The following is a 72,089-nucleotide window of genomic DNA, read 5'->3' on the forward strand; positions in this document are numbered from 1 at the left end:
AGAAAAGAGGACTTTAATGCAGAAGAGCTTGACTCATTTTGAAAAAATACATAAATAATTAAATTAAAAGATGGGTAAACTAAATTAGATAAAATGTGCACGGCAATTTAGACCTCACAAATTCAGATTTAGGACTATTTAATGCAGAGATGTCAAACTCATTTAGTCATATGGGCGACACAAGATAAATCCATAATTACCTTAAAATAACATCAGCTCCAATTTTTTTCCCCTTTCTTGTATAAAGAAGCTCAAGTGCATTCTGCAGATGTTCATCCTTTTATAAAACAGATGAACAGCCTGAGATGTGTGAATCACTCTACTCCTCTGTCAGTACATGTGCATTTATACATACATTTTTTTGTTTTTTAGCAATGGGGTTCTCCCAATATTATTTTAAGTTAGAAGTCTGGCACAGATTCTTTTGGACTGATGCTGCAGATTGACAATATTTTGCACAATGTTCAGTAACTGTATTCTGGTCAGTGTGCAAAGCCTCTGAAGCAGGCACTCAGTGTAGAACTTGTTCCTGAAACCTGCCACCTCTTTGTCTAGTCATGTAGTGGGCCGGATTGGACCCTTTGGCGGGCTGGTTCTGGCCCACGGGCCGTATGTTTGACACCCCTGGGAGGCCTAATATTTACATAATTGAATTTAATGCTTTAAGACATTGTAAGGACCTGCTGACACCCTGTAGGCGCAATTCACTGATGATTAAATGTAAAATAAAGAGAGGATTTCTATACTCTGATTTTGCAGCCTTAGTAGAAAATTAAGAATTAAAGAGTTGAGAAAAAGTCAGAATGAGAACAACAACAAACAAAAATTAAATCAATCTGACGGGTGTTCTGAGTCCGCTGATTCAGCCGTCATGCTGGTAAAATAAAATCGACACAAGTGACCAGTTAAATGAACACATAAAGTTTTCTGGTTTTCTAAGAGCGGCGTGCTCACTGATACGGCTTCGAAAATGTTTGACTTTTCTTTCATTGTTATTTTGCGTCATGCTTTCGTTCGGGCGACAGTCAGAGTTTGAGATGCACTTCTACATTGGTATCATGGTAGGAAGATTTATAAATAAAGTGGCCTGTTCAGTTGACAACCTCATCATGTGTCGGAGGCTTGAGGTTGAAAACCGACACCTTGTTTTTTCTTAGCAGTTGTCGGACTGGCAGTCTGAGATAACAAGACTGGGCATCACAGACGGAGGATGACCCAGTGAGGAGCGGTTTGTTTTAAACTTGAGCTGCTTTTCAAAAACAACCCTTTCAACACTTTTTTTTATTCCTCAGAATCTGTCTATTTGTATTCTCGCCTGCCTCCAAAGCTTTATGACAATGGTTGTAACCTCCTCAATCAAAACAAGGTTTACGTGTAGTGTATGAAGTGGCGTCTATTGAAAAAAGGGGAAATAATAACACCTAATAGTCAGTCTGTCAGATGTGCCCATCTGCTGTAAAGGAAACAAAAATAAATGTAACAAGATTTGAATATCTAACATTTGAGGCTGACGCAGAGAGGACGGATCAAAGGGAAGAGAGAGACACCAGAGGGGGGCAATCATAAACACATTGTCTCATTTTAATAAGTGAGGGGAATGGTTTCTAAACCAGCGCATATCATCAAGTTTCATGTGTTTTCTACTGCAAGAAGAGGAGAGGGGGGGTAAAGTGAAGTACATCAAAACATAGCTAATGAGGGTTGGGTTAAAAATGGCTGTGCATGAAATATTGATGGCAAGCTGAATTTTTATCTTGAATTGAAGATACCTGAGAGCAAGTTCTGCTCACAATAACTGCAGGATGAGGAGTAATTCAACCATAAGAGAGTTCAGTACTAAACATATACTCCTCTGCTACAACTCAACTGCATGCTTATACTGCTCATCAGTCCGATACTTGGAATCTATCACAAACAGATTGTAAAAACCAAAAACCAACAGTCATTACAGTAAAAGGAAAAAGGTAGGAGACAAGTGTCATGAATGTACTTAATATTTTAGTTAATGTTCTATTGATATAACGTGTAATCCTGCTTTCACATGGACTCAGGCAGTTGGTAGACGGCAGATGGAAAACTGTCCGACAGAATGGCAGGGCGGTAAAATGAAACACGCATGATGATATGTTGCAATGGTGATGCCGTGTTTCTTATTTTATGAAATTTGTTTTACACAAAATAGAATTAGTTTGAAGAAAGGTATTCGGACATCCAGCTGTCCCAGATGCAGGTGCGTTGGAATATATCACTCGAGTCTTTGAGCAGAAAATCCCACACACTGCTCTTACTCGGCTTCACAATTTATTGGTAACGCTAACGTTTCGAGTGTTGAACACGAAAGTCCAGGACGGCCGAAACGTTAGTGTTACACAAAAAAATTGAATAAATTATATTCAAATTATTTTGTGCTTGTTTATGATGAACATTTTCTAGTGATGTCCAGAATATATAGTTCAGATCAACCCTGTTTTCATCTTGTGTGAAGGAGGGACATCACATCTTTGTAAATTCCTTCTCTGAGGACGACGACAATATTCTCTGCCAGCCTCACCCAATTTTACCGTCCTCCTCTCGTCCTCTAAAACAAAATCCAATTTGCCGTCTACAGACTTCTTGATTCCATGTGAACACAGCACACTTACAATAATTAAATCAGCATGCTATAACATTTACATCTGTAATAAAGCAGAGGTCCGTCAGTCTTGTATCTTTGTGTCTTCGTATTTTTGTACTTTCTTTTGCATGCATAGTTTTTAAATTTTGAAATTTTGAAATTTTTAATCTGACTGTTTCTCCTTGACTGCTGTAACCCTGGAATTTCTCAGTTGTGGGATCAACAAAGGTGTATCTTATCTTTGCAAGACAACAACCCACGTTGGATTTATTGATTGTTTTTTTTCCGTCCTCTTCTTTTTTTTCTTGTTTTGTCAGTATGCGTTCTTGTTAGAGCTATGTGCAGGAGTGTGAGAGCTGCACCGTGGACAGCTGGTGAGAGTCCACCTGCGCGCGCACACACACACACACACACACACACACACGCACGCACGCACGCACCAAGTGACTAACTTAAGCATCACACTGAAAACTTTACGAGTTTAGCGACAGAGTCAAGGTGTCTGTGTGGGTCTGTTGGGACTGTTTAACGTGTTGGACGTTAGCCGCTGCAATGTTGGTTGCTGCTAACTGGGCAGACTTTCAGCCGACCGGGAGGACAGTGGCTCAGAGATGGTCCTTCAGCTCTGCATGTAACCTATGTAACAGCAGCAACAGAAAGTTTGCAGATTTTTCTTATGTTATCTTTGACTTTATGGACTAATAAGCTCATTAAAGTCCAGTTGTTCACCGTTGCCCATCCCTAGTATGTATGCTGTTTAGAACAAATTAAAATCAAATCACATCAGTCACATCTTCAAACTCCAAAATCTGTTACAAATCCTTGGTAATTTTATTGGATCTTTTGCTTCTCATGTCCACATCAGACATCAATATTTCACTCAAGTTCAAGGTTTTTTACTTTTATTTTTTATGTACAACTTTAGAGTCTTCTGTAATGTACAGGCGTCATTAATGTTTTCCTTTATTGATTTTGTTACAGTATTTATGAATAATGAAAAAAACAAAACAAAACAAAAAACCAAGCGTGTTTCACTTCTGGTGGCTCTAAAAGCAAGCCAAACAAAAGCTGAAATGTCAGTTGTACAAATGTAGTCACCCTGTTTCGATGGCCAGAGAGTATTCCAGCTCGTCTTATTCAAGTATATCATGTTCATAAAAAAACAAATATTAGTGAATAAATAAAAATAACCATAAACACAATACTCCGATGAGTCTAAGACCAAGACAGATATTGCACCATTTGATGGCACGTACCAAATGTAATATCTTGGCAAAAATTAATGATACATACATCAAATACTTAGAAATTCAGATTTAGCAACACCAACATTCACAAATAAAAATCCAAACCAGGACTCTGTATGTATATATATATATATATATATAGTGCTAATAGAAACAGAATGGTAACAGATTGAACAGATTAGAACAAATACTTTCGAGGTTCTCTCTAACTGTACCCATCAATGATGCAACATCTATTATATGACTCATGCCCTTTGCTCCTGAGTGGTTAAGTGCAATGTGCATTATGTTTGCTTTTTCATAAAAGAAGGTAAATAGATACAAAACTGGATTACTGGTGTTTCGTGACTGGGCGGTGGCTTTTATTTTTTTTTACTGGCTAAAATACATGTGATTGCGAGCAGCTGTGGTGTGTGTTCAGATCATGTTGTTCTTCTTTAGTACCTCCAAGTACTGCTGCGTTGCCCTGCTGACGGGGTCCAGCTCAACCCTCGAGGCAGAGCCCACCGGCGACATACGGGCTGAAGCAGCGTCCAGCTCTGCTGTGGCTGAGGACCAGACAGAGAGACCACAGTGAGTGTCACTGAGTAGCAGCTACAAGTCAGACACTGCTACCAAATAATTACTTTCATGTTTCCAGCGTCAGTGCACTCACCATTGTTTAATTCCCTTGATATGCCTTTATCCAACTCACTCTGCATCTGGAAAATAAAGGCAAAGTTGTCGTTAAGATTTGAGTTCTAATGTTCTAATATAGATTTTAATACATTTTAAAAACACACCATGAAATGGATGATATTTCACCACCAAACACAGCACTATGGTAATGACAGATACTTGGATAGTGGGAAAAAAACACTGCAACAAAATTAGGACCACTATGTGAAACACAGCAGGACATGCCAAGCATGCAAGCTCTGCTTTAGTGTAGAGTTTCTGCAGGCCGTATGATGTTGCCTTTTAGAATCTTACTACAAGTGGCAAAAGCCGAGTCAGTATGGTCATGTGATGTCAGATGCAAATAGTTGGTTCAAGATTTAAACTAATAACAAAATACTTTTTGGTGAATATCTGAATGAATTTTACATTGAAGAAAAATGTTCTTGGTAACTAACATGTAAAACCATTAAAGGTCTGTGTGACATATCAAGAAAAATGTTATTTCTCCGCTAACTGTAATTATTCTATTGTATGTACTGAGATGTGTCTGAGTACATTCACCAACAAATTATATATGCATGTGGTACATATGTAATCAGTCTCATTTTTTTCTTTCCTTGTTGCAGTCCTGAAGTGTTTTAATTGTGGTTCTACTTGGCTCTGGCTTCCCTATGCTCTCTCCTACTTAGTTATCCATCTAACCTCAATCCTTTGGCTCCCACTCGGAAACCCCCAGATGGTCTCAAGTATGTGCACCTAGTCCTAAACTGAACTAATACAGCATTTTGTAACTTAGTTTTAAAAAGTGCTGTTTAAATAAAGTCTAAGAACTATGAAGACTCTTTTTCTGTTGGGTCCCTTAAAGCCCAGTTCAGACGGAAGATTCGCGACGAGACGAAACTTTTAGAATGTTGCAGAGAAAAGTTGCAGTGGTGTGAACTGGCCGGTCTGAGCTCAACTCAAGCCAGCTGATGATGTCACCTGCAACTCAGCTGGTCAAATCACCGACCACTGGCTTTAGAATGTAAAGCACGTCACCTGTTTCAACACCCAGTCAGCTTGTAGTCCGCTGATCAAATCTAAATAACCGCAGATGGCAGGTGCTCTGTCCTGGTCAAGCCCTCATGGTGTGCTGGTATCACACGGTGGGTTGCTGCTGCTGCTCGCTGTATGTGCTTAGGCCCCCACACACACACATTCTCACTGACGGATTAATTGGCGCTGGTTATTTACATTATTGTGGCGTATTTATTATGAATTCAGTCCATCTGATGCTCGTTACCTGCGCCATGGAAGCCGAGCTGCTTGGCAGAGGTCTGCGCTCTCCGAGTGCTCTAGTTTTGTTTGTTTTTCACCATTTCATCACGACTACAAATGCAGCTGTGGTCTGTATCTCACTATCACTATCCTCAATTATATTTTAAAATGAGCTAGCAGCTCGGATTTCCTGCCATTTTATTATTTTATCCACTTCGCTTCAACTGATCACCACCAAAATATATCATCTGTTCCTTGTCCCATTATCAAACTTTCCTGAAAAATTAATCAAAATCTGTTCAGAACTTTTCGAGTTATTTTGCAGACAAACAGACCAACGCTGGCGAATACATAACCTCCGTAAGGGCTCGGCCAGGACAGAGCACCTGCCATCTGCGGTTATTTAGATTTGCTCTAGTTTTGTTTGTTTTTCACCATTTCATCACGACTACAAATGCAGCTGTGGCCAGTATCTAACTATCACTATCCTCCATTATATTTTAAAAGGAGCTACAAATTATATTCAGCCACAAAATAAATTTGTAAAGCTGGAAATCTAAGTACAGAGAGTTGCTGCATAGAGCTTGTACACCGTCTCATCTAGTTGCACTGGTGTGAACTGCCAAGTTTTTAGAGCATTGCAGAACAGCACATCACAAGTAGCTGCCTGTTTCAACTTGAATTGTTGCGAATCTTTGGTCTAAACTGGGCATAACGTGTGATTTCAATGAAGGGATGTATGATTATTTAAACTTGATTTGATTTTCAAATTAAATCACGTGTGTGGGCCGAACTAAAAATCAGCTTGAGATCAGACAAATGATCAAAGTACAAATTACTCTTCAAGAAAGCTGCATCATCTCGTCTCTACCAGTCAACGTCAGAGCATGAAGAAAGTCAACTCAAAGCAGAGAATCAAGGAGCAGGGTTTGAGATTTCAGCTGGTATAATCAGTTATGTGACTAACCACAAACCCAGGGTTCCTGCACATCTCACCAAGGAAAGTCTTGAATTTTTCATTTACATGTTTTACAGTCTCAATATTTTTTTTGTAGCTTTTGCCAATAAACCCTTCAAGTTATGATAATATTTGTTGTTATATCAGTTTTAAAATAAACTGTGTGAATCCCTTTAGTAGGCATTTTCCTAAAAGATGAAGCATAAAAAAAGCTCTGCAATGAAGTGGACCACTGTCAGAGAATTATAAAATATAGCTGTAATTTTCCACTTCAAGACAACTGATTAGATAAGAGGGCTACAGTTTTAATGCTTTCACTTTTATACTTTACCATTTGAAAAAATACTTACACTGCTCTGAAGCAGTACTGGGTTAGCTCACAACAAATGTTCTGTGTCTTTGCTGCCCCAAAAGTTAGCGGCAAACTATTTTTTCACTGTGCGAACCCTGAACATGATGGTTTGCATGTGAACAGAGCCCAACAGCAGGGTGAAAGGAAACAGCAGCCAATCAGACACTAAATAGACACATCTACACACCTGGTTATGGGTCTGGCTGAAGAGAGGAGAGATGAGAGACAGACTTTTGAGCTAGAAGCTAAAAGAGTGAGAAATGGACAGACAGGTTAGGAGTAAAGTCCCGCTACCATAAAGGCTAGAGAGTGAAGACAACATGCAGGAGGAAAAAGAGAAAAGAACAGGGGGAAGAAATAGCTTGCAGGTGTTACGAGACTTTAGAAAGCCATTAAATCAATATTTATAAATGTCTTTCTTTTAAGTATGTTTTTCCACAACCTTAAATAGCAGATGTGTAATGCCTGAAAACCTACAGATCAACATGTCTCTGCAGTTATATCGATGTAATAACACCTGTGTATAAAAAGCAACATCTTTAAACAAAACAGTTACACAATAACAACGCTGACAACCATGACGATATGGAAATGAAAATGGTCCAAAATAAATATGTATCCATAAAGAATATTCCACTTTAATGACCATGGGTGTGTAAATCAATACAGACCCTGGCTAGGTAGTCCTCCACCCTGCTGTTCTGCCCCTCAGTCACAGGGCTGAGGAGGGAGATCCCCAGGCCTAGGCTCCTGTTTAGGGGCCCCAGTGTGGCCCCATAGTGTGTTGGTGAAGCCAAAGAGCCCACGTCCAGCGAGGACCCTCCAAGGCCACCGTTTGCGATGCTGCTTGTGATCAGAGACCTGCTGCGCTCGTTGAGCAACTTGGAATTGGCTTCATCGAGCCGGCTGTTGGCTCTGAGGGGAAGACATAGTAAAAGTCAACCACTGATACAAGTTTGTTACCATCAGCACTGTCTGTGTCTGTTTACACAACATCCCCTCCAGAACACCTGGCACTAGACTGTGAGGTACAAGCTGATCTCACCTCTCTAGTTTTGCAGCCAGAGACTTGCGGAGGCGAAGCTCCTCTCTGTAGAGTTGGCGGTATCGCTCTAGCTCTGTGCGTGTGGAGTCTCTTTGGTTGAGGCTGTCATGACTGGTGGTGCGGGCCCGGGCCAGATCTCCCTCTAGCTCCCGGATCTTCTGCTCCAGCTGGGAGCGCAGGTTAGCCTCATTGGCCGATTTAATCTGATCCAGTGCTTCTTGCGATGCTGCCTGGGTCTGACAGACAAACAGATACAATCTATTAAATCAGGCTTGGTGATGTTTTGATAGACACGAAGCGACTCTGTGAATATAACACCCATGAATTTGTCCAGTAAATCATCTCTCGTAAGATGTAGTGCACTCTTTCAGTGGCTAGGAAGCTGCTTTGTAACGCAAGAATAACTCTGTTCATATTTACCACTAAAATTCACCAGACAGTTCTTTTACCTGCAGGAAGTTGTTGACCTGCTCCAGTTTCTGCTGTATCTCCTTACGGGCCCTCTCCTCTGCATCACGTCGGTACTGCTCCACCTGGCTCTGCTCCACCTGAGCCGTTTCCATCCGGCGTCTCAGGTCCAGCACCTCCTCCTCCAACTGCCTCTTACTCCTCTCTAGTTGGTCATTACTGCGGCTCAGGCCCTTCAGGGAGGCCAGCTGATCCTTCAGGTCCCCGTTCACCTTCTCCAGCTGGCTGCGACGGGACCCTTCCTTCTCCAGCTGCAACTGCAGATCATCCACCTGGTCACATAAGAGAACAGAGGAAACGTTTGAGGCAGATGTCGAACAGTTGAGGTTCATACTGAAACTGTAGTGCTGTTCAAGACAGACAAACCTTTTCTCTCATTCGTTCCAAGGCACCTTCAGCGTGGCTGTGTCTGCCTACGTCCATCCGTAGACTGCTCATAGGAGAGCCAAATTCAGCCCCACCTGTCTCCTGATCCCGCAGTTTCTTCTTTGCAGTCTTTAACAAAGTACGCAACCTTAAACACATATGCAAGTACTGTGAGTAAACAAATACCTGAATATGAAACACAAAATAAATATCTAATACAAACCTGAGAACTAAGTTATGACATAATACATGTGGCTTGCTCAGAGATATTGCTGTGTCTCACCTTGGATACTTCTGTACTTGTACTTGCTATTTTAAGTGTGACACACTGGGAAGTGTGGCAAAATGTAGTATGTGGCTGGTGCATTCATAGCGGTCAAATAGTTGCGTGTGGAATGTTGGAAACTTTCCACCCTCAGTGGTCTCCATGTTGCCTACAGAGCTGAAGCCACACTGTTACATGTGTAGTGGCCTGGACTATATGATCTATGGGCCTTTGTGACATTTGGTGGTAATTTTAAACATTTGCAAAATGTAGCAGCTATTATTGGCTCGGTAGATCAGCTGGTGATAGAGCCACTCAGTATCAGCCACAGACACCTCACTGTATAGGCAGTAACATTATATTTCAACAGTTTGATTAAATGTAACTCATTTGTACTGAAATCCGACAAGTTCAGACTCAAAACACATCAAAACAACCTCTAAAGGCACATTCAAAATACGCCAAAGAATAAGAAACACTACACCAGTCACAATTAAGTGAGCACACAAAAACAAAAACACTAGACAAACAGAGTGACTGCAGGGGCTGATTAGAATAATTAATAGTTAATAATTAATAATAATAAATTAATAAATTATAGACACTCTTACACCAGACACACACACTGGTGCACCACAGCCACATAAGCCAGGAAAGACTGCGCTCTACTGGATCTCAGTTGTGTCTAAACAGCAGGGAGAAGTACTGCCGTGGGTGAGGAGGGTGCCAGGAGGAGGAAGCTAGGAGTCACCTGTACATTTCTTTTTGGAGCTCTGTGTTTCTCTTCATCTCTTGATCCAGCCGTGTGTCAACAGCCTTCTTCTGCTCAGCTATTTTCTTGGCTTTCTTCTTCTCTATTTCCATCTGCAACACAGGCAACAGAGACAGAGACAAGTGTGTTATTACCATCAGGGGCTACTGAAGCCATCATATACAACAGTAGCCTGCACATAGATGTGTTGCTGTGGTCACCTGGGTGCTCAGGTCTGCTTTCTCCTTTTCAAGCTCTGCCAGGCGCAGACCTAACTTGGAGCGGCCCTTCAGCTCCTCCTCCCACATGGCCTGAGAGTTCTGGGCGGTGTGAGACAGCATGCTTTGCTTCTGGACCTCAGGAGGAGAAGACAGACCCAGGAAATGAAATTATCATACATATAATAAAAAGAAGTTCCTCGCTTGTTACAATGATCAGACTTCTGATGGTTCATCTCATTTGGAAGACACTCTGTCTCAAACATGCTGCAAAAATGTGGCCAATTTCTCATTTGTTTAACCTAATGTATTTTGTATTAGAAAGTATCAGTAAGAGAAAATCTGAAAGGACTAAAACGTGCACTTCGTTCTTATTTTTCAGAAAGGGATATTCTTCCTTTTTTTATATAGGGTCAGTCTTTGTCACAAACATTTCTCAGCTGGTTACTTGACTCATCTGGTTGGCAACTCAAAAATGTAGACACTCCCTGCTCAGACAGGTCTCAGGTGAATTACATACACAAAGACTAGAAACGAATTTAACGGAAAGGCTAAAAATGAAGGGTTAAATTAAGCACATTACAGTGACCTCGTGAAAAATGGGGAATGCCTCTCCCATGTCTAGGGGATTATTATAAAGCAGCACACCTGAGATATTAAGTGGAGTAACCCACATTAAAAGATGTGGATCAGAGCCGATTAGACACACCTCTTCAGTCACTATTGAGAGATTGAACTCTTCAAGTATTACATTTAGAGAAATAAAACTGCTGGACAACAATACCCTGAATATCTGCTTTCAAGAGTACTACAAGTTCAAACTGGAAAGAAATGCACAAGTGCTAAGATGGCTGTCATGACGGAGACTTCAAACCTGCACAGCTGGATGGTGTACAGCATACTGCTTAATTTCCTCCAATAGAGGAACAGATAGCTTCCTACAACTTACAGACACCTACGATCTAAAAGACAGGACCCAAGTTAGGCACTACTTTAACAGAGATATTAGTGTTACTCAGGAAAGCGAAATCTGATTAATGTATTCAATGATGCATGCAGGTCCAATCTCCACAGGAAATTGGTTATTAGAATTTATTCATTCTGTTTGTCAAGTCTGCTGAGAGCCACTCGACAATGTATTTCAAATCTTAATGGGAGAAAAAAGCTAATATACGCAACTACTTTAAGTTCAGGTCAATGGAGAGAATTTGTATGGATAAATATTAGCAGCTTTTCATCACCCTTAAGCTGAAACAATTACACAAGGGCAAACCAGGACGTGGTGACTATTGGAGGAAATATGAGAATTCCTTGGCCCACCACTTTTTATTCTCTTCCCTTTTTCTCTTCCGGGACTGCATAACTAATATCGCTAATGTTTAACTGCACCCCTTTGACCCATTATTTTACGCCCATGCCTGTCATTGTTCATTCACTGAAATCTAAGCTGAAGTCTTTCTCTGTGAGGAAATAAAATAAGCCACCAACCTCTTGACTGAGTTGGTCTTCCAAAGTCATCTTACTGCTTTGGAGGTTTGTAACCAAGTCCTCCAAATGACCTCTGACCTACAGAGATAAGAAAAGCCTTGTAAAAAATAAATGCAAGAAGGCGTTTTGTTTTCTAATTAAGAAAGAAGACTTTAAACTAGGGGGAGTGACATGCATCATGCAGCTTAAAGGACTGAAAGACCCCACATACCAAGATCAGGATTAAGGGAAAAGACACATTTTGACGTCACCAAGAAAAACCCAAACCAATACAAAGCTAAACTTCCTCTGTAAGTTTGGATTCCTGGTCTAGCAGCTTGTGCAAAAAAGCCAACAAAGCCCAAGTGCATTTCACTGTGTAAAGAGATTAAAAATGATTTTCTGATGACCGGCGATTTACATGTGTATAATTTAATAAAAAAACAGAGGTAAACCCACACAGAGAAACTAAGCCTACATCCACAATACAAACCCCTTCTCCAGGCGAGCAGTCAGATAGCTGAAAAAAGATGGGATACCTTAAAATATAACTTCATAATGTAATGTAAAATCAGCCAATTGATTTAACAAGAGATTTCTCTAAGTATCACAATACTGAGATGTTGTATCTTGCTGGTATAGTCACAAAAAAGTAGATATGGCCCCACCAAGCTCCTGTGTGAAATCTGTGTATGTGTGCGCGTGTGTGCAGTTTACTGAATCAGGTTTGCAGCAGCACTCACCATAGCAGATTTCTCAGCGCCTTTCTGAAGTGCATCAATTTTGTTGGACTGTTGCTTTGCAGCCGCTTCAAGTCTGGCGTTCTCTATCTCGAGCCTAATGTGACATTACATTGACGCTCTGTATCACAGACATTCATATACTGCATGTAGAAACATATCAAGACTCATGGCTGACGATGCTTTAACAGACGTTAGCCCACTTTTCAAGCTGGATTTTTTTGTGCATGTGGTACCCAATTTAATAAAATAGTTTGATCTTTTAGTCCCCAGTGTGTATGTGGACAGCATGTGTTTGTACATACCTTTGCACAGCTTCCTCCAACTGTTTGATGGTAGTATCTGAAGCTGCTGAGGTGGACAGCGCCTCCTGGTGTTTCTGAAGGGCAGTGTTGAGTTCTTTTTCCCTTTCATCCAGACTGCTCTTCAGACTGTTAATACGTCTCTCAGCCTGCACGTACTGGTGTTCGCTTTCCTCCAGCTGCATGACAGACACAAAGCATTCACCTCATCAGCAATGAGACTTCAATGTCACCAAGAAAACTGTTAATTTCTGTTCTAATTTCAGTACAGATTAAAGTGTTTACTTCATAATCATTAACTCAGCTGGTATTGAAAGCGTGAGGTGATGCTGCCACAAGGTGGCACTGTTTCCTGCTGTTACCTTTCCTTTGAGCCTGTCCAAGTCTTTAAAGAGCCGAGCCTTCTCCTCCTCCAGGTCATTGCGGTACCGTGTGTTGACCTCCAGAGAAGCTTCACTCATTGACAGCTTCTTGAGTGAGTCAGCTAGCTCCTGCTGAAGCTGCCTTAGACTAGTCTGCACCCAGACAGAACCCCAGGGAAGCAGAGTTTGAGTAGATATAAAGAGAGATCCTTAACTGGTATGTGGAATAAAGACGATAAGTGGGAGGAGGAAGAAGTTAGGTAATCCTCTTACACTGCAGAGTCCTATTCTTACCTCTCTTTCGCTCTTCTCTTCCTCTAACTTGTAGATCTGATCTCGGAGATCAGCGGCCTTACTGGCGAGATCCTTATTTCTCTCCTCCACTAGTTGTACTCTCTCTTCGCAGTCAGAGCGCAGCTTGGAGAGAATGTCACTAAAGCGCTCCTGAGCATCTGTCACAGCACGCTCCTTTGCTACACCTTTGTTTTGGGCCTCCTCTAGCTGTTGCCGTAGTAACATGCCCTCACTCTGGGTTTGGGCTAGTCGCTCCTGTGTGGCCTCTTGGCGTGCCCCGGCACGGCTGACCAGCTCCTTCTCTGCCTGCAGAGCCGATTCTAGCTCCTTGATACGTGCAGCCGCCTGGTCCTTCTCCCGCTGCAGGACCTCCAGCAGCAGACCTTTCTCTGTCAGCTGCAGTGTGGCCCGATGAACTTCATTCTCCATGCTGTTTGCCTGAGTCTCTGCCTTGGCCAGCTTCTGGGACAGGCTGCTGACTGCCTCACGGTGACTGGCTGCTTCACCTGTAGAAGCAAAAAAACTTAAAGTTAAAAAACAAGCTCCCAGTTCAGCAAAAGGGATTGCAAGACAAAAAGATACACATAACCCAAAGGCTGCTTATACAATTAAACATAAGCCTCCACAGTCGGCAGTGACCACAGCACCTCCGGCCCAGACAGAGCAACCCATCCAACAGCCACTCAGCGTCCCAGTCAACAAAAGCAAGTTGACATGGACATGAATATCCTGTTTACGATCTGGCTTTTGGATTATCCCGTTTATGTGTTTGAGCATGTAAACACAATATCCTGTTTTCAGATGTGCAGCTAAGCCCTTAATCGATTCATGAGTAACTCAAATATGCTCGCTGGAGTACTCTGAAAGAAACATGAATACTGTCACATGTATAGCCTGTTTCACTGGAGGTGCATTGCTAGGCAACAGCTTGGGCCCATGTTTACTTCCTGTCAGCTGATGTCATCCACATACACTGCAAATGATCCCAACAGGAAATGCAAAAGGACCCATTAAGAATGTTTATGTTGTCAAGTTTGAAATGGTCTATACACCTTAACCTGGTTACTGAGTGCACCCAACTACCTGCATATGCTTGGCGTCAGCTCAGTGACGATAACAGAAATACAAACAATGGTAGAAGCAAATCAGTCTTTCTTCTGGAGAGATGAAAAAATAGTTTCGTCTTCTGATAATGAAGAATAGATTACAAACTGCTCTTCCACACTGGTGTGCCTGTTTGATAAGTAGCTTTTATGTCTTTAAGTTTGAATGTGTCTGAAACAAAACACCAAACACATGGCCTGGTTGGGCACGCATGAGATCGGAGCTGTCCATCCATTCCTACCACAACTAACCTGTGAGTTTGTCTTTAAGACGCTGGTGCTCCTCTTTCTCCCGCAGCAGAGCTCTCTCTGTGTCTGTGTGACCTGCCAGGCAACGCTCCGTCTCTTTTACAGCTTCGGCCAGGCGGCTACGAATGGATCCGACCTCTGCATCCAGCACTTCACGAGTCTGCCGCTCATTTTCCAGTCGAGTTGTTATTATAGTTAACTCAGACTTCAGGGCAGTCACCTGGTTATTGCAGTTAAAGACAGTTTGGGTCAGGGCCTCGCTGTTGAGTTTAAGATCTCGCCGAGCATCCTCCAGCTGTTCCTTGAGGGCCTCGTTCTCCTCCATGAGGTGGCTCTCTTTGAGACTACTGTTGGCCTGTGAACGCTCAAGGTCTGTTCTCAGGATGGTCAGCTGCTCCTGGAAGGTGGCATTCTGCTGAAGCAACTCCCTCTCCCTGTCACTGGCCTCAGTGAGCTGAGACAAGGCCTGTGAAGAACAGGAGAAAGTTAATATTGTCTTGAGTCAACAGGTTTTCTTTAAGATTTGATTTCAAAACGGATATTTTATTCCCAAACTGTATCATTACAAATAATAATCTTCTGTAAAACATCATCTTTACCTTAAAGAAAACGAATGGTTTCTAAAATGTCGGATACCTCGTTGCTTTTGCTGATGTTTCTTTTGTTTTCGTCCTCTATCTCTTGCTGCTTACGGAGATGGCTGTTGAGCAAATTCTCCTGCAGTGTCCGAGCGCTGCGCTCCTGAGCCAGCAGTCTCTGGGTCTCACTGTGGTCCTCTTCAAGCTGGGTGATTGATATATTATCCACCAATGTAACTTAATGATATCTTAATATCAACAGTCATATCACATCATTAGTACAAAATTAGCAAACATCAATGTAATGACAAACAGCACATCAAAATCACGGCAGATTTTCGATAGAAAAGCAAAGTTTAAGAGTGTGTACTTGTTTCATGTTGTTGACCAGAGTTCTCATCTCCAGCTCCAGATTCCTGAGGGTGAGCTCCACCTTCTGTCTCTCCTGAACCTCCAACTGATGCTGCTCCTCCGTCCTCCTCAGCTTATCTTTGGTCGTATTGTACATCATGGTGGCGTTGCGGCGGTTTTCTTGCTCCTGTTTCAGCTGAAATCTTCATCAAGTTTGAGACAGAAATGTCAAGCCAGCAAATCAAAATTAAAAAAGATCCACAAAATATGCAATCTCATGAGATATGATGTACAGAAATGGCTACAGAGTACTCAAGGAAAAAAAAAAAAGGTTCTCACTTGAGGTTTGTGACTTCAGTCTGCAATTCCAGCTGGCTGCGCTCCAAGGCAGATTTAATATCTTTAACTTCCTCCAGAGAGCCTTTCAACTCCGACCTCTCCATTTCCAGCTGGCTCACCTTGTCTGCCAGGTACCCATGACGACTTCTTGCCTTTTGGATGGAGCGCTCGTATTCATGGAAAATGTTTTGCAGCTTCACCATGCTTCTCGAGTCTGTAAGATATAATATGGCAGAGCCTGTAAGGGGATCTTCAAAATCTCATTACTTAATGAGCATATAGCATCTTGATTTCAAAGTAGATTATGTTTGCATAATTTGCAAATTAAATGAACAAGCTGATAAAATTACAAAATCATAAAAAGCAGAAACAATTACTTATCATGACATAAATTAGCATTTGAATTAGCTGAATCAGTACCCAGAGTGGCTGAGTCCAGCTTCTGAATAAGGAGGGATGCGTGACGATATCCTGAAGTGGGAGAGTCGATGTCATCTGTGGCTGTGTCCGACGACTGAGTGAGCTCATCAAAGTCTTCTGCCATCTCCACTTCTTCAGGGTTCTAAGTTTGGAAATAAACCGGGGTCTTAATACTGTTCAGTTTCTCATTTTGTACTCTGTACGTAAACTTTAAACCATACCGTCAGAATTTGTTTTACCTCGTCTTTCTGTTTTCCACTGGTTGGAAACCTGAGCCAGCACAGAAGCAGAGGGAGCAAAGAAAAACAGAGGTTATTTGGAAAACTGACATGCAGGACAGCTGCACTGAAGAGTTGTTGGAAGTATAATGGTATAATGCAGTATACTAGTATTTTTTTTTTGGAAAATCAGTGGTTAGTCATGCAACTATGTAAAGCAGGGAGGAGAATAATTAAAATCAGGAAAAAAGTACATCCTACTGATCACCCACCACCATATTGTAAAGGTTTGTTTTGACTGAATGCAAAGCAAATTTCTACCTTAGTTTATTCATTAGAAGTCTGTGTTTAGTCTTCACAAACTACCAGTGCTTATAACTTACTAACAACTCCTGTAGTTTCTCCTATGTTCCTCCTGTTTCTTTTTTCTCTTCCCTTTGTATTTTCATGAAAGGCAGCTCTATTATTATAATTATTAAAGGTTTTTATATCGTTCTGTAGCTTTCCAGTAGTGTTCTTTATGTATTCAAATGTGAAAATACAAATTTTGGTGTAAGTTTCAGAGTCAAAATGCCCTTCTACAAACTGATGTAGGTTTCTGCATGATGACGTTTCTGCGTATTAATCCATAAAAACCAATGTACTACTGTAGACACCATGTTAGTTTCCTGAGTGAAGCTGAGTGAACTGCATGTTTCAGATTAGTGTGATTTTTCTCTTTAATCCATTTTTCAGACACCTTCATTCACTCTGCCTGCAGCAAATCTGTGACTGTTCACATCCACTCACTTCATTCCACTGACTTTTTACGCAGTCATGCTACCTTTATAATTAACTTTGCGTTCAGTCTGAACCCACCTTACAGGTTAGTGACAGAGAGGTTTAATTGATACAAAAAAAGCGGCATACTGCATATATACCTTCCTTCATCGTCCGACACTTCACTTAAAGTGCTATCATCAAACACAGAGAGAGGATCTCCATTGACATGAGTGTTGGTCTGAGGGGCTCTACTGCGCCAGGCCCCTCTGACCAGCTCCGGCTGTAGGGTCTCCTCTACAGCTTGCCCCTCCTGTTTGTTGCTACTGTAGGTCTGCTGGAGCGGGAGATGCAATTGCACTGGTGCCCCGTTGGTGCTATGGAGAGCAATAAACCTGATAGTCAATGAGCTGTGACATCTACACTTTGGGGCCCTTGAAGGCATCGCAGAAGAAAACCTCATTACATGGAATCAATAAAATAAGGTTTGGACTGGGCTCTTTCTGTTCAATGTGTCACTGAAAAACAAATGTTGCTAAAGAGTATTTATCACAGGGGCCCTATAAAATGGTTTAGAGGACACACACACACATACACACACACACACACAGATGAAATCTATTCTTGTGGATAATATCTGATCTGAATCTAGAGGAGGATTGTGGATGTGTTGTTCTGAAATTGTAACAGCAATAGTTAACATAATGATAGCTGCACAAATGCAAAACAATGCATACCTCTTGGTGGCTGCAGGCTGCTGTTCCTGCTGAACTGCTCCAGCTTTACTTGACAGGCATCCTAACCTGTTCTCAGGTTTCTTAGTACCCACGTCTTCCAGCGTCGTTCCACCAGTATCCCAGGAAGTGCTGGATTTTTGCAACTCCATTGCAGTCTTTGTCGTCTCTTTGCCAACCTGAAAAGACAAGGGGTAAATATTTGATAACTGGACTTGACAGTTGATTCCTGACTGACAGAGGTTGGGACCAGCCTTTTTAAAATGCATTTTGGAGCAGGGACTTGTACACTTTGTCATGCATAATTTAGTGTCACCCCTCCCTTTGGAGACCTAACACCTTAGTGTGGTTACCCTATTTGATGTGGTATTTTCAGTTAATCACAAGGATGCACATTTCAGTGCATTACAATGCTTGCTGCGGCATTCTCAAAAACTAAACTGAGAATTATCTCATCCAATTTTTGAGAGTCTGATATGAATGGTAAACATCCAAATACTAGAAGAGACAGTGGTCTTTTAAAAACTAAAACTACAACCTAAAAAAAGGAGAATGTCGATTTTCCTCACTACATAAGCTCAACACACAGTACTACTATCTCTTTAAGTATTATCTGCAGCAGTTTATACTGTAGGCTATTTACACTGTCATTTCACTTACTAGAAATTATTTGTTCTCTCTTTTCCTCTATGCTTAACAAAAGGTTGGCCATACAATAAATGTTTTCATCCCCTGTAGATCAATTTTCTTTAAAAAAAAAACCAAACCCTTAATGTATAAAGACTAACTTAAAGGTCCAGCGTGTAAGATTTAGTGGCTTCTAGCAGTGAGGTGAACTGTAACTTCTCCTTTGTGCCAAATTCGTAGGATAAGTAAAACTACAGTGGCAACGCAAAAACACTAAAAAGCCCTTTCTAGAGCCAGCGTTTGGTATGCCCATTCTAGGCTACTGTAGAAACAACATGGCGGACTCCATGGAAGAGGACCAACTCCATATGTAGATATACAGTTTAGTTTCAGGTGATTATACATTAACAAAAACATAGTTATGAATATTATATTCAATTTCTGCCAATAGATGCCTCTAAATCCTACACACTTGACCTTTTAGCTCAACATGCATTAAAAGACAAAAACAAAATCCAGCAAATGTCACAGCACAACAACGGCACTTCTTTTGTGGGCAAAGAAGGCTATTTTTTTTCACAATCTTCACACAATATCACCTCGAAAAAAGAGTTCATACTACTGAACCTATTCAATGTAAAGATACATGCAAGGTCCATGCATGATGAAGGATAAGTCACTACTAAAGGACACACAACTTTGTTTAGTTCTGGAGTACAATTAATAGTGCCAAAAAACAATATTTTGTATAGGTTACTTGAGTGCAGTGCAAATGACCAAACAAGTGGTAGTTCAATTTTACGTTAATTAAACGGACACAAAGAAATATAAGGAGAAACATGCACTTCTACTTGGAGTCAAACCAAAAAAAAGAAAGAAAATAAATAAATATCAAGAAAATAAATATCAAGACAATCATCAAGAAAATGAACAACACTAACAGAAAGAAATGAGATGATGTAATTATGTATGGCTAGTTTGGGCCCTTCGAAACAGCAGATTAAAAGAAATGAAATAAAGTACATGGATGAAATGAAGAGAAAGAGAGGCGATCAAGAAGGGATGATAAGAGGGACGGCCATCCTCTACCTCTTTCTGGAGCTGGGCCTTTTCTTTCTCCATATCCAGGAAGACAACCTTCAGCATCCCTACCTCATGTTTAAATCTTTCCATGTCCTCTTCCAGCTCCTCATCCGAAACACCTGGGACAGATGCTGAAGGTCTGCTAATTGAGGGGGGGCGAGACTTGGTGAATTCCTCAGGATCCTCCTCTGAACTTGCATTGTTCTTCTCAGCCTCATCTAGATTAGCAGTGTTGTTCTTCCAGATAAGGTCCAGACGTGATTTCTGGGATTGCTCAAGTTCGGCCTCATCTTTTAAGAATGTGCAACAGTCAATATCAGACACGGGTACAGTGTTATCATCAGCAAAAGCTGTGGGAACAGGATCTATGTTGCTGTCTCTCTGTGCCATAGTGGGTCGTATTGGAAGAGACCTGCGTTCCTCCAGAGCATCATCAGTCAACAGATCCGGGTCTTGACACATGTTGGTCTCACTAGCTGGCGGCTCACGGACCTGCATCCTGTCCTCACATAAGGAGTTGTCGGTCGACTCTGTCGCAGAGTCTTCCAGTCCAGACTCCCTCTGCTCAGGTATGGTAAGAAGGACAGTACTCCTCGCTCTGGCCATTGGGCGCACAATGATTTCCCCTTCTTCTTCATCACTTGACTCTTCTTCTGCAGAAGTAGACTCAGCCATGGCCTGCTCTTCTTCTGGGGCGTGTTCAGCAGAATGTCTTGATTTAAGCAGTTCTCCGAACTTCTCTTTTAATTCACCAGCAACATTCTTGAAGGTGGATTTTGCCTCCTTTTTCTCCACCTCTACCCAGAGCTTCTCATAACGATTCTCCCACGGGACATTTTCACCTGCTCCGTCTCTTTCTTCAGGACTTCGTTGATCTTTAAAACCAATATCCTGTATTCCACCGCCAGAGCCCACATGGCCAGATGGATGTGGGTTATTTAGATCTAACTCACATGTATCTAGAGCATCATCTATCTCCTTTGATGGCATGGGTGGACAAGGAAAAACACAAAACAGACAAGACAAAAATGCAAAAAAACAAGTTTGGACTCATGTCACACTTGGGGAGCAAGTTTGGACTTATGCATGTGGCACATAAAAAACAATACCCAAATCAATATGGAGGCATTTCAACATCACATTCTCATAACCCTTCTAATAATGTAAGCAAATTACATTCTAATTATATTTACCATTGCGTTATTAGGGATGAGTTAGAACTTCCTTGGCCTTTATGTGTTAAATTCTGACACAACCTGTGATTTCTGGCACAGCAAAGATTTTTGCCAAAGTCAGTCTGTCATGCTTATAAAATATGGAGCCATGTCCCACAAAGGCAAAAGCACATTTAACAATGCTTTACCCAGTTTTCCCCCAAATGTCTGGGATGACAGAAGGACCAATCTAGTGAGCCAAAAACTACAACAATGGGGAGTCACTGTTTTTGCCTAAATGGCTCCAAAGCACTGCTTTTTCACACGTTTCATCTGGAACTGGCCAGAGGGAAAACACAGGCTCTGAGGATTCCTAAAGCCTTGACAAGTAATGTCACAAACTAGATGACTTAGTAGATCCAATTTTATGTGATTAAAATTGGATTTTTCTAACATAACTCTACTTTGAAATGTGCACGTATTAACCAATACCTATGACTCAATGATGTCTTTCACTTTCCCTGTGACTAGGAGAGCATGAATGGCGATGTTGTGTCTGTGACAAAAATGCCAGGGCTAAAAATAAGGATTATGTTAGAGATGGTCTATTCAGAGTATTTCACACCTTTTGTTCCTGCTTGTCAGATGCTGCATTACTTCTACTGTCCCCTGCCATCGGTGAGAGCTCAGGGGAACCTAAGGAGACAGAGAGCCTTTATTTCAGAACACAGCGCATGTACACACAAATCTCTGTAGGCATACTCATAAGCCCACTGAGCCTTACCTGGTGTACCCACTGCCTGAAGCTCAGCTATGTTTTGCAGCTGATTGTCAGTTTTGGCTGTATTGGAAGGAGGTGTTGTGTTGTCTGGTTCCCAATCTGACTCTGAGAGCAATGCAAGAAAGAAAAAAATGCTGTAATAATATATGGATAAATATGTTTGCGAGACTGCAGAGGGACTTAATAGGCCTTACCCTCTTCACTCTCTGGTTTCTGAGGAACCATCGTTCTTGCTCGAGGTTGGGGCACAGGTTGAGGGGGTGTGCTGGGGGGCGGTGTCTTGTTGGAGCTAATGCTCCTCTGAGGTGTCAAGGGCGCTGCTGGAACAACGTCTTCATCCTGCTCTTTAACAGGTGGATAGGAGCATTCTGGGAACTCCTCAAATCCAGGGGAGGAGGCCAATCTGCGGCCAGGCAGGGTTCTCTTACTGGCAGTACTAGCTGAGTCCCAGTCTGATGCATCTGTGTCATGAACACAAGAAGCTGCAAGTCAGTGAACAAAATATGACACTAATGTTGCTAAGGATAGGAGGTCAGTTTACACTGGGACAACCACAACACCCAACAATGCCACCACAATGGAAAAGGTCTGGGATACACCGTAAAGCTACTGCACTCCACCAAACTGAAATCTCAAACGAGGAACTAAAGCTACCAGTGTATACAGTTCACTTTGTGTAATCAGCTAGCTCATGTTTACTGACCTGCTTTTTTAGCTTCAAAAAGTGTGATGACAGAAACATACAAAGGGTTGTGAAGTGAGTGTTGCATGTAAATAGACCACTTTAACCAAAATCTTAAAAAGACAGTGGCTCCTCAGTATTTGAAAGTGAAACTCCCATAACACAGACATTGCACCCTGTAAAGGATCCATGTGCATTAGGTTTAGGGGCAGACAGCGACATCAGGCTCCGATCAGACAGAGCCCATTTTGCAGGTTGCAAAATGTTCAGCGTACCGCACTGCCTGCCCCGATCAGAGAGAGCACTTTTTGGAGCTTGCTGCATCTTTTTTAAATTGTTTCTATGCAACCGACAAGTCACCCATCCCTTAATCTCTCAAGACAGATTCTGCAATTTACATTGTAGAATCTGTCGGCAGCCCTGTGTGAAAGACGACTGGGGGGGGGGGGTGGCTTTGAGTTTGAACGATGCTGTGCTTTAGCCAATCACAATGAAGGAGGCGTGGCCAAGACATGCAGGTGTCCCCAGGAAATGTGTACCTACAGAAACAGCAAGCTCCGCGTTCATAGCGACCGCTCCACCCAAAACGCTGTCTCGTCAAAGTGAAAAAAAATATTTTTTCCAGCGGATGTCTTAGTTACAACTAGGGATGCACCGAATATTCGGTAAAAAAACAAAACTGCTTTGCTAGCTCAATCATGATGTAAGATATCCGATGGAAAAAATATTTTATTCACGGACCGTTTATTGAGTTATTACCTTATTTTTATACAGTCTATGTTTACTACAGACACCTCTAATGCTAACGTTAACAGCTAACGGTTAGCCCAGCTAATCTACGATGTTATTATTGTTATTATTTACAAAACATGCACACAGAAATAGTAACGTTTGTTCAGTCATTGTGTTTATAGACTTAACAAACATCAGATTAGTCTACATGGTGATATAGTGACGTGAAAAATGTGATATATAGCTAAACTCTGCTGGTTTTCTACCCAAAGTATTTGTAAACAACACGGCGATTCCCTAGGGGCACCGCTGGAAGTGAAGGGCGTGAGGCCCCTGCACTTCCGTGAGTCAAAAAACTCCGGGCTGTGCCTCCAGAGGTAAAGGAAGAAAAAAAAAATGTTTTGTTTTTTTTTATTTTTTTTACTGATGGATTTCCAGATTGCCCCTCCCTAGCTTAACCACTCAAATCTGTACCTAAAAATCTGCATAAAACATAGATATGTGGAGGGCACTTGGGGAATGGACACAGGGAAATGGAGATCAGTGTGGGCACATGAGACCCTCAGGAAGAAGATAAATCACAGAGAGTACCACCAGCTTGTCCAGAAGCTTCGACTGGATGATGGTTGGGTCAAGGCTTATTTTAGGATGAGTTGGGGACAGTTTGACAATATGCAGTCAACTGTTAGGCCTAAGTACAGTTGTTAAAACATTAAAGAGAAGTTGAGGCTACAAATTGTGTCAACATTTTACACTACCACCTGTTGTCATCACCACAACAGAAGGCCCACTTTTTTTTTTAACTTGAGGCATATAGGACAGAAAAATGCAAAAAAACTTGGCAACACAAAAACAGCGAGCAAAACTCTTCACTCTCGTCGAAAACTAGTACAAAAAGCCGTCCCTGTTGCTAAAACATGCTCTGTCTGATCAGGGCTTTGGAAGATCCACTGCCTTCGGTCACATATACAAATCTGACAAATATTAGATCAAATTGGAGAATTCAATATTTCATCTTACCTTCAAGGTCATCAACATCACCCAGACCAAGCTCTTCCATTAAATCTGTCAAAGAGAAACAAAGTACCATGTTCAGAACAAACAGTATAAAATAAACAAATTCTTAGACCTACAGGGTGCTCCAGATTATTTTATTTACCTGTCTTTCGTTCGTTATCTCCTTCAAGTTTGCTCAAAACACGAAGTGGTTCCCACTTTGCCTTTTCAGTCTAGTAGAGAGGAAAAACATTGCTGTTTGATCCTAACAGATCATAATCCTTTTAACCTTCACCGCACGTAGTTGCTGAACCTACCTCTTTCTGTATAGTATCATCTTTATCAACATGTTCGCCTTCATTATTGTTTCCAGCTACAGACACAAGAGATAAGACATGTCAGGTTTGAGACAACACAATGAACTTCTTCTGTAAAAAAATACAAACAAAAAACAAAAAAAAACCAAACAAACAATATTCTGATGAAGCTGGATGAGTTTGCCAGAACATTGTAGGAAGCATTCCCATGCAAATGAACTCATGGTTAATTGGCATGAAGATACATGGTTAGGCATCAGATGCGCATAACTATTCCTCATTCGGGTTTTATGGGGACACAAGTCACAAGTGCTGCACTCACTTATTAATGTCATTTAAGCCAAAACCTGCTGAAACCAAGCAAGCTAAGAAGAACTTGTGGGCCCCAAATTTAGGGAAGTGAGATTCAAGAGTAGCAGGCAGGGTGTAGTAGTGTATGCTGCATGCATTCTCTTATGGTGATGGTCAGGGCCTCTGGTATGATTAACATGCTGTTTCTCAGACCTATGAGCCAAGACATTCATACCCTCTCCCTGGCTGCCTCTTGGCCTGCCTACACTCCCCCGAAGCTTTACGACTGCCATCCTATTGCTTCCTTCCCCTCTTAAAAAAGAGGGAATATACAACAAGTCTACAAAAGAAATGTCACATATAGACAGTTTCACTGGAATTGCATTGCTAGACATCTTGGGTCCACGTTTACTTGCTGTCAGCTGATGTCATTCACATAACATAAAAGAAGAAAAGGACATGATGTCAGTGACAGCGTTTGAGTTGTGCACTGGAGCCAGACTTTGGTGCCAGTTCTACTGGAGTCAATGAGGCGGCTATGGCAAGGCAAATCACACTTTCAACCATTATATCTTCAATTTTTTCACCTTTGACTAAAAAACAAATTTCAAAAACATACATTACATGATGTTGACTGATGTTTTTTATCTAAATGTGCGCATTCATTTTTCTTGTTATTGGTCTCCTAACAGATCATGGCTCTGTCTGTCAGCTGCATATAGCTCAACCCAGGCCCCTGTTGGGTCCAAGAAGAAGAAATAGACAGAGAGCTGCAGGGTTGGTGAGTGACAGCAAATGTTACAGCTTCTCAATTCTAATCTTTGTGTGTGCTGGCTAATAATATAGGCTATGGCTGGATGACTAACGTTAGTATGAACGTAAATGAGTGAGGCAAATTGAAAGGCACTGTGGCATATGGTTAAGTCCTAGTTTGGCAGATATTTACCAAACTCTTGAGTCCAGCCAGAATTCTAATCAGAGCCATTCATGCACTGAACTGATGACGATTGCAGTCTGGTCAGTGGTAACAGGTCAGACCTGCCCTGTTTGGTCATGTATCATGATGTAGCTTGGAGCAAACAGGGGCTTGAGTTGAGTTATGTGCAAAACTGAACACGCACATTCAGATAAACAAACATTAGTCAACATCGTTTAATGTGTCTTTCATTTTTTGTTTGAAGGATATTTTAGTTAAGGATGAAACAACAAAGATGAGTTATAATATGATTTGCCAGGCCTGCTCCATTGAGAGAGTACAAAACTTAAATGCCGTCACTGACGTCATGTCCTTTCCTTTTTATAGTTCCCTTGACTGCAACAGGAATTGAATTGGGACACATTTGGAGTGTTTACTTTTAACACTGTGAAATAGCCTACTGTTGAAAAGGATGTTTTAATTGATGTAAATTATACTGAATTGCACATTCTACATCATATTTTCACTAAAAACAGAAAGCTTGAACCATTGCTCACAAACGAAATTGGTGCATGCCCTCATACAGTAAAGCACATTTCTCTATGACCATGATTAAATAAAGTCACACTGTTTCTGCAGCATGAAATGGTGCCTGGAATGATTTGATCGCTTTGAAAACAAACCACAGAAATAAGTAAAGGTGACCTACTGTCTTTAGTCTCTTCTTTTACAGTGGACTGGTCTTCTTGATCCTGAGTATGCAAGCTTTGTTTTTCCTCATGCGGCATGTTGGAGTTTTCAGAGTGGGACTGAATGAGAAAAATCATTATGTAAGAATCTGTGTGGCAAACAGCCTGCCAGGTATCAACACTGACACATATGCCACATATTGAGTTTTTATTTTTCTTAACTTTCAGTCAAGTCATTTCAGTGTGAGTTTGTTGGGACTGTTTAACAGTGTCAGATGTTAGCTACTGCTGCTGTGTTAGCTCGTGCTAACCGGGCAAACACTGAACTGATGGAGACAGTCCTAGACAATCCACCCCAGACACAAATACAAATAGAATCTAATTCTGTGGGAAACACAAGGTATCCAAAATGTGTCTTTACTGTACCTCAGAGTCCCAAGAATCCTGCTCTTCCTCTCCTTTCTCTAGACCCAGCTCAGAAAGGAAATCTATTTCAACAAGATGTAGGTTCATTACAATGATATAACTGAAAAGCAATGGTAGTTGCAAAACATTTGATTTTACATTTGTGTTGCGTTGATTCAATTCAAAACAATTCTTTATGCCTCCCTACTTTTTCCTACTGCATGAAACATTCCACTAATAGTTACTACAGTTACTAAAAAGGCATTTTTGACCATTATTAAATCAAAGAACATCAAGAAGCAAAGTGGCATGTGTGTTGTCAGTAAAGCCCAGCATACACTGTACGATTTTTAAAATCTTGTTAATACCAGCTCACACTGTACGAGTGAATCGTCTGCAATGTGCGGTCAAAGCTCACGATTTATGTGCTCACACTGTATGTTCCGATCATCAAGCACGATCAGAGAGCTCACACTGTACGGGTGAAAACAGCTCGTCGGCCCCTGCTGACTGTCCTGCCCCTTGACAGCTGTCAATAAAGATACATTTGAAAGCTCCGATTTGTTCCGGAAATGCCGTTGTTGTCAACGAAGCAGGACAAGCGGTTTGCTTTGATGATTTGCGCTATACTGTGTGCCGAAACATCCAAAAAGAAGAGACGTTGGCGCATATGGACTCGCAGATGGCTTGAGAGACATGGACAGTGTGGTTTGTCCATTTTACAACGAGAGTTGGAGGTAAGCCGGCTACAGCCGGGTGCACCCTCTGTGTGTGTGTGTGTGTGTGTGTGTGACATGTCAGAAATTTGTCCGACCGTGGATCTGGAACAGATGATCGGCCCTAGCCACCCCCCCTCCGGTACACTGCACAGCAAAAGACGCACAACAAAGTGGAAATCCGGCCCGAGCGTCGGCAGGTGGTGCGTCTCAAAAATCGGGTCAAATCCGGTCAAAAATCGTACAGTGTATGCTGGGCTTAAGTTGTTCAAGGTAGCCATAGTCACAGAACTGTGATTAATAGATAGACTAGTCCATACCCATTGAGTACAGCATACCATACCATGACTTAGTCATACCAAAAATTAGGGAAAAAAACAACAACATTTGGCCACAGGGGGAGCCACAGCGATTGGTCACATTTTAGCCATTTTTAAGCATTTTTCTGTTGTTATAGCGCCACCCAGTTGCCAATTAGAGTTAAATTTCTCCAGTCACCTTGAGGCGTCCTGTTCTACATATCTACCAAGTTTAGTAAAAATCCATATGGCTGTTAGGCCTAGATAAGAAATTAGCTCTCTAGCGCCCCCATTTTGTTTGATGGGGTCAATAATGGAGGGGTCCCCTCAGATTATGTGTGGTCATATGCCTACAAAGTTGCGTGGTGATGGGTGAAACCCTTGAGATGTTATACACCTTTATGTGATGAGCCACGCCCTCCGCAATATTCATTGCCTTATAGAAGCTCAGTTTTAGTAAGTTTTCCAACTTTTGCCAAGAGGGAACTTTAGATATTGGTCCCTAGATTATGTTCACCCAGTTTCTTGCAGATCAGTCAAACTTCCTAGGTAGAGATCGATTTGAAGTGTTTTTCAAAAAATTCAAAATGGCGGAAAATCTATATAACCAAAGTTATGGGTCCTTGAGGCAAATTTGTTCCTCGTGAGGAGAGGCATCTCTGTGCAAAGTTTCATGTCTCTACGACATATAGGGCATGAAAAATGCCCATTCAAACTTCACAATTTCAATCGATTGCTATAGCGCCCCCCCTTTGGCCAACTGATGTAATATTGCTTCATTCGCATCCTCCCATGACCCTCTACCACTGTGCCAAATTTCACATGGATTGACCAAGTCAGTGAGGAGAAAAACGTGGAACAGACACACAGAGTTTTCGTCATTATATAGTAAGATCAGATAGATGGATACTAATTAATACGAATTAATTCACACACGATCAAAGAATAGAAACTTAAGAAATAAAAGTAAACAAAGCAGTAAAGTTATCGCTTGACCCCCAGAACTACTACAGAGAGCTGTGACAACTGTAAATAGTAAACAGGGCAGGTATTGCAAATGAAAGGTGATTAAATTAAAGCGTAAAAACAGTGCTATAATACTGATAACTATGGACAATACAAAATACAAATTGAAGATAAATATATGGACAAATACAAAGGCAAATTGTGTATAACGTTAACAAAGCCAGTAACTTACAGTCAAGGAAAGTTGATTAAAACTAAATACAGATAGTATACGTTGAGGTGTTGTACATTTCTGAGAAGCACATGCAGTTGTTCAGAACATCGATAATTGATTTTCATACCTCTTTTCTTATCTTTAGAGACTTCTGTCTCAGGAGCAGCTGAAGTGGCGTCAAGGGGCTCTCGACTCTCTTCGGGTTGATCATTTTCATCTGAGACATTTTCTTCCTCCTCTTCCTCTTCCTCCTCATCATCATCATCTTCCTCCTCATCTTGGTCATTATCATCCTCATCCCCAGTGGAATCTTCTTTCTGTGTTTAAAAATAGTTGTATACTCATATTCATGTTCTTTTTTTTTTTTTTTTTTAACTTATTTTTTATTTAAACAACCAACAGACATACACCAGTAACTTGCCACAATCATCACATTTTCCCCTTCATCAGTCCTTTCATTTGAAATGTCCTTTTTTTTTCTTTTTCTTCCTCTCTCCCCCACCCTCCTCCCTTAATCCAGTCCTTGTTATAATAGTTTGAAAAACGGAAATATGCCTCACTTCACAAATACAATCAATGCCATCTCCTAGCTCAGATAAGAAACTCCACAATCAGAGCTAATAATGCTAGAAATAATAAAAAGGGAGGGGGTGTTAAGTATAAATAAATATAAATAATATTTAAATAAAAATAAAATAATAAATAAAAAAAAAAAAAAAAAAATACCAAATACCATATCCAAAATGAGTGAATCATAAATCCATGAATCCGTAAATCAAACCTCAGGAATACATCACTGCAATATCAGAGGCAACACAGGCATCCATCTCTTTAAAAATTTTTCTTTTTGAAGTCGAACAGCATAGGTGATTTTTTCCATTTCATAGATTTCATATACCTTCAAAATCCAATCATTATATGAAGGGGGTTCAATTTTCAACCACCTAAATGTGATACACTTAATGGCCATGCTAGTAGGATTTGTAACAAATATACATTATTTCGACCAGTAACCCTTCTGGTATTATACCTAGGAGAACCACCATGGGATCTTTAGGTATTTCACGATGAAAAATTTCTTTTAAAGCGTCAAAAACCTCCTTCCAATAATCCTCTAGTTTTGGACATGACCACATTATATGAGTATGGTTTCCTATGTGCTGTCCACATTGCCTCCAACATTTATCTGATCCTGTTTGATTCCATTTAGCTATTATATGTGGGGTCTGAAATACCTTGTTATAATTTTCCACCTAAACTCTCTCCAAATATTAGAACTGGTCACTGAATGTGCTTCCTCACACCCCTGTGTCCAAGTTTCAATTGGGATAATTGCACCAAATTCGATCTCCCATTTATCTTTAATATGCAAAGTATTATTTGGGTCCATGGATGAAAATATAGTATATACTTTGGAAATTACTCGTTTAATATTGTGATTTGATTGTATTTCCTGGAGAAACAGCTCAAGCTGAGAGGGGTTTTTAACTTTTTCATATTCTTGATGTGTTGTTAGAAAATGTCTCAATTGCAGGTATCTATAAAAATTAGTTTGTGGAAGTTTAAAATCATTTCTCAGTTGTTCAAAAGATTTAAGATCCCCTTTAGAAAACATTTGGTGTAGATACCTAAGACCATATTGATACCAGTTTTTGAAACCCATATCGCTTTGAGATGGTATAAAGTCCCCCAGATATCCTAACTCAGATACGGTAGATAGTTTCTTTGGTAAATTAAAGAATACTTGTATAGTTTTCCAAATTTTTAATGTCATTTTTGTCCACACACCCATCTGGATACTCTTCAAGGGTAGATCTAAAAAGAGAACAGTCTTTATTGGTACTGAGCATAAGCTCTTTTCGATATTAATCCACCTGGTATGTACCTGATCCTCCAACCAATATTCATGTTCTTTTAAATGTACTTCTACTAGTGCCTGTGTCCTCAAAAGGCCTCTCACATGAAAGGAACAGCAAATTTGGAACAAGCATTTGAAAAAATGAGTGTGATGAAAGTGTTTGAGGTGCTTGAAGAGACTGCACTACATTTCAGAAACTGCTATACTACAGCTAAAAACTACCAGTTGTGTTCCTGTTTTACCTGAACAACAGGCTCCTCAATATTTCTGAGCTCTTGACCTCTCATGCCTATGCTCTCGGCCTCATCAGGCGAGTCTAGATCAACATCATCGATGTCAGTCTGAGGTAACGCTTCATCAGACAATGTGTTTGCGTCTGAATCTCGGTGTTGACCAGCGATGGAAATCTTTTCCCTTATTGGTTCTTCATTGAGGTCATCTGTCTGGGGGACGATGGCACTTCTATTTTCAAGTGGAACATATGCAGTTAGTCTAGCCTCATCTTCATCGTCATCATCAGACACTTTGACTGTGGCGCTGGTGAAATCGTACTGCAGCTTTTCATCCTGGCTGTCAGAGTCCTCACTAGTCTCATCGTCTTGGCTATCTTTCTTAACACCCGCCAGCTTTTCCTCCTCCAACTCATTATCTTCTGGAGACTCATCCTCTCCATCAATAACAGACTGAGGAGCCTTTTCATCGTCTTCGTCTTCCTGTAACTTCTTGTCTATTGCACTTGCGGGCCTCGACTTGGTCGGGATAGAATCATATGCCTTCAAGACATTACCACAGGCCTCAACTTCATCATCTTTTGTCACCATTGCCTTCTGCTTTTCTGACTGATCACTTTCGTCTTCATCGTCCCAACTGCTATCATCACCTTTCTCATTCTCTGAGTCTAATTTTCCTTCAATTTGTGATGACTTGCCAATTGATTCAACATTATCGTTATCTAGTATTTGGCTTCTGGTTGTTTTTTCTTCCTCGTGTACTGATGACACAGCAGGAGAGGGGTCATTTGACTCTTTCTCAGTACTTTCTTTATCTTCTTCCCCAGAGCCACCAAAACACTGCTGCTCTCCAGCGTCCTTTGCTGTTACAATATGTGTTTCAGAAACTGGTGACTGTACGTCAGCTTTAGTTAGGGAGCCATCATCATTTTGGTCATTCTTTTCAGAACAAGAATCCCACTCTGATTCATCCACTGTTGCTTCTGATGGTCTGTTTTTGGCCTGAGGAGTGCTTGTTGAACATAATCCCAAAGAGGGCACAGGTTCATCTATCACTTGCTGAGGTGAGACACATTTTGGAGATGGTACAACTGCTGATGAGGAATCCCATGAGGTGTCCCGGTGGTCTTCATTTGGCTGAGGTTGTGAGCATTTCGAGTGCAGTGTTGCTTCTGCTTCTGGTTGTAAATCTGATGCTTGAACGTCATCTTCCTGATCAAGCATCCCATCGTTTACATCTTCTTCTTTGGGTTGGTCAGCATCACTGTCCTCTAATGAGGAGCCCCATGAGGATCTGCGTTTCCCCTCTTTGAGAGCGTCTTTATTTGATCCAGTAGTATCTTCAGCAGTGGAGGAACCATCTGTATTTTCGACACCATCCTCTGGCACATTTTTTCGATTGGCGAGTACGGTGCTGCGACCAAATCTTCCTCTTTGATTATCCTCTTCATCGCCACTGTTTTGGTTATTGCTCCAAGAGTCATCATCATCCTTTTCCATCTCTTCAAACTCTTCCTCCTGAACCCCTGTTGGTGAAAGGGTTTCTCTGGGGCGTCTGGATGGTGTGGGGCATCCTGGCGATTCCAGACTGCATTCCTTCCCAAGACTGTCATCTTCATCAGAGAATTTAGACTCTACCCTAATGGCTGACACGACACAATCCTCCTCTAAATCCAATGTTGCTGGCAGTGCATAACCTGCTGTTCCAGGTGGGGCTTCATTTTTTTGAGTCTCTGTTTTGGCATCTTTCTCTGAGGCATCTACAGTCTCACCTGCAACACCAGGACTAGTTTCACTGTTGTGAGAGATGTCAGTACCAGGTTTGTTTTGAGCATCAGCACTGTCAATGATCTTAAGGGCACCTGTAACAGAGGGTTTTTGCGTATCTTCAAATTCAGTAGTGTTGGCTTGGACAGAAGCCACACACTTGTCACTGTCCTCCTCCTCCTCCTCACATTCATTATCTTCTTCCTCCTCTTCTCCATCATCCTCTTCACTTTCCTCATCATCATCTTCATCATCATCTTCCTCTTCCTCCTCTTCTTCGTCATCATCCTCATCTTCATCATCGTCATCATCATCCTCCTCTTCTTCTTCTTCTTCTTCTTCTTCTTCCTCTTCTTCCTCCTCAGAGTCCTCACCTTCTGGGCTTCCCTCTGGAGAGTCTGATCTTGCTTTACTACTTGAGGGCTGTTTGCTTTTATCCTGCTCGTCTGCTTGTTATAAGCATTTGTGGGAAAAAATAAAAGGAGAGACAGATGTCACAGAAATGCAAGAGGCAAAGATTCGGCACAAATATACCTTTCTGTAGCTCGGAAGAGGAGATGAGGTCATCTGGGGTGCTTTGAAAAGGAAGGAAACAGGAGAGGGATCTACTGGGAGCTGTGGAGCTTTGCTGGATGGTAAAGCCTTTGGAAGGGATGGGATTCTCTGGACTCTATTATCACTCTCTGGCTCTGATTCTGTACCACTCAGCGATCTGTCAGGCAGTGCAGAAGCTACAGGGTAAGGAGGGATAAAAGATTATTACCACAAACTACGGAGGGACACCAACAGTGAATACAGTTAAAAGTGTATCAGTACCTTCTCCTCTTTTAGATGCAATCATTTTCCTGAGGTTTACCTTCTGTGGTTTCTGAAAGACAGCATTTCAAATGAAGGCCAGAACAAAACGTAGGGAAAACACACTTTACAAGAAAAATAGCAGCACCAACCTTTTCGATTAAAGCTGATTCATCATCATCTTCTGATGAAGGCCATTCATCTGCAGCACTTTTTGAAACACTAAGGGGGCAAGAAGAATGGTTAGAGCTGAGAAGCCAATTGTAATTGTTAGTTGCAGATCACAAGAAAAAATATTGTGCTCACCGACTTAATGACTCGGACTGAGAATTGTCTTCAAAATCTGCAACAAAGCAGAGGAACTTATTTTCAGTCTCAAATGAATCAGGTTTTGAAAGGCACATGTCATATCTTGAGGGCATCTAAATCTTAAAATGCAGATGAAAGTATGATGCTCAAAGTACTACAATCTAAGCAGCCTGAAAGGGCCTTTCCTGAAAACAGGAAAAGGTTAATTATCTATCCTTGGTAACTGTTAATGACCTTTACTGGCACGAAACTGATGGCTTTTAACTAAATTCACTCAAAAAGCTCATCTAAGCAAAGTAATACCTCCCCCTGCTTCATTTGCTCCATGCTCTAGATCCAGTCAGGAGGTTATGCATGAGGAATAAACCAAATAATCAAAGTCAATAATGAATAGTCACAATAACTACCACTTTCATTCACTGTGCTATGTAAAGAAAACAAATCTTACCATCTTTGTCAGTGGCTGGTCCTCCCAAGGAGAAGCCTGCTTCAACATCTTGGGAAGGACTGCCCAACAGTGTTTTTTTATTCTTTTTGCTCGGACCTTGATGTGATAGTGAGGGTCCATCATTCCTCTGGGTACTGTGCTCAATGATCAGGAGGGAACAACTACAAGAGAGTTGAGACAGTGGAAATGTCATAATGTCATAAGCCTTAACAAGACTAACCAATGAATTATCAAAAGAAATGATCCATTTGTCGACTTTGGTTGTTTGTTTCAGTTCTGTGTTTCACTCACACACAGCAAATACATACATTACAAAGCACTAGGGGTGTAACGGTATGTGTATTCAGCCTGAACCATTAGAAACCAGACATTTGGTTCACTGTGCAACATGTGCTCAGTACGCCCTGTAACCCAAACAGGCTTCCTTAAACTTGCATCATAGAGAATACCAAATTTAAGCAAATGTTCAAAGTGCTTGAGCTCAGCTACAATGTGCCATTTTATGTTGAATTTAGTCAGTCCATTGTGTCAGTCTTATGATGGAGCATTACTTTTACATTACATACTGACATTTTTTTTTCTTCATGACAATTTGCCAGCATTAAAGTCCATTTAATCTTACAGTAAGAGTTACAGCCAATTAGCACTGGCATTTTTGGGGGTTTACCTTGCTGTACCAAACATGTACCAAACTGTGACCCCATAACCAAGGTACATACTGAATCATGAATTTTATATTTTTCTATTGAATTTGTACCGTTACACCCCCACAGAGCACATGCCACAGTTGGAACATACAGTAGGCGCAAAGAAAAGGAGCACAGCTTACGGATGATGCCCATTCATCACTGCGTAGTCATCAGCCGACCATCCTTTGGTATCCTTTAGTGTGATATCTGCATCAAACCGCAAGAGCAGCCGCAACATACCAATTTGTCCATTACCAGCAGCTATCATTAATGGGGACCTGCAGGTAAATCAATGACAGCAACATGAGCAACTGTGAAGAATAATATCAGCGACATTAAGATTATTGGAAGTGTATCACATTTTTTAGTGCTGACCTTTGGCTTTGGTCCATAAAATTTACACCAGCACCCTCCTTGAGGAGAAACTCAGCCATCTCGATATGGTCCTCGCGGACTGCCACCGTCAAGGGTGTGAATCCCTCCTATAAATGAAGTCACATTCAGCAACCTTATTCAATGGATGACAGGTGTCATCAGAACAGAAATAATTATAATACACTCTATCTCAAGCATCATAGGTAGCAGAAGCATTTTGCTACTTTAGTTTTTAATATATTTTTTTGTACTTTTTCCTTTACAAGATTTTTACTGTAGCCTGCAGACACATGTCACTGATGCCATTACAATACTGTATATCCAGACATATAATAAGCACAAAACATCTTTCTCCCTGCAATTATTTTGGCTCATAATAGAAAAAAAAGTACAAGCGTGTACCCTTAAAATATTCATGATGGCTCTGGTGTATTTTGACATGCCCTGCCATGCCTGTTGTTGGGAGCAATACCATTTATTTTGTAAAACCAACTGACACTAAGAGGTCCTCCACTATTGGCCATCATTGGATATTGCAATAAAGACTGCTATTGTGATAAACAGTAATGAGCTGTGATGACTGTTAATACTTTTTTTATCAAGACAATTGAAGGGTTAGGGCTGCAACTAACAGAAAATAGTGAAAAATGCCCTTTGTAATTTCCCAGAGTCCAAGGTGACATCTTCAAATAGTATGTTTTATCCACCCAGCAATCGAAAAATTCAAAGCTATTCAGTTTATTATGAAGATGTATGACAAAGCACCAAACTGTCAGATTTAAGAAGCATTCAACCAGGAAATGTTTGGCCTTTTTGGTTAAAAAATTACTAAAAATGATTACTCAATTATCAAAATAGTTGCCAATTAATTTTATGTAAACTGACCAATTGATTAATCAATTAATCTTTTCAGCTCTATAGAGGGACATGTCAGATATTGTCCAACCCTTTTCATCTTCGCTGGAGCCTATCACAGTTCAATTACATGTATGGTAAAATGATACTAGGTCTGTATTTGAAGATCATCCTGATGTTTGGCCTAAGGCTAACGAATTGTACTGTGGCAGACAGACAGACAGACAGAATCACCTTATTTTGTGCATTGATGTCAGCCTCATGCTCCAGCAGCAGGACAGCAGTGGAAATGGATGGAATGTTTGCTGCTAAATGTAGGGCTGTATTGCCATTGATGTCCACCAGGCTCGGCTCGGCATGATTCTCCAGCAGTATGTTCACACAGCGCTCATGCTGGCCCTGCACTGCCTGATACAGTAGAAAGATCGACATGAATGCAGAGGCCTGAATAAGGCTTGAAGCAATGTGTGAGGAGAGTAGCCAGCTATGATCATCACAACGTATATAACTTTAAATGAAGAATCACTCTGTGGTGGAGTCTCATCATCCAGGATTACCTTCATTAAGGCGGATCTATTTTGATTGTCGCATAGGTTAAGCTTGGCTTTGCTCTCAACGAGGAACTGCACCACCTCAGCATGTCCACTGGCGCAGGCAATGTGAAGTGCAGTTCTGTAACAGCAAAGAAGAGAGTTCTTGTTCTTACTAGAACATTTCCACAGATCTTTACAAGGGTTTTGCAGCTATTTAAAACCTAGGCCTCCATTCTCCATTCTTCCATCTACATTACTTCTTGTCTTATAAGTGCCATTACTTCACAGAAGAGCAAGACATACTATAGATCAATGATATATCTCAAGCAATTTTGTAAATTGCCTCAAGTGCTATACGTGCACCACTCACTTACTTCTGACAAACACTAATTGTAAATGGCAACTTGATCCTACCTTGAAACATAAGTAGAAAAGAAACAATGGGGTGTCATGCACATTTTACTTGGTGCTTAAAACAGCTGGCAGTTTGTTGCAGACAGTAAAAAAATACTAAGCAGTATTTAACCACAATCCAACTTTACTACGGGAAAAAAAATCATAATATACTTAACAATATACCATAGAGCTGCCACGTGCCCTTGCAATACAATTATTTAAAAAGTGATTTGTTATTTCCAAAGAACAAGGCAGAGATCCATCTGTATGGCTGCATTAATTTTTGGGGAGACAGTTTGGCAGATTTTTATTTAATTCAACTAATGTGGCAAAGCGATCCCCAAACTTTATCCTTTAACAATTAGTCAAGGGTCAATAAAGGACAGACTCTACTATGTACTAAAGAAAAAGTGGAAAAGGCTCCATAAATATGTGCTCAGGAAATATAGACAAGAGTATAGCACAGATAGAGGTCATGACATTTTATTTAGCCATTCACCTGGACTGCATTACCAAGGTACATTGCAGTCAGCAAAAACACTTCCAAGGATGTGACAACAAGTGCTTTCCTCACACTTACCTGTTCTCCTTATCAAGCTGATTGATATCATTCTTTTTAGCAAGCTGCTTCAACTTGGCCAAATCACCCACTGAGGCAGCCTTGTGAACCTTCCCGAGGTCCTTCTCTTTCAAATCGTAGCCAACAGAGAGCACACTCCCATTGTCAGGAGTGCCGGACGGGTGTTTCTTTTTCTTAGTAAAGCTGAATATCTTCTTCATTGTACCAGGCAGCACAGCATTGCTTTTGCACCGTCACTACCTGCCACTCATCAGGCGCTGGAGGATCACCACAGGCGGCTCTCCCATCCCTACGGATAAGACGTACAAAGCGGATTAGCCTATAAAACTGTGCTGAGAGCACTGCGATGTTTCTTCATATAAAGACACAAATTAAGTGCCACAAATACTGTTCCTCACACGGTGATATGCAGTGAGCTAGTCAACACATACACGGCATAGTGATCAGCTGCATATGAAGGGAGATAATAAACATAGCGTTTACTATGTAATAACTTCTATGTAACGTTAGGCAACGGTAAAAACACATAACACAACTGTCATGCTAATAGCAGCGATTCAGTGGAGGCTAACTAAGCTACATGCAGTCTCATTTGTTTTGACCATACCGTTCACCGGGACGTCCTCTACGTTAATTAGCATCAAAGCATGTTAACGTTTCATCATTACGATTGTAATGCGATTAAGATGCATGGAATCGAGAATGTCCGAATTGGATAACGTTAACGTTACTCTGGGTTGTTTGTAACACCGTAGTTAGCGTTATACCTTGTGGCTTGTAACCATGGTAACTGACTGCACAAATGGTATGCTAACGTCACGTTAGTTGCCAAAGGTTATCCAATTTGGTGCCTTTTCGAAAACCAGAAACTCAAGTTTTATTGGTGCTGTTATGCAATAAACACTGCTAAATCTACTACTGGAGAAACAAAAGAAAAACATAACGTTTTTGCCAATGTAAAAACTATTCTGATATTCTGGATTATTTGTTGCCCAGCAACCTAGCTTCAGTTGGCTCCGTGCTGCGCCTCCCACGTCGTCACTTTACAAATACAGCAAACCGCCACATTTAAACCGGATTTGTAGCAGAGGCGAGCACAGCGGGGACCGTCGCGACAGCTCACTGTAGTTTGCAAGACTCGGTTCGGTTAATAGACACTTGTGGTGTTCTTCCCACAAGCGAGCAGGAGTCGGTAGCTAATGCTAACTAAGGTGAAACAAACTTAACCCTGCTAACGCAATGCTAAGTAGCAAACGCTAAAAATCAAAGCCGAGGTGGTTGCTGAGTTACTAAGAGCCATAACTTGAGATAGATAAATACAAAGGAGCTGCGTGCGGGCACAAAACTCTAATTCACGCAAACGTGTGTGTAATTAATGCTTACTAATACAGTATTTCAATTCAAACACTAACCTGTTGATTGTCGGAGTCAGACCGCTATCACAGAGAGCTAAAGCTAACGAACGTACGCTCAGAAAAACCTGCTGGCTGCTGAGTTTTTAAAGAACCAATCAGAAATGAGTTCGCAGCAACGAATGCTTTCTCTGACCAATGGGCGGCTTCAGTCTGTATAAAAGGTTGGTTTACAAGTCACTGAGGGTTGTATGGAAGAGAAGCAGACTTGTTGTGTAATGGCTGATGTTTACCACTTGATGGTGATCTTTGTCTTGAAATCGCGTTAATAGAACCTACAGATGCAAAACAACCCCTTTCCGTACATGTTAAAATAGTGAGTCAAAAAGAGGACATTACAATCTAGTAGGTAATTGGATTTTTTTTTAGATTTAGGCATGTAAAACTGGTTTTAAATGTTAAAAACAGGAATCCCGGCAATGTGCTGATTCAATGCAACAAGCATACAGTAAGCGGTAGGCAGGGGCTTTAAAATTGGTTGTGGCAGAGATCAAACCTGTTTTGTTTTGTTTTCGGTAAGCCCTTCACCCAGTCTCTTTTCCCATTTAATTCGAGGAGTAGGAATGGAGTACAAGAGGGCTGGTAATTACTTGGAATTAATAGCAAGAAACTAAAAAAAAAGCTCTTTGTGAATCCGAGGAGGACTCACACCTGCAGCATAAAAGAAAGACACCAATTAGAGATATCACTTTCCATGTTTTTGATTAAATCACATGCAGCTCTAACACTAATTGTCGTGACAGTGCTGATTATATGATCCAAAAAAAGATCCATCCTCATTTACACCCTAGCATAGTAGAGTCACATTGTGCATACTTAAGTATCACATGTAAGCAACAAAAGGCATGATATTTATATATACACAGAGGAAGTTAGGATTCCAGGTGCAATAAGATGTTCAGTAAGCAGATGCCATATCAGGAACACAGAAATCAACTGCAATATTCCAGCAATAAATACTACCTTTGCAATGTTAGATACAAAAATGTAACATAGGTTTGACAACATGTAAATTGTAGTCAAGTCTGCTGCCATATTGTAAGATCTTTCCAGTGCAATACCTTATATAATACAATCCAGCACAACATCAGTCTATGTCCTCAAAACTTGCTTTTTTAAAGATCCTTTTGGCCTTTTGTATCGTATAACTTTGCCTTCATTAGATAGCACAGATAGACAGGAAAAGGAAAAAGAGAGAGAGAGTGACATGCAGCAAAGGACCACAGGTCGAAATTGACACAATGTGAGTATTATTGCTCACCACATGTAGACTCCTTTATGATTAATATCTGCTTCTGCTAAGCCACCATAGGGAAAAAGAGTGGTTATAGTCTAACACTTGGAAGCACTGGGGTGGCCAACATATTTTTCTAGTGCCATAAAATTTAGGCTTTACTGCCAATACTAAGTTTTGCAAGCAGGAGCCAGGTTATACTCACAGTGTCTTCCTTCAGGGAAACCAAAAACTAACACAACAGTTTTAGAAAAATTTAAATGATACCAGTGTTTGTTTTGCAAACAGCTGACATAAGCATCGAGTTAAAAGTTTGCAGAAACATTTTAAGTTTTCTTGATGAAAACAAAATCCTCCCTTCTGTTTAACACAGGGAAGACATGGTTGGCTGTCACATGGCTTGGCTGTTACATTCATTAGATTTTGCTTTCTAGAAGGTGCTGTAAATATGTTGACCTGGGGTCAGATGACACCAGGGTCATTTCAGGAGTAATTGAGGCCAGACTTGTAGTGTTTTTTTTATGTCAAAATGTAAATATCTGGCTCTTCTGTATTTCTCCTCTAGGCGTTGAAATGATGGCTTTATAATGAAACAACTATTACATTAAATAGTATGAAGGGAAAGCTATAGACTGGATCATCTTTTTCTTAGCTGGGCTACAACCAGTGGTTGTTAGCTTAGTCCAGGGATACTCAACTTGCTTAGCCTGGGGACCACTTTTGCAAAACAACAGGAGGCCAGGGGCTACTTAATTAACACACATTAAAAATATTTATCAGATAAAATGAATGAATAAACGAGGCAAATGCAGTCGCAGCAGCCACAAATAGGTCAGGTGTACGAAGGGGCGTTTCTAGGATTTGAGGACATAGCCTACGGGGCTCAGCTCGGACACTGGATCCCCCCCTGGCACTTTCTGTTTAAGGGATTTTAATGCACATTCAGAGTACAAAAAATTCCAGTGTGATTAATTTATTGTTTCACTATGAATTAGAAAATGGTCTGCAGGCCACTGTGCACCCTAACATGGGCCAGATTTGGCACACGGACCACAAGTTGAGTATAGTTGCTGGCAAAATATCGCAGTTGGGGGATACTAATACAATCTCTTTAGGGTTGATTGTCACATGTTTTTTTCTCTTTATAATGTTATATGAGCATGAAAAATGCAGGGATGATTTTTCCTGCTAGTGTTATTTCTCAATGAATGATTATTTAGTGAAGATTAATGTAAGCCATCCAAGTGAACTGCATTATTGCTTCTCACAAGTGTTCAAAACAAGTCGATGCTTAGACAATGTTCATATTTATGATCCAGAAATGGCCTGATATCTAATCTCTCAAGACAGATTCTGCAATTTACACTGTAGAATCTGTCGGCAGCCCTGTGTCAAAGATGACTGGGGGGGGGGGGGGCGTGGCTTTGAGTTTGAACATTCTGAGCTTCAGCCAGTCACAATGGAGGGGGCGTGGCCGAGACATGCATGCGTCCCCAGGAAATGTGTACCTACAGAAACAGCAAGCTCTGCGTTCATAGTGACCGCTCCACCCAAAATGCCGTCTCGTCAACGTGAAAATTTTTTTTTTTCCAGCAGATGTCTTAGTTACAACATGATTGAGCTAACTGGAGTAGTTTCATGTTGTATCCAACAACGGGAGGCTTTTAACAGATGACGTCCTGATGTTAGCTTTGCTGCTGCTGTTAGCTGTCCCTGTCAGCTGCAGCCACTGATGATTTCTAGACATCGTGATTTCCCAAAACTGAATAAATACCACACATAGCAACACAAAACTGCTTTGCTAGCTCAGTCATGTTGTAACTAAGATATCCGATGGAAAAAATATTTTATTCACAGACCGTTTATTTAATTATTACCTTATTTTTTATACAGTCTATGGTTATTACAGACACCGCTAACGGCTAACGTTAACAGCTAACGTTAACAGCTAACGGTTAGCCCAGCTAATCTACGATGTTATTTTTGTTATTATTTACAAAACGTGCACACAGAAATAGTAACGTTTGTTCAGTCATTGTGTTTACAGACTTAACAAACATCAGATTAGTCTACACGGTGATATAGTGACGTGAAAAATGTGATATATAGCTAAACTCTGCTGGTTTTCTACCCAAAGTATTTGTAAACAACATGGCAATTCCCTGGGGGCACCGCCGGAAGTGAAGGGCGTGAGCGATCGCCGAGGCCCCTGCACTTCCGTTAGTCGAAAAACTCCGGGCTGTGCCTCCAGAGGTAAAGGAAGAAAAAAAATACTTTTTTTTTTTTTTTTTTTTTACCGATGGATTTCCAGATTGCTTGCTATCAAACAGAACTGCCAGCTTTTTCCATCAGAATCAGTCAACTCAAACTCAGTGGAGTGGGCAGATTCAGAGGTCTGGACCCAGGACAGCAGCCTCATGCCTGTGTCAGCTAATGTTTTGCTTTCTACACAGTGATTTGAGATGTTTTCTCAAAATGTGAGGCCACAGGGGTGTACACTGTTTCCAGACAACCAAATCATTCATTTTTATCTCACCTGTTGATTGGCTGCCATCTTACCAAAAAGCCCCTTACAATATGATAAATCACAACAATCCCCTAAGAGATGTTTTTATTTCCAAGTAAATAGAAAAATATTGTTGACTCTACTATTCAGTACACATCTGAGCCTCATTATTCTAATTACTTGCTGTCATTATATTTACAGAAGAGGATGTATGACATCTGGAGAGTAATTTTTATTTGAATATTCATGAATTTGTGACACCAAATGACGCAGTTACCAACTGATAATTATAAGGCTGCACATAGTAAGATGTCTGAACATCTGAGTCAAACCATTGACACAGTTACAGCCCTGACAGGATGAAAGCACAGCAAGATAGCAATGTGACTGTTGTACATGTCCACCCATGACTGGCTTTGTTCAGGTGTCATGTAAGTCTACGCCTTAATTAAAATTATAATTGAACCAAATGGTGCAGAGCACTGTGATACAGATCAGTAAATTGTCACAATGTTCTTTAACTTCCACTGAAGCACAGCTGCTTAAAAATGCTTTATGCTGCAGCTGAATGTGTTGTAACAGCCCTGTTAGAAATTGAATTTATTTTTTTGCTTTTGTAAACCAGTATTACATTGTCTCCAGGGGGGAATTTGATACGGCGGGTCACATTTCCAAGAAAGAGATTTAGAGTTTTGGATTCCACAAATATTCCACCCACAGTTGGCAGGATGATAGAAAATTTCTCATTGACAAACTCACAACATGTTTGTATTTTTTAGATGGTGATTTGTTTTAAAGCTCTGGAAAAAGCTAATAAGTTGACCTTTTACCGTTTTACTATGTGTTATAGATGCATTGGAAGTTTGGTGCAGCCTCTGCAGTGATGCGGTGCACTGTGCCAGACCATTGTGGTGAAGAGGGAGCTGAGCCAGAAGGCAAAGCTTTTGATTTACTGGTCCATCTACGTCCCAACCCTCACCTATGGTCCTGAGCTCTGGGTAGTGACAGAAAGAATGAGATTGCGAATGTAAGTGGCCAAAATGTGTTCCTCCGTGGGGTGGCTGGGCTCAGGCTTAGAGACAGGGTAAGGATCTCGGACATCCGGAGGGAGCTACGGGTAGAGACGCTACTCCTTCACGTCGAAAGGGGTCAGCTGAGGTGGTTTGGGCATCTGATCAGGATCCTCTTGTTAGAGGTGTTCTAGGCATGTCCCACTGGAAGGAGGCCCCAGGGCAGACCCAGGACACGGGATTACATCTCTCATCTGGCCTGGGAACACTTTGGGGGTCCCCAGGAGGAGCTGGAAAGCGTTGCTGGGGAGAGGGACGTCTGGGGTTCTTTGCTTGGCCTGCTGCCCCCACGGCCCCAGATAAGTGGGTGAAAATGGATGGATGAAATAGAAATAGATACATTAATATTAAAATGTAACAGAAAAATGTATTTCTTTTCCTCCTGAGATTTCTATTACATTGAAACACAATGGGGTTCGTGATCAACCACCCTGTTATGAAAGGAATTATCTGGCGTCAACAATAAGTCCTTGTGATGTCATCAGTTGCTGGAATCTGAGGTACTTTTGAGCCAGGAATCAATGAGTCTGAGTCATATATCAATTCAAATCCCAGGTGCCTGTTATCTGTGAACCATTTACCAATCATTGTGTTGTTACAGTGTCAAGAATCCAGGTATGTCGTACATGAAATAAAAATTAATGACAAGAATAGCAACTCTGCAACATCTTTTCCTTATACTCATATGAACACATTTCCATAAGTGTCATCCTTCTGTTGTCACTTTAGACATATGAGACAGTGATTTAAAATGCAATAAAGTGTTTACCTAACACACTGTAAAGTTCTCAAACACTGCTATTCAACATTTTTTTTTAGATATAAAGAGCCTTTAGTAGATTAACTTGTCTCAAACAGACTTAATGCCAATAATTTATTACCATTCTTCAGAGTCCTCAGTTCTGTTGAACAGATGTGTTGGCCCTAGACTACAGGAACTGGAATTCATTGAGGCCTTTTACGGCATTAATTTTGACATTAATGTCATGACAAGTTATTTGTGACGTCACAGACGTAGGCTCCATTCTACAGTAAATCCCCCGAAAATCCTATGATCTGTAAATCACGGTGGTTTTGTTGGAGAGCGCCGTCAGATATTGACTCATAGGCTGCGAATGAGACAACCATAAAGCTTGTATTCTTAGATGTACCCTACTGCACACCTTACTCCATCATTAATCTATTCATTTAAGGTTTAGTGGGTCAGTTATTTTGTAATTATAATATATTTTTAAAGATTTATCTTGTAAAAGATACTGACAGCTAACACTTCAACAATTTTTCATGTCTTTGCAGCTCTTCTAGAGATTGTGGATGACCAGCCTGTTCTCATTCTCAGGTCATCAAATACTGAGGATTTGTCACGCCGCTTGACGTGTAATATTAAAGCTAAAGGCAGCATGTAGTGTGTTAATGAGACGCACAAGGCTTTTGATTACCTTCAGTGTAAACCCTGTGAGGAAAATTCTCCTCTCTGAAGAAGTGACGGTCTCGGTGTGAGGATTCAAGTCTCTTTAATACATGCAACATGGAGAGAAGTCTCTCCTTCCAAGTGTTCTCTGACAACCTTCAGAATGTACAGACCTTTAAACCAAAGTGAAGCTCTGACCCCAGGTTGCACCCACCGGCTGCACTCATAAAGGAGAGTGCTCCCCATAAAACAGGTTTATTAATATAGGAAACTTCCCCTACCAAATGTAAGGTCATGACCACAAGATGTAGAGAATTGCCCCCCAATAAAGATTCCTGGATAATTCCCACAACCCATCAACAGCAATACTTGATGCTAAGAGCAACTGACGTAATATGAAGAGCGAGAAAGTCTGCAAGGGCAGGATGGAGAGAACAAACATGACTTTCCCCCAGGAGAATACAGTTTGTGTCCTGTTGAGACCAAATGTCGACGCTGTTTTAACGTAAGGTCACATAACTTACCTACCTAGGTCCTGATCGAAAGTGCTAATATCGTAGGCAACTGGACTTGCTTGCGTTTCTTGAGGACGTTTTGCCTCTCATCCAAGAAGCTTCTTCAGTTGACTGGTATGAGGTCACATGAGCTCTTAGTTTCAGAGTCGATAAGGTCAAAATGTGAGTCTTTGACCCACCTGGCCACCATGTGAGTCGTTAGGGTCAGGTGGGACCAGGGGTGAATGGGTGTGAAGTCGTCTGGGGAGGGACGTTAAGATATTCTGGTATCAGGTATTTCCACTAGTCGGTGCTGTTCAGGCAGCTGGTAGTTCTTGTGGTTGGGAAAAAAAGAGGAGGAAGACGGCGAGAGGAGAGCTTAGGACAGGATCGAGCAGGTGTAATGGCTGACTAATCTGTGTTCGGACTTCACTTAAGATATGAGGAAAACCCAGAGCATGTCAGACTGTTACATTCCTTCTCACACAATAATGTTACATAACAGGAATATTACGGTAGGACATCCCGCAGTGACATCACTTACTTGATGTATTTACGTCACATGATGTTAGTTTACCCACAAACTTATTTTAACCCAAAGCATGATCTTTTTTCTAAACCTAACCAAGTAGTTTACTGCCTTAATCTAACCACAACCGTTTGGCAAAATTAATCACGTGTCACAATGTGTTTCAGCTGTGCATCACAAAGAGATGCTACAGGGTGCTTTGTGCGTCTCTACCACACGCTGAGGGGCGTGACAAAACATCTGTATTTAACGAAATGTCAAAACTCTTGAGCTTCTTTGAGAACAGGTTTGCATGACAAGAATCTATCCTGGTTTGACCCCTCTACGCCTCTGCAAGTAGGAGGTTTTGATGTAGTACTGAGCCAGACTTTCTAAGCCCCCAGTCTTTGCTGCAAAAAAAGGGAACGGAGTCTAGAGAGTAGTTATTGTTGCACTCAGGTTCTGCTCAGACCAATTATATGTCTCACAGCATGGCAGGTGGATCTGTGGTGATAACGAAGAACGCATTTACCCTTTGGTGGTACTGGGCTCTCTGCTATCATCATTAATGGGACACACACACGTCGTTGTCACACCTCTGGGTCTCGTCTCTCCCCTTCACTGTTGGGGCACAAACTATATGTTCTCTCCTCCAGCTTATCGTCCCTAATCACTAGTTATGTTTTCAAAGTGAAGAGGACTTTGTTTCAAAGCCAGACAGCCGGCAATCTCCTTCAGGTGCTCTTTAGTGTCTGGTCTAAGGTGTGATTTGAAGGTACAAAGCTAAAATCCAATCTGTCTGACCCTTAAAAAAAATGAGCTTCAGGGTTAAGGGCTTATTTGATTAGATCGGGAAAAAAACACGAGAAAATGAAAAAAAAAAAGACGAGATAGAATGTATTACATGTGAATTACAAAGTTCAGTCACACACACACAGAAGCTCAGATTCACACTATCCATACAAACCTCTAAACCTTTCTAATACCCAGGAGGACAAGGGTGATAAGAAATATGAAGCTTCAACCTGCCACTATGTTTAATATGGCTCTCATCCTCCATAATAATAAAAATATCTTGTACACTCCATCACGGGGGAATCAGACATTGTTGCTCGCTCCTCGGTTCTTCAGGATACTGTATTTATTCTCTCACTTCTGTTAACATTCCCATCATGTCCTAGTACAAAACAGACAAAAAACATCTTGATTATTTCGACATTTAGTATCATATTAGGTTATTTAAGGCTCTTCATTTAGCATATAGCTACTAGCTGCTCGCTAATTCCTGCTATCAGCCGTTTCCTGTTTATCCACCACCAATGGGTCGCACGTGTGGCGTCATCAACAGCTCCTTCCACAAGTCATCAACAGCCCCTCCCGTGGGGGAAGGGCGCCTCGTTCTTTTTAAACCAAAAAAGTTCCGCCAATATGTCTACCCTACGAGGCGGAAAATTGGCACCTCGGATCAACTCGCCAATCCAGCTCTGTGTGTCTAAACGTTCGCAGCTTGCCAGCAAAACGGCCCAACATTTGCCGAAAATCTGGCAGTGTAAAAGGGGCTACAGGAACAGTGGTCATTCTTTTGGAACCATGGATGTCTGTATCTTCCATGATATTTCAATGGACAAGTGAAAACAATGACCTACTGGCACCATTAAAAGGCAGGAACAATAATCAGTAGGATTCATCCTCTGAGCACCATAGTTATCTGTACCAAATACATTTTTTTAATGGATTTTAAGGCATTTCACTAATAAATTAAAAAAAATGTCAACCCCATGGTGCTGCTAGAGAAATAGTCAGGGGATCACTAAAGTCAGCAGGATTCATGCTCCTCCAGGGCTCACAAATACCTTCATAAAGAAAACAGCACAGGGGATATACATACCAATCTCTTTATATTTTTTTTTTTACAAACATGCTTGTTTCAAACATGCTTGTTTCAATTGGCCAAATAAACAAAACAACCTGAACAATTTGAGCTTTTCCATTTATCTGCTCTGTGCTTATACAGAAATGTGATACAGTTCCATCCTGTTCACATCATGGGAAAACACACGTTTTCCTGTGAAAACATTGCAACACTGATGGACCCCAGCGCTGCCTCACAAGACTCTGCTTTCCCTCATCAGGAGCTAATCAACACCTCGTCGGCCCCTCTACAAGAGCTGTGAAAAGTGTTTGTGTTAATGGTGGATATGTGGCTTGGGGAGGAGAAAAACAACATTCACATATGAACTCAGGATCAGTAACCTTTTCAGTGATTTACAGTGTTTCCATCGGGAGTGAACGGTGAGGCCTTACAGGAAATTGAGGCCGGGAGATTGTTTTGCCTGCTTTAGTGGCTGATTATCCATGAATGCATTTCACAAAGAACATCTTTGATTGATTATGCACCCATAATAAGCTGTATCCAATGTACTTTAATCTTACATCACCTTACTTGGTATGCAGATTGATTTCTCTCCTTCACAGGGACACACTCATGTTTCCCTTCAAACCAGAAGGTGTTTTCATACATCACTGGGATCTTTATGTTTCTTGCAATTACGCAGCCAGCAACAAGGCTACATGCCTAAGTTAACGAGGCTCATTATTCCCATTGAATTTCCTTTTGCTCTGAGGTGATTGGGTTTAAAGCATTAAGTCAGTGATGTCCCTTATCTGCACCATTTGCTGTTTTCCATCCGAGACCTGATGTCATTCATGTTATGAGGCATTTTGTGGTACAGTTAATTAAAACAACTTAGATGGCTTAAGGCCACATCATTTTTAGGTCAGGATGGGCCAAACTTTAGGGAAGTGCACATAGAAATATCCTCTTCCACAAATTGTCTCTTGTTGCTTCCCTATGACCCCAAGAATGCATGGAAGGATGTACTGTGAATGCACGTGTATAACATATGGTGAAATGCAAAGAATCATCTGCGAGGCAAAATGTGTTTATGAAATCAGAGCAGTGCGGCAATGGAAAAACGCTATTTCAACAGTTTTTTGCATTAATTGTCTTTGGCACCAGAGGAAAAGTGTTGGCAATCTAGGAGGCATACATCACCGGTGTTTGGCATGCTGGATCAAAAGAGGTCCAATTTGATAATACCCCTTTTTAAATCGTTATCTAATCATAGCTTAACCAGGTGGATGATTTAAAAAAAGCAATGACTTCATATCAACCAACTGATTAGAGCTTACACTTCAATTAACACCTGAACTGACAGTTTCAGCACTTAAACCACAGGTGTCAGACTTATTTTAGCTCACGGGCCACATACAGCTCAGTTTGATCTCAAGTGGGCCAGAGCTTTAAATCCATTGCATAATAACCTATAAGCACGATGGAGTGTTAGGGCCACATTGAAGAAAGAAAGATTCGGAGATTTTGAGAATAAAGTCGTAATATTATGAGAATAAAGTCGTAGTTTTTAAGGAAATAACCAACAACAAACAGAATGGGTTAGAGGATGAACCTGCTTGTGGCAGCTGCTCTTTGTCTCATAGCGCCGCACTATGAGTTTTTTATCGTAATATTACGACTTTTTTCTCATTAAATTACGATTTTATTCTCGTAATATCATGACTTTTTCTCAGTTACGACTTTATTCTCGTAATATTATGACTTTTTCTCGGGACGACATTATTCTCATAATATTACGACTTTATTCTCGAAATCTCTGAAAAAAAATTTCTTCAATATGGCCCTAATACTCCGTTGTATACAATCAAAACACACACATTTGTTAAAACAAGTGCGACTGAACTTAACCATAAAAATAATGCTGACATTGCACCTTTATAGCATATAACACTATTCACAAACACAATGAATTTTGGATGTTTCTGCCCTGTCTTGCTGTATATAACTCTTCTCACATTAGACACACATCTTTAACTTACTCTTGCCAAATTTGCTTGGTAGATGGTATCAAGTGTTGTCAAGTCAAAATGCTCCAGTCCAAGTGAAGTTACGAGTCATTGATGTTTGAGTACAAGTCAAGTTGTACGTACTTTTCGATTTTGTGAAGTTGAGGCTAAAGACATCAAATTTGTGACCCGAGTCCAAGTCGTGTGGCTTTAGTCCACACCTCTGCTTGATATATTTACGTTAATATTTCATAACAGAAAAAGTCTGCCAAAGCTGAGAAAGGCTGTAAACAGAACAAGGATCTGTTTGAGATGTTAAACACGGAGCTGGATAGAAGACTCCAATGCCTTCTGAGCTTTGACACCCGAAGAGTTTAATTATATAGCAGTAATAACCAGTACAATCTGTAAAAACCATCTAACTCACCAGGGAAACTTCCCTGTTTATTTACCCACACATCATCTAGACAAGACATTGAGTGTTAAATCTGTTTCGTTCACTGTTGCTCGAGTACAGAAGTACAGAACTAAAGTTCAAGCTGTTCCGACAGCAATAAGAGTTAACTTGAGGTAAAAGTCATGAGAACATTTTTGCATTCTGTATTTTGTTTGGAAGAACATCGTTGCTCCGTCACGGTTTATGACATGTAAACCTGTAAGTAAATATTTAGTCTTTTTGCCAAGATGATTAGCGTGCTTTGTTCTGAAGACAGACCACTTGCAGCCAATTTTGACACAAACAGCTTCCTTTAATCATGGGTATTTATGTTAATGTTATATTCACAGATGCCTTTCTGTTTGTTTCTGTCTGACAGCCAGCACAGAGAGTGCACTACACATGGGGTCAATGAGGATAGCTTTCGTTTTCATTTTGTTGGCAACATGCAATGGGATGAAACCCTTCGACTAGTAGTCAACTAATTAGAGGAAGCACACACGATAAAGGGGGAACTGAGTTACACTGGCGTGGTGAAAGGTTGGAGGTTGAATAGAAGGTCATGCTGGCGAAGCTGAAATGGTGTCATGCAGGAATGAGTGATTGTGTTTACAACATGTGTTGCTGAGCCAGCTCACTGTGCTTCAGGAGGCTGTCCAAAGAGTGATGATGAGAACCAGTAGCAGCTATGTTGGGTGCTATGAAGTGTCAAAGGCAGAATGAAGAGATGTGTTCAGACGCTTTGAACCTCTTCCATGCAATTCCTCCGTGGAACATCCTGACCTGAACAGGAGTTCGTTTTCTGTACACAAAATTTAAATCAGTTACGTTTGTGCAATCAGTCTGAGACCATGTTTCCTTTTGTGTGAATTACATTGCAAACATAGTCAGATCACCCCGATAGGAGGAAATGGTGCCAACTTTTGCTTTCACACACAGACCAACAACAAAACCGGCTCATTTTTAGAGTCATCATTGCATATCCACTGGTTTTTTGACCACCAAACAAGGGTATTTTTTAAGCATGCTGACGCTGTGTTGCTATTGAGGATAGTCCCATGAAAAGGGGTTGTTCTTTACTGTAACATCAATGCATTACCAGTAACTTTTTGGCCACCAAATGTGGGTGTTTTTCAGAAACCCATCGCCATCTTTCTACTGAGTATAGTGCAATGAAAAGCGGTTGTTGTTTACAGAGAGATTGCTGTATTTCCAGCCCAGATAGTGCCACAAAAAGCACTTGATTATCAGGATATTGCTGCCTTCTAGACAGGATTGTGCCACCAAAAATGGTTGTTTTTTTACAGAGTCATTGCTGCATTTCCAGATGAGAGTATGCCATGGAAAGCACTCGTTTTTACAGAGACACCACTGCATTTTCAGCTGGGATAATGTCATGAAAAGCAGCTGTTTTTAAACAAGACACTGCTGTGTTTCTGGCCTCAATAAGGGCTTTTTTTTACCGAGATATTGCTGCATTTCCAGCCATAACAGTGCAATGTGATTTTTTGACAGGCATTGCTGTGTTTCCAGCCAGGATAGTGCTACGGAAATTGGTTGTATTGTACTGAGACATTGCTGCATATCCAGAGGAACTGAACTCCCAAAACCTGGTATTATAAGCTAAAACATGATATTTTCAACCATAACCAATTGGTTTTGGTGCCTAAACATTAACCATAGCATTGCTGAAATGTAAAGTTTAAACATTATCCGATGAATAAAACACAAATGAAATATTTATGCATGGGTTGCAGGAATGTACAATATCAACATTTATTCTGGCATTTAGTTTGGTATTATATAAGTGCCCTTTTGCTTCCAAGTTCAGCATGGTGCACATGAAGGGCTAATTATACCAGCTTCATTATTTCCAAGCCAAAGACACAAAGGTCAGACAGTACTCCTATGCTGGAAAAATAATAACTGGTCGCAAGATTTCTGTGTGTCAGACAGTTTGTGGTAATTTCATTATACACAGCTTTATTCTGGAGTATGCACCAAGTGAGCACCATATACTTTTATGTCAGCATGGACAAGATGAACATCTACAATTCCTTGACTACTGGGCATGCTCCATCTGCAGATGGAGATGTGACATGACATAATGCTCCAAAACAGCTACTGAAAGAACTTTACGGTGTGAAGTTAAACTTAAGTCGTAAAAGGGCAATAAGCGGAAATTCATCATTTCTAGATTGAAGGAATTAAAAAATTGCTATGTGAAGAACTAGAGGTGTAATTTCATCTGGAGTATAGCATGACCTCACACACCCTCTCTCTGTGTTGATCTCCAGCCCCTTGTTTACAAGCCGGTCTGGCTACGTGTTCATGTACGTTCATGTGAATCGCCGCCTCCTCCTCCCTCCTCTCGGAGCCCTTGGCCGTCCCTCCCTATAAAAGGCTACAGCCAGTGAGCAATGGCAGCACGTATTTTTGAAGTGAAACGGGGGGCAGCGGAACGAAACGTTCACCTGAAGACGACCAGGATCCGACATTACCTCTAAAGAAACAACGGTCGTTGGTGAAGATGTTGTCGGATAAAGAAAGGGACAGAACTCGGATTAACGTTGGCCTTGCATTTCCAAGGTGGAGAGCACTGCGAGAGCTAACGGGGCTACAATTTGACTCGGAGCTAGCTCTTCTTCTCCTGGACAGGTAACATTAAGTAACAACATAAAGTCAAATGTGTGTTTTAATTAGTGTTATAGTAACGTAACATGTTGCTATGTAGATTCAATTAAATTTAATGTTACAATCGTAGCATGGGTTAATCTCCGGAGCTTGAGTTATTAGCGGCTCGGTCCCAGCAATGGGTCAGGCGTTACGGTTGTGTTAGGTGAGTAGCCCGGCAGCCCAGCTAACATTTGCAATTAGTATTCTAAAATGTAGCCAGGCTAAAACATCGCTCTCACTCACGGAGGAGAGTAGGAACGTTAGTGTTAGCACCCGGTGTTAGCACTAGCCGGGATCCGGTGATGGCTCTAGCTGAGTCGGCTGCCACCGGCTACTGGAGTAACTTGCAGCAATGGAGCGCTTCTACCAGCTCTTCTAGTCACTGAGCCTCGCCTCCATCTCCATCCAAAGGAGATATATTACATTTATTACAGGTACCATCATCATTGAAGTAGGCAGGGGAATAGCTAAACACAGCAGAGACCGAGAGTGAGTGAAAGACATCACTAACTGCTAAACTAAGTTCAGATGAGGCGAGTGGGGGTGGGGGGTGGGGGGGGTGGAGAGCAGAGGTAGAGGGAGGTGTGGCTCATGACACACTTTGTTTTGGTCTACAGGCAGTGCACAACAGCAAACCTAGCAGTGAAACAATTTCGCTTTTTGCCCCTTTAAGCATTCTATAACACAGGGCCACATCATCAATTAATAATGCAGGGCTGGTTGATATTGTAGCTCAGTGGGACAAAGCAAATTTGTAAGTAATTGTGGCGAGCGCAATAAGGGGAAGAATGGGGAGAGGATCAACAACCTGGGAAATACCAGCCAAGGAAATACTTGACATGATTTCAAATGTAAACCAAATGTTTAACTGAATTAATCAAAATGAGCAAATTAGGTAGGAACTGAAGCTGCTGAGAGAAAAGAAAATATTAATAGTCAAACTAACACTTCAATAGTATTTTATTACAATAAGCTTAAAAAGGCCTTAATGCAAAATCTAAAACCATCATTTGAGAAAAAAATACTCAGTCCAACATAAGCTAAACTAAACAAAATGGCAAAATGGTGCAATCTACACTCATGTCCCTGCGCTCTTACTCATAGTGCAGGGGCCTCACCACTGGTGCCTAGCCTCCCAACAATATGGCACTCTGCTTCACTGAAAGAAAAAGAACTAATACAAAAACAATGGCAAAGTAGTCTATTAGGCCGACCAAAACAACAGGGAGCAAAAGAACAAAACAAGGTAAGGGCAAAAGTGGCATCTGGTTAACCACCTCTGGTATGGGGCATTAACATAGAGGATGTGGAACAGGTAGGCAGGACAACAACAGGGTTCCCACACACATCTGCTCAGCCAACAGATTAGATCAAAGACACAGACAAAAAGCCGGGAACTAAGTGTGCAGTGTTAAAAAGAGCTGACGTGTCTATGTTAAGTTTAACTAGTTACCTGTTACACTAAACAACCAGCCGCACACATAGCCAACACCTGCACATGGTTAGGTTTAGAAAAAAATAACAGGTTGGTGTTAGATTCATGCAGGAAGTGAACCCTGGCCTCCCGGGTGACAGTCGGTGATTGTTCGACCCATCTACCCCCACTCCCATCTGTCCTACTTGGACCTTCCACCCCCTTAACTTACATTGTTGCCCAGCTGCGTTTCCCACTGAGGGCACCTGGCTGTATATCATGCTGATGTGAAAGGACAGCTTTTTTCATTGATGTCCAATGGTGTCACTGCTCAAGCGCCGGTATTCAACGACTTCAGAATGAGACCTGGTTGTCCACAACATGGACAAAAATGTCAGGAGCTAAAAGAATGAGCCCAACCAATCTGATTAGGGGAGTGGCTGGGGAAGGAGTCAGGCCTGGGGCTGCATTCACTAACACTACATGATGATTACACTGAAATAAATTTAAAAAAATGAGGAACACCCCACCATAAAATGAATCTCCCCTTTGCCTGCAGTGCACCTAGGACTGGACTAACAGTGTAGTCACAATCAACACACCATCACCACACACAACAACACACTCAATTTAACTATGGCCCTGTTTACACTTGGTATTAATATGTGTCTTGGGTGATCGTACCACAAGTGGACACCTTTAAGTAGAGGTATGGATGCACCCAATGTGTCCTCAATGTGTTTTGAGATCCAAACGCTCAGGCCACATTCGGACAGACTAATCGTCGGTGTTTGAAAAGTTGGGAGTGAGAATGTGTTGCATTCTGAGGAAGTCTGGGATGCATGTGGCCACAAACTTTCAGCAGTGTGTATGCTAACATGTCTTACGGTGCGAACACACCAAACTGACATCAGAACTAGCAGCGACGAAACCCAACTGTTGCGTCGTCTACGTTGCCTTACGTCGCCCTGTGTTTGCATTTGAACACACACACACACACACACACACACATTTGACTACATCCGACGGCCAAGTAGCACGTACGTTCTGCGCCTGCGTGAGAGAGAGCTGAATGAGAGAGTGGTACATCCTGACAGCGGAGGGGTTTCCTATCTGTGCAGCCGAGCACATCCAGTACATCCAGACGGTCCCGGTGTTTCCTCCGCAGGCTCCACTTCACTCAGCTGCCCGATAAACTCACTGCTTCTTCCCACTTTAACCTGAATAACAAACCAGGGCTCGGTGCTCCGGTTGGATCCAAATGGAGAGGCGGGGCTAGCTGGGAGGCTAGCGCCGGCTAACTGGCTGTGCTTCCCTCCGGTCATGCTGCGGCTAACGCTCCGCTAGCCACTCCCAGCTAGCTCCAGTTTGTTATTCAGGTCAAAGTGGGAAGAAGCAGCAGGTGTGTGGGCAGCTGAGTGAAGTGGAGCCTGAGGAGGAAGCACCGGTTAGCCCCGGTTTCACAACAGGCAGATTCACTCGCTACAGGGGCGAGGAAATAAAACCTGAACAGCCAATCAGAGTGATCTCTCTCACCGAGAAGCTCTGTCACCGACTCAACATGCAGCTAGGGCGGCAGACGCTCACTGACGGCCCGACTTTGGTTGACGGCTGACTGTCGGCTTGGTGTGTCAGGGCCTTTAGTCCACACTTAAGCACCGCCTGCTCAACTGACACCCTTGCTTATCCAACCTCCCACTTTCTGCTGAACGTTCTAGCCTGAAGCAGGCTAAGGCTCATTTATACTCCCTTTACCAAAATAGATATGTCCATTTCAAACATATATGACACCGCCCTCACACTTCCATGTGTAGGCCCTACTTTATGATGGCATAGAGCCAACAGATGGCACTAAAGGGCAGAGTCAAAGTCTCACAAAACAACAAACGAGGCCACAGATAGGGTGACCAGACAGTCCCAAAATCCAAGCAGTTGTCTCGAATCCCGAATCCTGCCCTAATTATCCAGAAAATTACACTAGAGCAGAGTCTGGAGTAGGTATTGCCTGATAAAACATTAAAAACTGATCATGATGGTTGAGTCGTCCTGCAGCTTCCGCTGACTGCACATTGGCTGCAGCAGTTCCTACATGAATTATGGGTGTTGTAGTTTTTAAATTGTGTACAGCAGTGGCAATGAAGTAGATGAAAAGTGTGCAAGCTGCAGCCGTGAGGACAGGGAAAGCGCAGGCAGCCACGAGAAGGAGTGATTTGCACGTTGCAGTGCAGTGTCTTGTTCTAACTGTTCAAAACTGTTTTACAAACTTGCTCTACAAACTGATTTGCCTGTAACGAATGTACCAGGCGTCTTTAGCTTTTATTTTTTATTGAGTTTAAAGGACAAGTGCACTCTATTTGATCACTTCCATAAAATAAAATAAGAAACTGGAAAAGACTGAAAAAATTTTATTAAATTAGGGAACTGATCACAGATGTATTGTTGCTTTAATTTGCAGCTATGCTTTTAATGACGCTGACATGTCAATTTCTTTGTTGTCTCCTGTGCTAAAAACATGCTTGAACTACACTACACTGCCTCCACAATCTCCAATGGCACTGCTCCATTTTGTTTGCAAGCTTAGTACTCCATAGTACTCCATATCTAATGTTGAGCATAGATGAGCCCTTAGACGCAGTACTGAAGTACTGTCTCTGTAGCCGCTTTCCTGCCGGTGAAGAGCCAGTACATCTGCCAGGCTTAGCACAAGGTAATACAGCAGCAGCAGCTATCAAATGGACCCGGCAAACTCACACCGACACCAAAGCAGCTCAACCCTCTATTTTAATAACCATTAGGTAGCATTAGCCATGTGATGTTAACAGCCCTGATGCTGTGTGTGTGTGTGGGAGGACTCTCACCATCTGTCCACTGTACAGAGCTCCCACTCCCACGGCAGTAGTTTCTTATGATAGTGACTGAATGATTTATGTGTTTATGTGCATAGACATGAAATCAAATCACAAGTGTTCACGAGAGAGGTGAGAACAGACAGACGTAGAGCTGTCCACTTGTGATCGATCACCCAAGACGCCTATTAATACCAGGTGTAAACAGGCTCCATGACTCTCTACAGCTATTACCCCACATCCACTGTGTGGCCAAGTCTCTCCACATGCCAGCTGTTTCTACAACAATCAACAGAAGTGTGAACTGCCGCCCACAATTCACACCTCTGTTGATTACAGCAGTGAGCAGCAGGGTGAATGATGCCTGTTAATTTCACATGGGAGATTAGCACACCACTGAGGCTTGTACTTAGCATTTTATTCATCCTTGCCGATAAAATCTGACAATAACATGTTGTCTTTTAAGGAACATATCATTCTCAAATAGAAGTATATTCACTTTTGTGTTTCTCTTTGATCAATTCTATTCCTCTCCAGTGATTTGGTATAGTATTTTAACCACATTAAAAGCAGCCATGTGATCTTTTTCATATAAGAAAACATTATGTACACCTGCCTGACAGGAGCACGGTGGCCAGCATGAGTGAGGTCAGAAAGGGAAGGAAATAGCAAGGTGAGTAAAGACAGCTATATTGGCGCAGATGGCTAAAAACACATGAGCACGAGCCACAGAATCTAAGGTTTATTTTTCTATAACTAAAGTCGGCTTCTTGCTGGAGTCTAAAACAATAATCCTTTCATGCAGTGAAAAGTATAATCTGACACTCACGTGTGCTTTTTTCATTCCCTTCATTAATATGTAAACATTGTCTGCTGGCAGCATAAATTTAAGTGGCGTGCGCTGACAAGGTCATGTTATTTCAATTTTACAAGGCATCAGCGGGGTCAGTGCGTGAGGCAACAAACAGTGTCTTTTCACCCCCAATTGGGGACACTGGGGACAAGTCCTGCTGCTGTAGAATGAAAGGAAATCACTCCACGGTCGATAAACGAGGCCCATTGGTAGGAACATCTGGAAAGGATTTTGTTTCTCATCGTCTGCTCAGCTGGGAACCTTGGCTCGCCATCAGGAAAGCGCAGCAATAGCCCAAGTCACATCAGCTGAGAAGGTGGGAGGGAGCGTATGGACACGCAGTTACTCACTGGAACAGTTAATGTTTAATGAGTCAAGCATGAGAAAAGACATTAAGAAGAACACAGCAGCAGGGTCTCCCACTGGTTAGAGCTGCTAAGATGCGGTCTGATTATTGAGTGTTGTATTCTCAGTTGCCTGTTTGTAAAGTACGTCTAACAGCAACTAATGTCATCTATACAACAGCACTGCAATAAAACCTGAGTTAACGAAAGTTGAAATGTTGTTGAAATTGTTTTAGAGAGGTATTGATTCAATTTTATAGTTACACTGAGGCGTTTCAAATATTTTGTCCAACCACTTTATATCAGTGAGGGTAGACTGAATATTAGAAACACTTGTTGTTTTGCCACGGGATGTGCCTGAAACACCACCAGCAAGAGGCGCCCAAGAGGCATCCTGATCGGATGTCTGAACCACCTCAACTGACCCCTTTCGACGCAAAGGAGCAGCAGCTCTATCCACGATCTCATTCTTTCGGTAACTACCCAGAGCTCATGACCATAGGTGAGGGTTGGGACATAGATGGACCAGTAAATCGAAAGCTTTGCCTTCTGGCTCAGCTCCCTCTACACCACGACGGTCCAGCACAGTGCCAACATCACTGCAGAAGCCGCACCAAACTGCTGATCCTTCTCATCCTCAATTCTACCCACTCTTGCTTGAGGCAGTAACTCAGTAACTATTACAACAATAAATCCCCTTAACATAATTAAACAGACACATAACACATTAAGGGCCCGTCCCAATACCCCCCCTTAGCCCTACCCCCTGGCCTTACCTCTAGATTTCCCGCGAGGGGTAGGGGCGTCCCAATTCCTTTTTGCATGTAAGGGTAGGGGGCATAACGAGGGGTAGTGGGTATGAAACTAGCCCTTCGGAGCAAGGGATTTCAGATGCTGACTTGCTAGCGAGGGGTAGACGTTGCCATGGCTACCACCGAGCAAGAGATGGGGAAAAATGTTCATACACGTAGTGTTCATAAATTCGCAATTAAACATGGAACTTTTGTAAAAATGTTTTCGAATAACTGTGTATTTGTGTAGAGAACGGTAAAACAATTTTTTATTGCTATTCACGATGTCTAGATTGGAGTTGACAGAAAGCTAGCCAGCTAGCTAACGTTACCGTCGTCAGGTTGCTTGTTAGCTAGCTGGCTAGCTCACACTTTCTGGTGTCTGGGCTAAAAACTGGATTGTTGTGGAACTCAAAATGTTAAGTGTACCAGTAGTAGTCTATGTACATCAGATAATGAGTAATATTAAGTGTAAAATAAGAAAAAGTATTAATAAGTAAAGAAAGTATATCAGTAAGCAGTTCCTTCAGCATAATCAAATTCCAGAAATTAAGTTATGATTTTTGCTTTGGGTGTGCCACCCCACGATTTTCAATGGCCCCATCTGGCCCCCTGTATGATAAATTCCTAGGGGCGCCACTCCTTTTCTGTGTTACAAAATCCAACACATGTAAGGCATTTCACTTCTGTATACATGTTCTAGCTGTTTTAAAAACAAACCCTCAAAAGACTTATTGACGGATTCATAAAAACAAACACCGAAACACCCTGGCAACCAAAACTAAAATACTTAATATCCTCAGTACATAAACACATTTGATGAAGTCCAAGCGTTTCCACCTGTTGTGCCGAGCGTTCAGGGAGTCATTCACTGTGAGAATCCTGGCTCACAGTGTCTCACTGGAGGCCAGTTTGCGTGTGTCTGCCATTAATGGACTAAAATCAGAGCATGTGGGAGAAGACAGCGACTCTGTTAACAAATGGGAACCAAGTGGAATCCCAGGGAATTTTATGATGCACAGTGGAGGGAAAGAATAAAAACGCTGTCATGCTTCGATTCAGTGTGTGCTTTTCAGATAAACACTGAGAAAACACACATTTAAAAAGGTTATACATCATATTAAAAAGGGGTTTCCTTCAATAAAAACACAGTTGATTATCTCCATTTAAATGTGAATTAAATATTTCTTTAATCAGATTAGCTTCTTCTAATGGTGTTTAAATGAGGAAGAGCTTAATTTACAAATTTCTTATTTACCACCTGCTGCAGAAAGAACTGAGGCTGTGTTGCACAATGTTTTTACTCTTGCAGTATCCACAAACAGACCTACATTACATGAGACACCCTACACTTCTTAAGGGGACACACCCCAGGTGAGTAGGGTAACATTTTTACAATATAGATACATTTTTCGGAAATTTTATGTTTAAATAAGCAAGAGTGGCATTTTCTAATTAAATAAACATTAATTTGTACACAATTCCAGAACAAAAATCTGAATATTAGCTAAAACCAGATTCAAATTTCTTTTTTTTTTTGTTAACACATGAGAGCCAAAGGTTTTTACTAAGGGGATTTTGGCTATCTCTTTTTAACACTTCATAAAAGAATAAGAAAGAATGACCGAAAGAATGAGGTCGCGTATACAAGCAGCCGAAATTAGTTTCCTCCACGGGGTGGCTGGGCTCAGCCTTAGAGATAGGATAAGGAGCTCGGACATGGGGTCAGTTGAGGTGGTTCAGGCATCTGATCAGGATGCCTCCTGGGTGCCTTCTGCTGAAGGTGTTCTGGGCATGTCCCACTGATTGGAGGCCCCAGAACATGCTGAAGGGATTACATATCTCATCTGGCCTGGAAATGCCTCAAGGCCCCCCATGAGGAGCTGGAAAGTGTTGCTGGGGAGAGGGACGTCTGGAATGCTTTGCTCGGCCTGCTGCCCCCGCAAATGAGCGGTTGAAAAATGATGGGAGGATAAGTCAGAAAATACCGTTAACAACCATAAAATAAACCATTTCCACCATGATTTTAGGAATAAAATCAGAGTATGAGAAAAAACAAATTTTGGAAAAATTTGTTTTGTTCCTTTCAATATACAGATTGTAAAATCACATATATTTTTAGACAAAAAATAAAATAGTACAACTGAATAGGGTAAAAATAGACTTCCACAGTTGACTATTTACATTAAGGCAATTATTTTTGTAGTACAAGTTTGCATACATTTCCAGAGCAGAAATCTGGAGAAGAAAAATAATAATAATAACAATCTTTATTTATGAATTCCTTTTAAAAACAGAGTAGCAAAGTGCTTTACATGTCAATAATTAAAACAGACAAGACATGAAAACAAAAACTCTTAAAATAACTGATAAAAACACTTCAGTGTACAAAAACTGAGGAAATAAAAGACTCTAAATTAACTTAAAACTCAAGTAAAATGAGGAAAGGCTCTCTGGTAAAAGTATGTTTTAAGAAGGGACTTAAAAGACATCACTGACTTGGCCAGCCTGATCTTCTCCGGCAGACTGTTCCAGAGCCTCGGGGCCCTGACAGCAAACGCTCTGTCCCCTTTAGTTTTCAGAAAGGCCTCTGGAACAGACAAAAGACCTCTGCCCAAGGCCCTCAAAGTACGTCCTGGTGTGTATGGCACTAAAAGGTCGGAGATATAGCTGGGAGAGAGACCATGAAGAGCCTTAAAAGTAATCAGCAAAATCTTAAAATCTATTCCAAACATACTGGGAGCCAGTGTAAAGAGGCTAAAGCTGGAGTGATCGCGTCTCTTGGTTCTGGTTAAAACCCTGGCAGCTGAATTCTGAACAGTCTGGAGTCAATTAAAAGATTTTTGATTCAGGCAAGAAAAGAGGCTGTTGCAGTTATCCAAGCGTGAAGACATGAACACCTAAATGTGTATTTTGGACCTTTTCTTTCCACTAGTCTGAAAGAAGACATGTCATGGAAGCAAAGTAGCACAAAATCCCAAAATGACCAGTGCATGACAAAAATGTTTCCACCTGGGGTGCCTCGCCTTGAGCAAGAAGTTAAAGCTAATCCACTGAGTCACTGTGGATTTATTTCCCATGTAATGCGACAGACCCAACAGGAGCTGTGCTGGATGTTTGTGAAATGATAATGAATGTGATGCAATCCAGTTGCAATCTAAGGGGGTTGGTAAAAAGCATCAACAACAAACAGAATCTGTAGCTCCCTCAACTTTGTTCCCAGGTTTTGGAGGAAGCAGTGGTGGTATCAGGAACTTTCAGAAGTAATCTCAGTGAGTTGTGACGGTTTCAGGGTAATTAGTTTGGGCTAAATGATCCGTGTGTTCAAAACAATCAGTCACTTAATGTGCTTCAGAAGTAACATATTTGGATACAGTGGAAAAGTGGATTATTACTCTCTTTTTCAGTGACTCTGGGCTGCCATTGCAACTGCAGTCAATCCAAGCGGATTACTGCTGCTGAATGGGCAAGCTACAATCCTTTTGGAGCAAACCTTCAAGCATAGATTTTGTTTCAACATCAAGGGGGACACATATGAAACAGGGGGTTTGGGGGTCCTCCGCCAGAAAAGTTTGAGGGTCAAGCACTTAATTTCCTGTATTCAGGTAAACGTTTATGCACCAATTTGTGCCTTTTGCTGCATTAATTTATGGTATAAATGTCTTTAATTTTGTCAAAAATCATTTCATGTTTTTACAACGGGGGACAGACAGACATGTTATAAATATTGAGGGGTATGTGTCCCCTGGGTCACACCCTCAAAATCTATGCCTTTTTTTCCAAGCTTAAGCCTAGTTCACATTACATGATTTTCACCGCGATTTTGGTGTCACAGAGGATCTTGAGAGACACCCTGGGTCGGAGGTGAGTCGGCAGATAGTCTGCCACGACGAGTCCTCATGTGCGAACAAGCCTATGAGTAAGTCGCCCCCTCGTCTGTGACTGGGACTGGATATCTGGCATGCTAGAAAACTGGAGAAGTCTGACACGACTGACAAAGAGCATCAGCCAATGAGAGGCGGGATACGTCCCACATCAGCACGCAGGAGGACAGAAGAAATGTGAGGAGGACAAGCCGCAGGGTTGCCACTTGCCAGGTCCGCTAATTAGCCACAACTTTGGGCTTGTTCCTAAAAGTGGAGTTGCTTATTTGGGCTTGCTCTCTATACTTCACCTTCCTCTATATATATCCGTCTAATAACTTATTTAAACGCATGATAGTTGCTTCTTTTGGGCTTGTTTCCATAGCCCTGGTTGCTTGTTTCTCTCCCAAGATCTGGCAACACTGACAAGCCGGCGAGCAACAACAACAAAGGCGGCATCCACAGGATCACGGGGAGCGCGTTGTGTTTGGACCCAGGCCCTGGAGGCAGATCCGATTCAACACTGGGAAGAATATCCATGCCTTTACGATGTGTCGTCTCCAAATAACCGCGTTATCTGGGACTCTGCTGGCGAGGGCTCAGTGGATAAATCTTGTGGTGTGCACACACCGGTCATAACGCAGTTGGCGAGACTCCCACTGACAGAAACACACGTCGCCAGGTGTGAACACTCAAAACATTACGAGTCTGCGCGATGCAAAATCAGGATGAAAATCGGGTAATGTGAACTAGGCTTTAAAGGCAGTGAGTACTTTATACTCAGGATGTCTATACTTAACTAACCTGTTTGTTCGGATAAAACAAACTCAGGTCAATTTGCACAGTTAGTACGGTTCGTTTAGGCTGGTGTGAATTCTGTCAATTGAACCCTGGTGTCGACCAAACAACCGTACTGGGACCACTCGAAAAGGTGGGTCTCGGTCCACTCCCAAACAGACTCTGGTGTGGTTTGTTTGCGGTGCGAATGAAAACGAACTAACCACAGGATTTTGTGATAGCAGATATGTTATTTTAGCATGATTTCAAGAGATAAACCAATAATAAATCCATCTGCTGATCAGGAAATCTGTCCACCATGTCGTAATTGATCCTGATAAATGCTATTGTATACATGTAACCATGGTAACACATATGCACGTCAGTGTGGATATTTTCCCTGATTAAAAAACAGTTAAAACTGCCATCATTGTATTCGACTCGGTCTCACTGTGTACTTTGTCTGTTCATAAAGTCCATTAAAAAGTGTGTCATTACTGTACAAGTTGCCTTCTTTTCATCCTGTCTCTAGGTACATCATCATTAATAACATGTGATTGAGTCTAATTTGCAGTCTAATAATAGCTCAATAATAATCCTTACAATCAGTTATTTCTCTATGAGCTATTTGTGAAACCAAAGAACATAAATATAAACACTTTAGAAGAATTAAAGTGCTGCTGCATGAACATCTGTCAGTCACCAGAATCTGATTTCACCATGTGGGTCCTGACGACGCAGGATGACAAACATGTCATTTTCTCCTTCTGGTGCGACCAAATGAACTGAACATCAGGCATGAAGGCACCCTCAAGGAAAAAATATTTGGTGGCGTATTCCCTTAAGTTTAGGGAAATGATTGTGGTCTTGGTGAAAGGTATATTATGCAGGAATTGTTGGTAAATTTCACTCACTAGTGAAAGTAAAAGCCAGCCCAAGATTTCACTCATTTGGAGAGCGAGCACAGAGCTGGAAAAAGGTGAGCTTGCATGTTGAGGAGCCGTAATGCCGGACGAACACAATTGCCAGGGAGAAGACCTTCAACATTTTAATGACTTCAAAATTGTCAACGTGTTTACACCAAAACACAAGTGAGTCATATTTAGGGTGGGTGACTTCTGTCTGCCGACGGCAAGTGGAGTCATGAAGCCATAAACGAGCGTCAAGTAATGTAATGCTGGTGAGGTGAACGACAGCTGAGACGGTCTTCAGATGCCAACGGTATCCATGACAACATAATGTCACCTGGACCTTTGTTCTGAAGTAAACGCACAGATGTACCCTGTAGTTGTATAGGCTACCCACTGAAAATATAAAGGAACAATGTAGATTGCTTATTTGTTTGTAATTAGGTCATTTTGAAATAAAATCACTTCTGATTTATTACTTGCTGCAGAAGTCTTTCCTCCATCTTCCCTCTGATTTTTCAGTTTTATTGTAATACTGTACCCTGTAATAATAGAATAAGTATCCTGTAATTAAAAATACCTACTGTATAAGTTCTCTCTAAATTCCTCCCAAACTTCCATATTATTGATCGGTTGGTACACCGTTAGTACAACAGATTACACCGTAACTACCCGATAGTTGTGGTGTAAATTGCGGGCTGTAATCTAAAGCGTTACCAAATTAAATAATGTGGCTTATTACCCTGTTACCTTGTCACTTCCATTCCATTTTGTGTGCTAATAACTTGCTAACAGGAAGTAACAGGTTGTTTTACTGAACGTTTTGTGTTCAGTGTTGTCATTTGGCACTTAGTTATCTGGCTACTTACCCTGTAGATGCTCGAGGGTCATTCTGTGTCAACTCAACCAGAGTTTGGCAGCTAAAACTTTAGACTTTGATAGTATAAAATTTTAAAGAACTAAAGTCGGTCCCCTGGTGCTGTACTGTGGCTGTGTTATGTGGCTCTTTAGCCGCTAAGGAGAGGTGCAACTGAATGTGAGAGGATGATAATCACTCAATAGACCTCTTAACAATTTGTCCCTCTCACTTCTGAAATGATGGCTACACCCCTGGCGCTGTGTCTGCAATTTTTGCAGCTTCCTCTTGGACGCATTCAGCTTATGGCAAAGTCCTGACCTCACCTGCATGCTGTGCCAAGGGACGTCCTGACGTTCCTGCAAAATAAGAGGAAAATAAGAACATGCAGGCAGAGGGCAGAGTCTGTCCAGATAAACGCACTGCCACACACTTGTAGTGGGTCACAAGTGATAACTGAGAGGGATTACCTTTGTCTAAGTCTATCATTTATTTTTGGGAATATCATGCATAGTATACCTTTGAATACCAGGGAAAAGTGAACTCCGTAACTCCAGTAACTTGAAATACAAAGCCAGGCCTTCAGTATTGACCACCTCACTCTCACTTTTCCTCGGCTGCATGAGCGCCACACTTCCTGCTGTGGAACTGAAGGTTTCCAGTGAACATAAATCGTTATCTGCAAATTAACTGCATATGTGTGTGAGTCCTTCGAGACAGGTTTGGTGAAAATTCACAGTGCTGTCATTTTTAAGGCAAAGCAGCTGCATTACTGCAATTTTTGTGTCACATTAGATGAGATGCATAGGATACAGGTCTCATGTACCCTGTTAGAAAATAACTGTGCGATATATGCTTGAGGTCATACGAAAAATTGTTCTGCAATTAGGAAAATCTGAGCCATATGTATGATTACTTGTGGTCTCCTTCACCTACTGCACATCTTACCACAATTCAATTTCACCACTTAAATGACCTTACCATCATGTATAATACCAAGGCTGCTTTTATAGTTAACACAGCGCCAGGAGTAAATCATCAGAATTTAATATTGAGTCCACAAACTTGGAAGACAGAACTTTCCTTTCGCTCTTTTTTTGTTTTAAGTGAGAATGTCACAGCTCTGTATGTGAGGAGAGTGACACATCCCAGCAAATCAACCAGCCAGACAGACTCACTGAGAGACCAAGCCCATGCTGTACGCCAACAAAATCCCTCTTCTGTTCTCAGACAAAAAGCCAGGCTAGTCTACACTAAAGGTCCAGTGTGTTGGATGTAAGGGACTATGTTTTCTTTAATGTCTAATCATCTGAAAATAAGTTGTGTTTTTGTTACTTCAGAATGAGCTGTTACAGTAGAACTAGTCTGAGTGGGCGGAAGTTCGCTGCATAGATCAGCCTCTCATTTGGCGGAACGAGCCACCCGCTGAAGTCCCGCCCTACCACCTCCAGTTGTGTAGCAGTTTTCAACCGTTTTCAACACGACCTTTACTAACTTTTGCGGTGTTTGGTCTTAAGGGGATGTAGCCATTTTTCTGCCATGGTTCACGTCCTGTAGACAATATTTTTGTGGGCGTGTTACACCAAAACCTGTTTCCCCCCGGCAATATTTTGCAAGCGCACTGTTGCTGTGGCACCGCCCAGAACAATTGTGATTGGTTGAAAGAAATATAAGCAGCCGGGGCGTTTTTTTCTCCAATCTTAAAGTGAGAGTCGGCCCAGCCAGACCTTTCTTTTCTTGAGAAAGGTCTGGTGAGCGAGACTACAGTAGAACAGACAAATAGAACACTAGCTCTACATAAGGCCATTTGCGTTTTCATGTCGGCTGCCGTAGTTAGCAGCCCCTCCATGATGAGCAGTGTTGGAAAAAACACAGATTTTTAAAATGTGAAACTGCTTTTTTGGTGTTTATACCAGTTTAAGGCCAAGACACACCGAATCAATGTCAGAGAACTTGCGGCAATGAGAGCCCCCTGCTGTGTCACCTCACGTCGCCGTGCCTTGGCTCAAAAAGTTGCACATGAACACACCAAAAATATTGCACCTGCATGAGAGGACATATTCCTCCATACCAGCAGAGGTGCTCGTCTGTAATCATCATTCCAAAAGGGCAACAGGAAGAACGTCTTGGCACTAGTTAGCCAGTTAGCACATTAACAACACAATCCAGTGCTGAAAGAACAAAACATATTTACCATGCACCAGTGAACAACACTACTAACCATCAGAAAATGCTTCTGCTAAAGAGCTCAGTGGCTAAAGAAAAATAATCTTACCTTATAACAAGTTTGTTTTGGTCTCAGTTTTAGCTCTTTGTTTACATGTCTCACTTCCGTCTCTGCTCTTGTCCTCTGAACTGCCCATCAGAGTGATTTTATTCACCATAGGGCTCCACTGTCACCAACGCTGATTCAGCATGTTGTATCAGCGTAAAAGAGCAACTAGCACTGATGAGCATGGCAGAGGCACACCAACGGCTCAACTTTGAGCAAGAGTCGACAGTCAGGTTGGTGTGACAGTGCCTTTAAATCACTGGGTCTGTTTGTTTCAACAGATAATTCGGCTCCCTGTAAATACCTCCTGAACATTTTGATCTCAAGTTATCAGAGAAAAATGTGAGCACACATTAGCAGGTGCTGGGGCTAGCAGCCTATCTGCGACATACCAAATAGCATCGGAGTAACAATTATTTGTAATGTGAAACTGCTTTATTCATCATTTTAATCCTGTTTGTGTGATGGCATGATGGTCCACTTAAAGGTCAAATGTGAAGAATTTAGGGGGATATTTTGGCAGAAATGGAATATCATATAATAAGTATATTTTGTGGGCGGCATGGTGGTGTGGTGGTTAGCACTCTCGCCTCACAGCAAGAGGGTTGCCGGTTCGATCCCGGGCGTGGGAGCCCTTCTGTGCGGAGTTTGCATGTTCTCCCCGTGTCAGCGTGGGTTCTCTCCGGGCACTCCGGCTTCCTCCCACAGACCAAAGACATGCAGATTGGGGACTAGGTTAATTGATATTGTCCATGTGAATGTGAGCGTGAATGGTTGTTTGTCTCTATGTGTCAGCCCTGCGATAGTCTGGTGACCTGTCCAGGGTGTACCCTGCCTCTCGCCCGATGTAGCTGGGATAGGCTCCAGCCCCCCCACGACCCTCAAGAGGATGAAGCGGTTAGAAGATGAATGAATGAATGAAGTATATTTTGTTTAGTGTATAATCACCTGAAAATAAGATCTTTTCTTTTTATTGAGCTAAGCAAATACAAACAAGGGGCATTTTCAAGTCCTCTAGATCAGATATCTTCTGCCATAGATTGAGCCAAGATAAGTAAACCACATATGAAATGACAGAAATCGAACAATGTAAGAAAAAAACTACACATAACCAGTGTTGTGCTAGTTACTGAAAAATATTAACTAGTTACCATTACTAGTTACTCCATTAAAAAGTAATTCAGTTAGTAACTCGTTAATTAAACCAAAAAGTAATGCGTTACTGAGAAAAGTAACTTTTTAGTGAGAGTTTAACCAAGGGACTGTTAGACTACAACTTGACAAAACAATTGAACGGTATAGGAAACATGCAACCGTCTGACACAGTGGAATCACTCACTGTCAGGCAGCTAAACATTTTACAACTACGGTACTTGGATACAAATATGGAAAATGAGCAAAAGACAAAATTTGAAGAGCTACATGATGATGTCGAGTCTGTCGCCCACCGCTGACATTGTCTGTCCACAACAAAAGCTTCCTCGGGATAACAATGGATATCACATCACTGGATATCACATCACTGGGACTAAAAATCTACAGAAGTGCTACCGCTTTATGTAATGTACAGCACTGTGGTGAGGCCAGCAGGTCGACAGTGACTTCAGAGATGGTGAGAGACGTGTTTCATTAAGATGCTCTGGTAAGAATTGTTCATATACCTCTATCTGACTTGACTATCTTTTATTGTTTAGGGCTAAAATGTTTTTGGGGCATCGGTGGTTTAGTGGTAGAGCAGGCGCCCCATGTACAAGGCTGTTGCCGCAGCGGCTGGGGTTCGACTCCAGCCTGTGGCCCTTTGCTGCATGCCACTCCCTCTCTCTCCCCCTTTCACGCTTGTCTGTCCTATCAAATAAAGGCTAAAAATGCCCCAAAAGAAATCTTAAAAAAAAAAAAAATGTTTTAGTGAAAGAGAACTTCAGTTTGTGAGGGAATTCTGCAAGCTGTAAGGTTTTTTTGGGGAGTTTTTCCTTATCCGCTGCAATGGTCCAAAGGACAGAGGGATGTCGTATGCTGTAAAGCCCTGTGAGGCAAATTGTGATTTGTGATATTGGGCTTTATAAATAAAATTGAATTGAATTGAAGCTGCGCGCCGTTTTAAAACCTGGCCAAAAATAAGAGAGTAACACACCATTTGGTAACAGTAACTGAGTTACTGAATTTAAAAACTAACGCGTTAGAGTATTAATTACTGCCAAAAGTAATGGCGTTACAAACGCGTTACTAATAACATGTTACTGCCCAGCACTGAACATAATATATATACAAACAACACAAAAACAGGGCTATCTCAAATCAATTAAAAAGCATCTAGTAATTAAAACAGTTTCTTGTCTTAAACGAGTTTCAGTTACTATAGAGTTTTAAGTCATTCTTCCAATGCTTCAAATTGGGTTTATTAATATTATATATTAATATTGTATATTAAGACAATATTAACAAACAAAGTCAAAGTCATCTGAAACTAAGAATCATTGTGCTTTTGTTACATCAGAATAGGGTGCGGGTCCTCATCCCTCATCTATGGAGATTACTATGTTGCACCACCATGTTTCTACAGTGGCCCTAAACAAACCTAGATACATCCATTCATGTTTTAATGTTAGCCACTGTAGTTAGCGGCCCCTCCACTATGAGACTGTCAGAAAAAGAGTTTTTTTTAAACATGAAACGGCTCTATTCAGTGTTCTAACTGGTTTAAATCACCGGGTCCGTTTGTTTTGGAGAGGAAGAGACCTGTGCGGATAATTCATCTTCTGGGACAAAGCTCCTGAACATCTGGATCTTAAGTTATCAGAGAAGAAAGGTGAACACACATTAGCTGGAGCTGGCGAGTAGCGTGTGTGCGACGTGCCAAACAGCATAGGAGAAACACTGATTTCTAAATTGAAAATGCTTTAGTCAGTGTTTTTACTGATTTTAATCACCTGCTCTGTTTGTTTTGGAGAGGAAGAGACCTTTGCAGATAATTCGGCTCCCCGTGAAAACCTGCTGAACAATGAAATCTGAAGGAATTCTAACTGGGAGAAATTTCAGCTGGTTGCAACTCACAATCCTCACTGCTAGCTACCACTAAAGTCCTCTACATCTTACACACTGGACCTTTATATATGACTGAAGTTCAGATTTTAATCAACAGCAGCTCTGTGTATAGCCATGCATAAAATATTCAGATGCTTCCATTAATTATTATTAGCATCCTTGACCACGATGTACATTCCTCTATCAGAATTTCAGCCTCCTTGCTAAACTTAATTATCATCAGAGGTTTCCCTTAGAGACATTTCAGTGGTGCTTCCTGACCTGGAAAAGCCATACCATTACTGTGATGTCTCCATTTACTTTTTCCTTTTTACTCGAGATGAAACTTCACATGTTGGTTCCTGATTTCGATGCTATTATAATCTGCAGGAAGACCACAGTGTACTCTCTGGAATATAATGCCTCTGGAAAAATAAACACTGGAAAATTATAATCGAATGTACGGCAGCTGTTGTGGTAAAAAGACACTGTACTGGGAAGTGGGACTGAGAGATGTGGTTTATGTCACTGGAGGGTGAAGATCTGAGGCGACAGGGTGGATCGATAAGACAGTTTTAGTCATCTGTTTTCCCCTGGAGCAGCTTGCTATATGGTTAATTTATTGAAAGAATAAAGAAGGAGACATCCATTGTCAAAAAGCAGTACGCCCAGCCTTAACTGTATCTTTGTGGCTAAAGTACATACTGAATGGTTTA

At 41.5% G+C, this 72,089-nt stretch overlaps 1 protein-coding gene across 11 annotated transcripts; it reads right to left on the reverse strand.

Moving 5' to 3' along the window:
• Window positions 1-3,429: 3,429 nt before the first annotated feature.
• si:ch211-272n13.3 (ankyrin repeat domain-containing protein 26) lies at window positions 3,430-39,319 on the reverse strand. 11 transcript variants are annotated; one of them, XM_049574312.1, is made up of 44 exons: window positions 39,233-39,319; window positions 37,821-38,109; window positions 36,869-36,983; window positions 36,546-36,719; window positions 35,457-35,563; window positions 35,222-35,359; window positions 34,393-34,553; window positions 33,942-33,978; window positions 33,788-33,857; window positions 33,657-33,708; window positions 33,375-33,571; window positions 29,113-29,302; window positions 26,812-26,873; window positions 26,406-26,505; window positions 25,016-25,120; window positions 24,490-24,545; window positions 24,336-24,405; window positions 24,197-24,241; window positions 21,957-22,223; window positions 21,766-21,867; window positions 21,607-21,677; window positions 19,897-20,805; window positions 18,121-18,296; window positions 17,545-17,760; window positions 16,646-16,676; window positions 16,407-16,548; window positions 15,987-16,200; window positions 15,667-15,850; window positions 15,355-15,501; window positions 14,722-15,184; window positions 13,367-13,872; window positions 13,073-13,225; window positions 12,714-12,889; window positions 12,412-12,505; window positions 12,162-12,188; window positions 11,690-11,767; window positions 10,205-10,339; window positions 9,984-10,096; window positions 8,968-9,115; window positions 8,583-8,873; window positions 8,134-8,369; window positions 7,760-8,003; window positions 4,517-4,562; window positions 3,430-4,409 (listed from the first exon to the last, which is right to left on the reverse strand). In XM_049574312.1, exons 2-44 carry the CDS (start codon window positions 38,018-38,020, stop codon window positions 4,279-4,281), a joined length of 7,179 nt encoding a protein of 2,392 aa, XP_049430269.1. In that variant the 5' UTR covers window positions 38,021-38,109; window positions 39,233-39,319; the 3' UTR covers window positions 3,430-4,278. The 11 variants fall into 11 exon arrangements, with proteins under 11 accessions (XP_049430269.1, XP_049430265.1, XP_049430263.1 ...); XM_049574308.1 differs by having other exon boundaries at window positions 10,205-10,333; window positions 19,834-20,805; XM_049574306.1 differs by having other exon boundaries at window positions 19,834-20,805.
• Between the last annotated feature and the right edge of the window lie 32,770 nt (window positions 39,320-72,089).

The sequence above is a fragment of the Epinephelus fuscoguttatus genome, linkage group LG4 (assembly GCF_011397635.1).
Source record: "Epinephelus fuscoguttatus linkage group LG4, E.fuscoguttatus.final_Chr_v1".
In the NCBI taxonomy this organism is placed as follows: Eukaryota; Metazoa; Chordata; class Actinopteri; order Perciformes; family Serranidae; genus Epinephelus; species Epinephelus fuscoguttatus.

Coding starts and splice junctions, on each gene's coding strand:
- si:ch211-272n13.3 (XM_049574306.1), bottom strand. CDS start 38,020: ATGAAGAAGATATTCAGCTTTACTAAGAAAAAGAAACACCCGTCCGGC. Junction 33,858..33,941: donor CAGTCCGAGTCATTAAGTCG/GTGAGCACAATA, acceptor TTGCCCCCTTAG/TGTTTCAAAAAGTGCTGCAG. Junction 4,410..4,516: donor ATCAAGGGAATTAAACAATG/GTGAGTGCACTG, acceptor TCTGGTCCTCAG/CCACAGCAGAGCTGGACGCT.